The following is a 72,089-nucleotide window of genomic DNA, read 5'->3' on the forward strand; positions in this document are numbered from 1 at the left end:
AAGCAGTACGTACTATAAAGAGAAAGTGGATAATGTGATAGAACGATTAGGATGGGGGAGCAGCATTAGACAGCGTGGCTTAATAGCCAGCATCTGGTCAGAAAAGGAGAAGCAGTAGGATTTAACACACACACACATCTTTAACGTATAAAATAAGGGATTTCTTGTAGGGATTATAGGAGGCTGTTCCTTTTGTGTCTGGCACGTGGGAAGGGAAGACGGATGTGATGTGGGGGAAGCAAGGACACACTGGAGGCTGCCAGGATGAGCAGAACCCATGGAGCTGAGTGGAACTCGTGAGGATGGACTGGAACCCATGCCAGTCTCTCACTGCCTTCAAGCCTCCATCCTCAATGATGGGACTTTCCTGCAGAACCTGGCACCCATCATCCTGGAATAATACAGACACACCTGGCCCAGGAGTCAGAGAAGCTAAAGGAGGTGATCCAGCAGGAGCTGGCGTTCCTGTGGGCCTGGCCGTTGGCCCACAGACCAAGAACATGAGTCAGCAGATAAGCAACAACGTGGGTGAGCAGCAACAGTGCATGCCTTGCGTGGACCTTTCAATTATAAAAAGAATCTGGATCTGGCTACTTTACTTCTGCCTTATAAGTCTCGCACCAAACGTCTTTTGTGACACACACTATCGTGGAACTGTGCAGGGAGAATTCTAGGAAGAATCTCCAGCTTAGCTAAATCGGCACCGTATAAATCCACCACAGATGGTCAGAGGTCTCTGAAAGACATTTGAGCTGAGAACGTGAAGGATGAGGAGGATTCAGCCACGCAAACATGCCAAGATTTGCAAGAGAATATTCCAGACAGAAGAAACAGCTAATGCAAAGGCTCTGAGGCAGTGACATAAATGAAGCATTTTTTGATGATGAGGCTGGGGTATGGTGAGAGGGAAAGTGGCACGAAATGAGATCAAAGACAGAGGCAGGGATCAGATTGTGTGGGGCCCTGTAGAATGTGGAAATGAGCATAGATCACTTTTTTCCTAAGTGCAGTGGGAAGCAACTAAAGAGCTTTTAACAGGGCAGTAGCAGTTTGATCTGATTTACATTTTTAACCTCTATTTTAAAATAATTTCAAACTTAAAATAAGGCATAGAGGTAGCACAAAGAACTCCATCATCCAGTTGATTTCCCTTTACTTTGTGGAGAAAGGGCCTTGGGCAGGGCCACTTCCATCCTGGTATTCTATGTAAACGACGCCCCTAGAGCACAATGTTCACAATGCCCCTGGACTTGTGCAGAGAAGGCTGCCCAGCTATGGGAAGCAGCAGTATTACTTAGAGAACCAGTGTAAGAGTTCAGGCTAGCAGGCTTCCACCCTAGTCTTCAGATCTCAAAAGAAAATCAATCTCATTATTTTAGTTTCAATTCACGAATTCATGTTGGAAAGAAAAACAGTATTATCTCTTCAGATCTGGTCTCAAATTGATTATCACATCGCTTCTCAAAAACAAACAAAAAACCTCAAAGATTTGACACCACGAAAGCTATTTAAAGAGACCGTTTCACAAATAATTTCAGATTTCCAGAGAACATACACAGCCTCCTAAGGGAAGCGTGTTGAAGGGGCCAACGTTCACCTTGATGGACAAGTTCTAGTCTCATTATGTTAGCGTTGTCTTTAGACCAACTCAGACTTGGCTTACCTTCCTTGAGATCATGAAAACTGTTCCTAAAGCCAGCTCTTCTGCCTGGCTTCTCTCTCCCTGCTAACGATAAGGTCTGACTGAAAGCAAGGTTCAAATACTGAAGTGTGCTGAGGTACACACTTACAGACACGCACACTCATTTCCGGTTCAGCACAATTCCAGGATTAATGTTAAAATCAACAGCCAGAATTAACTATGGATAGCCGTTCATTCTCACTAAAAACAGACATTCCTAATAGGTACTCATTGTTACCGAACCACGTTCATTTTTGCCTGCCGCCCAGAAAGCCAAACACCGAGACGGCGAGATTGCAGCAGAGTTTACTCACAAGGCAGCCATGTGAGGAAGTGAGAGCATGAGCCTCAAATTTGCTTCCCTGAAACAGGGACTCAGGGATATTTATGGGATAGGGGGGCAAAGTGGTCTGAAATGTGGAGAGAGGTGATTGGAGGTGAGGCGGTGCGGTAATTGATGATCTGCGCAAGCGTAGTCAGACTTCATGCCTCTTCATAGGACCCATGTTCACAAAATGGCAGCATTAGCATGATCTGAGGGTGGAGGTTTTAGCCTCTTGATGTCAAAAGGTCGCCTACCAGACATCTCCACAGGCCCAGTTGATAAACTGGTGGTCTCAACTGGCCTGAAGTGGACAAGGAGTTCTAATTCCTGAAAAATAGCTCAAACACCCATTACCGTCGTGACGCAGGCTCCAGGGAGATGTTCTCTATAGGAGCCTAGTGGGAGTCAGAGAGCATATTGCCTAGGCAACACAGTTAACAAGAGACAGGTTAAGCAGCTAAAGGCTATAATCAGTAATCGCAAAAAGGAAAAAGCTTTAGTTCTTAGCTACTTAATCATGGCTAACTCCTTGCCTGCTTCATCATTAAGTCATGAGGGGAGAGGAAACAAATGAAAGAGAAGTCAGGGGACTTGAGGGGAATCAGAGTCTCTCTCGCCCTCAGTTAAGGGGGCCTGGTCTGTGCGACAGGGCTAGGGGGTGGGTGTGAAGGGCCTGATGCACAGGAGGCACTCAGGTAGGCAGGAGCTAACATTAGCCATGGCGATGGAAATAAACATCTTCTATACTTTCGTAAGTGAAGAAGTAAAACGCTTCTGGAGGGGGAAAAGAAAAAAGCTCTGGACAGACCATTCATCTTTTTAAAGAAAAAAAGTAACAACAGATTTTTAAAAAAGCATTATCTAACAGAGAAAGAAAAGTAGAAAAGTTTTGATCTTTAATTAGAGTTCGCAGTATACACTTATCTTTCTGTAGTCTGTGGTGACAAATCTCCAGGTAAACATTCAGAAAGAGAAAAAGAGGGATGCTGTGTCATGACTTAGGAAGTATAAACTTGAGCTCTGATTACTAAACTTTATTAACAACTGTTTTACACGTTAACAACTGTTTTCCTTCATTTAACAATGGCTCTTGAATAACAAAATAAATTATCAGCAAATTCAACCATAAATTAAAAAAAAAAGTAAAAACAAAACCTGGTAAAGTCTCAAAAATGCAAGCACAGTAATATTTGTCATATATGTTAATTACAGTTTCTATGTTCTTTGTTTAAGGTAACACAAAGATGATTCCTTTCCCATTGTCGCAAGTTCACAACATTTATGAAAAGGCTTTTTTCACTTTTTTCTTTCATCTTAACTGCACCTCAGTTGCACCACAGACAATAACTGGGGTTATTATTGAGATGTGGTAAAAAGAAAGGTCATGACCACTCGGCAGATCATGTAAACCTAAAATATCCCTCAGACTTTCGAGTTGCAACCTGTGGCTCTCATTTCTTAAATAATTTACAAAGAACTGTGAGAGATGACGTAATGAGCAGGCTGAACTCTGTCACTCTGTCATTCTGCTAGCCACAAACACATACATTTTGCCTTTAAAATGAAGCAGAATACTATTCATTTCCAATGAGACTAGGTGTAAGGGAAGAAACAAAGAGGAAGCCATAGATATTTTTAAGTTGTGGTACATTATTTTAACTATTTAATTAAAAAGTTTAATTGCCAGATCAGTGTACCATTTCTTGCATAAACATGTAATACCTTTGAAAGCAGATAAAAAAAATATTTTTTAAATAAGCCAGAGGTAAAAATGAAAAGGTCTAAACAACTTGACAAACAGGAACAAAATAATTACTAATCAGAGACTATTAATTGGAATACTCATTTTATACAGCAGGTACTGACAACCATTTAGCAATTCTTTAAATAGGCACTTCATATTTTTTACCTAGCATACTCAATACTGGGGCATCACATACACAAAAAATATGGCTTTATTACAAAGGATTCAAGATGGCAACTACTTAGAATCCAGTGCCAACACGGATTATAACAAATCCAGTGAGTATTTTGTTTTTCAATTATTCATAGAAAATTTAATCCTGATTAAGTATCCTTGGGCAGGAATTCATGGGTAGTTGATGACTGAAACCAATATTTATGTGAAATGCTTCTGTTAATTTAATCTGTGTATACGGCTTAATTATGATTGGGGATTCAGTGTAAGAGAAATGAATTATATCAGGATTAAAATTTTAGTACCATATCACATAGTACTTTTTCCTTCTTTCTTTTTAAACATGTAAACCTGCTTTCCCTTCACCTAAGTGCTCAGGATTTTAAAACCCTTTGTCCTTACAGCCCACGTAATGTGTCTAAGTTGTATTTGTCATAGAATATCTGTCAAAAACCCTCTGCTAATCAAGCTAAGACCTGAACTAGAGCCAAAGGTGATAGAAGAAAGTGGAGAATAACCCCACCCACAAATAAACACAGGCTTATTCATTTAACCACGAGTATATTTTATATTCATTTTCTGAAATAATCTCATTTGCAATTCTTTTACACTCCAATATAAAATGCATTTCCTTAAAGCATAAAAGGAAGCAGTTTTTAATCAGTGTACTACACTGATTTCATAACTGGACTTAGTTTAGATATGTATAAGCAGTAATCATTTAACTGATTACTTTTTATAAGACTATCAAACCTGAGTTACCATTGATATAAGATGAGGCATTCTAACTGATGAATCACTTACCAAAATATCATATAATTCTTTTTAATCTTTATTTCCATATGGAAATTGCATAAAACACCTTATAACAACACTCTTTCTTGAAAGTTTATTAAGTTTATTTCAAAACATTTCATTTATAACCTTTTTCAGTTTTGATACTGCTTAAATGCAGTTGTATAAATAACATGCTCTGCTTTCTCTGTTCAATTTTTCATACAAAAAGTATGAAAAAAAAAAGTCACTGTATTTGGATCCTTATTGCACTCTGTTCAATAGATTCACTTTTCCTTTAGAGAAAATCAAGTATCAGAAGTGAGGCCGACTTTTGTGTCCAGATGATATGGTCAGTGGTAGTGTTACAGAGGAAAGCGAAGAAACTTCCCAGTATAGACTGTGGGATAGAAAGAGTCTGTAGAGAATAACCATGGAAATAGACTGGCAAAGGATGACACCTATTGTAATAACCTGAAAAGAAAAGAAAGGGAATGCTTTTATTACATGCAGAAACAGAGAAATTATATTCAATTTATCATGAACTTACATACTTTATATAAACATATATCTGTATATATAACTACTCTATCCTCCACATTTACCATGGCTGCATTTTATCAAAGAAATTTTCAATAGGACTAATGTTCAGAACTGTAATTGTTCAAAGGCAAAATTCCTTTAAGCGTCAGTTTACAGATGCCACAATAAGACATAAAAGAATAATTTGCTAAACCACTCTTTCCTCAGGGTGCACGCACTACAGAAAGTAATAAGAAAAATCAGGTTCCTGGCCAATCTAGTAACAGGAATAAACCATGCCCCTACCTGAATCTTGAAGAGAATTCTAAAGGCCCCTTCAAAAATTCTCGTCGCTTCTCTATTTTTGTAGACTAGCTTCCTATCTATGTACCCTCTATAAATACCTCAGGCCCAACATTCATTGGCGTGTTCAAGCACATACTGCACTGCTTGGAAAGGGATCCTGGCAGAACTTCCCTTTGAAATGATGGAGCTGTTCACCAAAGAAGGTAGGTATCAATGCACACAGAATGTGGCAGACTCGAGCGTGGCTCCAGTCTGTAGCCTGTTGGAGCAACTAGACCAATTTTTACAAATCTATCTTAATTTTTACAATTATGTAGCAAAACATTTTAATAATTTTTTCTTAACAAAAAGATGTGTTACAAATTCTCTATTTATAAAACAGTATTATGGAATTGGCTAAAATAAGAATAACAAAAGCTATTTTCCATCATTTTGCTTAAAAACTAAATTTAAAATTTTTCTTTTGTATTTTAAACTTCTAATTTATATAATTACTGTTTCAATATTTTGTTTCAAAGTTTTATTTTAAAGAACTCAAGAAACCTCTGAATGAATAAACAGGTCTTTCCTTCTTTAATAATTACCCAATACAGACTACAAAAAGCTATTTTAATCATGTATATTACTTACCTTATCTCTTTGGTATTCACTAAAAATGACAGAAATGCATACAAGAACTGGATGGCATAAAAACCACAAGATACAGCCCTGAAATGAATGAAAATAAGTCAAGTAAGTGCAGCTATATCTTTACTTTCACAATATACCACATAAAAAACATTTCTAGTATATTTAGGAGGTCTTGATTGATCTCAATTGGCTTTTAGAGTAGAACTTGCAACAAAATGCAGAAATACATTTGCTGTGGCTGTGACATTAACATTTTGTTTCTAATTAAATGGGTATATTCTGGAGTATTTAAAATCTTAAATCTTTATGTACACACATTTTGATACAGTACAAATACATTAATATAAGTAACAAATAAATAATTGAGAAAAGGTACAAATGTATATTTCTGAAAAAATTAAAAATGTACATTCACGTTTACACGTAGATACACAAAGAAATTCTGTAAGAATACACAAAAACTGATTAATAGTGGTTACCTGTTTGAGGGTTAGCACAGAAGAGAGTGGAAGTCGGAGAGTAAGAATGGGAAACTTTTTTAACACTATACTTTTCAAATATCTCTTTTATATTTTTCCTGGAACCATGGTAACATATTCTCTTTTCCAAAATTAAATTTGAAATAAAATAAGTTAATAAATAGTAGCTGTTGAGATGCTTAGTATATTGAAGACACAGGCAAAAAAAAAAGATGTAGAAAAATGTGTTTAGCATGCACTATTCGTATAAAAATGGAGGGAAATATGTAGGCATATATATTAAAAATTATCTGGAAGGAGAAATTAGGAATTAGTAGCAGCAATTACGAGTAGGTGATAACTGAGTAGACGGGAGAGAGGTAAGAAACAAGTTTTGCTATTCTTTAAATGTTTTTGGATGTTTGAACCTATTCAAAAGTTCAATTAAAACACATAAAATAATTTTTTTTAAGTTCAAGAAAAAAGTTTGGTACTGTTTTAAACATAAAAGAAAAAATTTAGTTTCTAAACACCTTCAATATATACTAACTTTTCAAACAATAAGCACTACTGTCCCTGGGAAAAGTTCAAGAGCAAAACGGTATTTTCTTGCCTGTTTGGGACTCAGAAGCCTGAGGGGTTCCCAGGGCTGCAGCTCCGACAAGCTGCACAGCAGGAGTAAAGGAGGCATTGGGCCCTGCTTCCACAGTGGCCGTGGACTGCTCGGACAGCCAGGGATGAGGGGGCGCTGACTGAACAGCTTATCAGAACACTGTGTTGAGTTGTCAAGATGAAGGGGTATGAACTCTCAATCTGACGGAAAAACAGAACCTTCTAGGGAGGGAGGCTCCCGATTTTTCCCTTTATTAAATGGGTATGGTACAGAAAAACTCAAATTTGTTTTTAGATCTCACTAGCATAAGAAGGACATAGAGGGCGGAACAAAGTGAACATGATCTCATATGGATGTGGGGAAATGCTGGAGCATAAGATGTACTCAGCCTCCCGATCCATCTGCTTATGCTGAAGGATAGCTCCTCACAGTGCGTTAAAGAACATTGCATAATTCTGAGAGGAAAATTCCAAAGTCAATTAATAACTGTTTTGAGAAATGCACACCATATTCTAATTCAAAAAAATTCTTAAATTCTGATACTACAGAAAAAAACGTAACATCCCTATTGATAAAGAAATTATGAGCCAGGCAAAATTGACCTGCCAAAGATTATATGGAAACAACTATTCCACGGGTTCTGTAAAATGGGGATAATATCTACGTCTCACAGGTTGCAAAGATTAAACTAACTGAAGCACATAAAGGGCTTACGGTAGTACCTGGAGCATAATAAAATTTAATAAATGTTAGTACGTGGTGGCTTATTAACTCCTAAAGAAGCAGAACTAAGCTGATCAGAAGAAGCCGTTTTCTAACCCATCCGTACTTTGGCAAACGTGATGTAGAACTCCCTTTTCAGAGTACTTCGTTCCGCCGTGACGATCTGGTAGAGTCCGCAGCCTAATGACAATGCCAGGCAGATTCTTAAAATGATCAGGAGGACCCCGGCTAAGTTGTGGTGCGAATGGTAGCTGTGAGGACTGGCATCTTCAAACTGTTCCCAAAGTAGCAAAATACTCTGCAAAAAACATATTACGTTTAGAGAAAAAAAAACCCATACCTACTTACAACAAAGTACTTTTTTCAACTCTTACACATCCCCTTAAACAGTATATGGACATTCCTAAGAGGTTCGAGGATTGATCAGACTCTAAAGGCTGTCAAGTAACAGGACACAGGCAGTCTTCCCCTTGCTGACACCCTAAGCTAGAGAAAAGGGGTTCTTATCAAATGAGACCACAGGCAAAAGACAAAAAATGCCACTGCTACCACGATTCAAGTAAGACAGCTTGAAGGATGAAAATCAGTTGAAATGGTTAAGAGAATAAAAATAAACTTTCTTCCAAATCATCTTTCTTACTTCAACCCCTTATTAGGAATCAAACTGTTCTGCATGCAAGCCCATGTCTCAGGATAACTTTGAAATATCTCATTATCTTTTGTAATCCAGAAAGTAAGTCAAAATTGTTGATTTCAGACCACCCTTGTTCCATAGTAACCTCCCTGGGTGAAGGAGAGGATATTTTTTTTTTTTTTTAAAGAATGCATTTTTTTTTTTTCTTTAAAGATTTTATTTTTTCCTTTTTCTCCCCAAAGCCCCCCGGTACATAGTTGTGTATTCTTCGTTGTGGGTTCCTCTAGTTGTGGCATGTGGGACGCTGCCTCAGCGTGGTCTGACGAGCAGTGCCACGTCCGCGCCCAGGATTCGAACCGACGAAATACTGGGCCGCCTGCAGCGGAGCGCGCGAACGTAACCACTCGGCCACGGGGCCAGCCCCAGGAGAGGATATTTTTAATATTTACTATCAGCCCCCAGGGCATGGTTATCTCTCTTTGCTTGTTTGCTGATCTCTTCTCCCATGTTGTTACTGCAACAGTAGAAAGCTCAGCAAGTTCCACATTGAGCTGTGCTGTTTATTGCTATTCAGTAGAAGTCAGTGTCCACGTCCCCTCCACCTTTACCAAACACCAATCCCCTAAATTACTGCAATGTTTTTACCATCACATGTCAGTAGCCCTCTGCTTTTCCTTCATCTGCCAACTCAGCCCTCAGAATTGAGTCTTCAGTGGTTTCCAAAGAATTTAGAACAAAACTCAATTATTAAATCCAATTCTCAGGCTCTATGGGGTTTACCAGAAATCTCTTCCATTTCTCATCCTCAAATCTTCTACCCTAATTTTACTCCTACTATCATTCTTGATAGGTGAACTCCTTGTCATCCTGTACACATGAATTTCCTTCTTACGTTGACTATATATACATTTTTTTAAAGGTATGCTTTTTGGTGAGGAAGATTGGCCCTGAGCTAACATCTGTTGCAAATTTTCCTCTTTTTTTTTGTTTTTTTCTCCCCACAGCCCCAGTACATAGTTGTATATCCTAGTTGTAAGTCATTCTAGTTCTTCTGTGTAGGATGCTGCCACAGCATGGCTTGATGAGCAGTGTGTAGGTCTGTGCCCAAGATCCGAACCAGCAAACCCCGGGCCGCTGAAGCAGAGCACACAAACTTAACCACTCAGCCACACGGCCAGCCCCCTTAGGCTGAATATTTGCTCCCTATTACTGAAAGTGTTATTCCTCCACTCCACCAAATTACATTTGATTTCCTAACCTACATGTCTAAACTTAACTTCTACAACATACAAGTACTATTACAGAACTACCATATCCTGGTATCTATGTGAGGTGATGGATGTGTTAACTAGCTTGATTGTGGTAATCATTTCACCATGTACACATATATCAAAACATCAAGTTGTACACCTTAAACATACACAATTTCTATTTGTCAATTATATCTGAATAAAGCCAAAAAAAAGAGAACTGCCATTTCTCGTGATTCATATTTTTACAGATTCGAATTCTCATATTTTCACATACTTATGCTAATGTGACCTGTGGAATATCTATGTGTATTTAGTAGTCTCTGGGTGCCTGTTTCATTCACCTTGTTTGGGCTGTTGTTGATAACCAGAGCCACGACTAATGTATTCTTTATAAATGCTCACATAAACTTTAGAGTAGTGCCATAATCTCAATTCTCAATTTGTATTTGTCTATGAAAACGAATTAAAATTACAATGAAAATTCAATTTTTAAAAAAGCCATTAATTGAAAAATGAGAATCCAACCTGATATTAACACTACTCTCCATAAGTCCTGAATCAAAAATACTAAGCTGGAAGAATCTTGCCCTTATTTTAATCACTTGTAATTCAGTTCTCATTAGCCCTCCCTTCCTGGCATTATCTCCTTTCTAAATAGCCCACCTGTGATATGGTCTCTTTCTCAGATCAATCATCTATATTCAGTACACCCACTTCACTCACCGCCTACTGCATGAAATAAACACGAGGGCTACAGAGATGAAGAAAGCATAGGCCATGGCCTTCACTGATGGATTTTCCAACTTATTTAATGCATTAAGACTTATATTATAATGTCCTTTACAGAGCTCAGGTAAATATTTCACTTTCATCTATAGCTAATGATGGTCACAAACTCAGTATAAATTTTTATGTTTATACCTTTCTTCTTAGTTTTTATAAATCCATTGCAACAGGCATATGGAGATCCTAGAATAACATGAGTATTATTGCTATCGAGGAAAACAAAAAGAAAAGGCATAGAAGACCTTTCAAAAAGGCAAAATTTGTTTTTGTATTTGTTTTCAAAAGCTAGATCCCATTCTTTTTTATTCTATATTTTGCTTTTTCATTAATCTCAGGTATTCACCAGAATTCTTTCATGTATATAGTCGCAGAACTGGACCTAAAGATTCTTGCCAATGGGTAAATCTCAAATTCATTGATTCACTCATTTAACGTTGAGTACTTACTATGTGTTAGAAAATATGAAAGAAAGCTATTAAGTAGGAAATGAGAATCTAACCTAATATTAAACATAGCTTTAAAAAGGTCAAATTCAGGTAAATAATTAAATTTTGCAATCTACATATACCACCACTCAGAAGATTAAGAGGTTATTTGATCTACCACTCTTTAAACTCATACTTTAAAATGACACAAACTCCTCATGGATCCCAGGTTTCCATTTTGAAAGGAGGTATATTCAAGTCTGCATTTCTGAATATTGCACAGCAGAAGTATTGAGTATCAACCCTCACCTGTGTGATGACAATGAACACAGCAATGCCAGTGGATGCAGGAGTAGAATCCCACTGGAGTGGTCTGCTTTGAGACTTCTTCATTCTGACTATTGTCCAACCCATGCATAGACTCAGAAGCAGGTATAACATTTGAATTTGGGAAGCGATGTCAAAAACTAATGGGAAATGAAAACGAAAGTCAGCCAAATTTTCATAATACAAATATGGTCCTTTTTGGGTGAAGAATATAATTTTTTAACCACAAAAAGATAAGCACTTTCAAAGAGAAGCTGATGAAATTTAATAAGAGATATTCATGTATAAGTCTAAAGAATTAAAATTTTGCCATTAAATTCATAAACATTTAAGAAAATAGTTAAAATGACAATACTCCTATAAATATATAAACGTACATATATATGCTCCCATATCATATATTTATTAAGGTCAACTTTAAACCTCTTTGCATTTCCCACTTTTCTTAACTTTTCTAACTACATAATCCTGTTCTCTATAACTCACTGCTTATTAAAATAAATGAATTTTAAATATAATTTCTGCCATGTAGAGAATACTAGTGCCTTTATTTCTGGGTCATTGATTTTTTTTTTGATGGCTGAACTATACAATGTAAATTTATTTTCTAAAACTATTAATAAGAAATAGCATGACAATAAAAACGCATAGCTGCTGTAGCATCCAATTATGTTGCCTTTAGTGTCAGGGTCCCGAGGACAAATGAAATGCTCCATACATTAGTGTGATGTGCCACCAGGTGGCCATCGCTTACACTGCAGGAGAAGCCCGCTACTTTCACAAGGATGCAACAAAACCACCTTCATGCAGTTCAGTAACAGAAAAATACAACCACCTATAAATACTTCAAGTTCCATGCATATTTATCTTAGAAGCTAGTGTTTATTGATTTTTAAAAAAAAGATTATCACTTTCTCATCAGTGTATTTTCATGTAGATTTTGGAATAAATATATGATCGCAATTTAACACAGTAAAGTTTTCTTCAAATTGCCATCCATAACTTTGATGTCTACAATTTTTACTTCTTTTATACAAAGATATTCTTGGAGAAACAGATAAAACTAGCTATGGTATAATCTTTATATTTAAAAGTTACAAGCCAAAAATCTATTAATAATATACCTTTTCAGATATATTTTGACATATTTTTCCTCTGACTCCCATAAAAATTGAAACTGGATACTTTACATTTATGCTTATATATTTGTAATAGCGAACTCTCATAATAAACTGTCACTATGTTGGAATGATCTAAAATGTCATGGACTTTCAGATCAAGCACAATTTTCTTTCATCATAGATTTTAAATGACTGTGACACCAATTATTTTTATTAAACATTTCACAAACACATATTCAATTACTTAAAGAAGTTAGCCAAGGGAATATTCCCACATAAGTTGCTAATTAGCAAAAACAAATACTGGGAGGAAAAAGATCCCTTATTTTCTAGCTTATTTCTTTATAAACTAAGTAAAGCATATACTGATAGACTACCATAACTAACTGTGAGGATAGGTAGAACACTGCTTATCTGTTGCTGAAAAATAACTAATTGTAGATAAAATACACAGAACACACAAAAATCCCATTCTGTGGGATTTGATTAAAAATCCTGAAATTTTAATCATTTAACCAAACCCGTTGTCAGAACTACCAAAATTAGCAACATTTATTTACTGTAGTTTTTAAAAAAAGACTTTTGCTTGCAAAGCTCCAGTGAAGATGCCAGACAGCCTAAAACACCGTTTTGTATATAGCAGACAGCCACATAAATGCAAAATTCCTTGACTGTAGTGGAGCTCGCCACCGATGGGCTTCTGTGTGCTTTGCCTCTTTGAACCTCAATTTCCTCCTCTAAAATGCATATGCTAAATTATTTCTAAGGTTCTGTCCAGCTTTAGAATTATATGGTTCTGTTAAATATCCTGAGTCACCTATGAGAAAAGACTGGGAGAAATCAGGGCTCCAGATAATGTTCAAAAAGGAGAAAGCAACTCTTGTTCATGCCTGAGAGGTGACTAGTACATGTCCTCTTCACTAGGAAAATGAAAGGTTCTAGAAGTTTAGAATCTTAAAATAGGCAGCAAGATCAGGATAAGTGGGTCCTAAGATGATTACAGAAATTACCATAAGCTATCCTAATAAAGAATGATGAGACTGGAAGAGAAATACAGAAATGTAAGGAAAAGAAAATTCTGGAATTGTTTCATATTCAGAAGCTGCTTTTTTAGAGCAAATCTTAACTATTTTCCAGAATTGAGAATAGCATATGACCTGATTTTCTTTAAAAAGTCACAATTATGGGAACTTTTAAATACTTTTTCCCATCATGCTTAATTGAAAAATTATTATAAGAATTCCTCTTATAAATAAAAGAACAAAGCTGTGAGGTCAGCTCAATTATTGGTGTACTCTACGGCTCTGGGTCAGAAATAGAGAAAAAGAGTCAAAAAAGGGATAAAAACAGGGAAAAAAACTCTTCAGCTTTGGGGTCAGAAAACTTGGGTCTGAGTATTGGCTCTACCACTCAATAGCTGACTGACATTTGGAAATGTGCTTCATGTCACTGAGTCCACATTCTTTACCTGCAAAATAAGGGTAAGCATACCTACTAAATTTTTATTGAGGATAAAATAAGAAAACACATATAAATATGCTCTAAAAACAATGAAGAGCATGTTACCCATTATTAAGAAGAAACTAAACAGAACATACTAGGAACCAAATCTATAACCCTGTTTGTAGGCAAGACGAATTCTAATGAAGCTTGAATAGAAAAAATGTATTATGACAAAAAATAATTTACAAAAAAGGAAAACAAACAAGAAGGAGATAGCAAGTTTATGTTAAAAAATTGCTCAGAAAGATACTCACATTCGGCCAAACTTCCCATAAAAGGTACCCCTATTCCATCTTTGGAGTAACTGAGGAATTGAAGAGGAGAGTATTAGTATAAATTATAACTGTGAAAAAACTTGTTCATAATCAAAGCAAGCATAATTTTGGGGGACTAATGAGGATTAATTAGACGTAATGATGAACACAGTTTTAGTGGTTTTGAGTTACCTGGAGAAATGAATGTAATTAGCTAAAGCTGAACCAGCTTGTAACAGCAATGCAGTTGTCAGAACTTTTAAAATCATGTGCATGGGTCCTCCTTTCTTAATAGCCTGCCACAATGATTGAGCATAAATGCAAGCAATCACAAAGTACACTAGGACTAGGAGGAAAAAGAACTCATGTAACCCTGTGAAAAGAAGAAAGGAGTTTGCTTCAGTAAAACAAAGCCAGTCATAGTGTTGGGTTGCTTTCAAATCTTCCTGTCAATGTATTTCTAGAACTTGTTTTTTAATTGGAGTCATAACATTCACTTTTGTAAGAGGAAAAAAGGGAAATGATTAAAATGTAAACAATTTTCTACTTTGGGATAAAGTTTTAAGTATCAGAAGGCAGATTAAACTAAACCAGTTAAAGTCAATCTATAAAAAAGCACAGCAGTCAGGGAATAAGCCCAAAGACTAACAATAAGATCACAGTTTTGTTTCAAAGTACTGCATTAAAACAATGATTTCAGCATTCAGTTAGACATCAATTTTTACTACTTTTTACCCCTAAAGTAGATTTCCCTTTTAAGAAGTTTAGGCACAGGTTTAGCCAGTCAACAACAGTTTAATACAGTCTGACAATGGTCCTCGGGGTGATCCCCTAGCCGCCAGCAGCAGCAGCAGCAGAACTGTTAGAAATCCACATTCTTGGGCCTCATCCCAGATCTGCGGAATCAGAAACTGTGGGAGTGGGCCCAGCCATCTGTGTTTCAACAAGGCCGTCAGCTGATTCTGATGCAGCGAGAGCGTGAGAACCACAGCTCTGGAATGTACCATTACCTTAAATCCCCATTTGGACAAAGCTTCAAAACCCCTGTGATGACCAGAGTCCCCCTCTGAAATAAACCGTCTGCAGCTCTTGTCACAGAGGAAATCCTATGGAGACCACCTGACTCCCCCCCCCAGTCGACTGGAACTGCAACTCCTGACCAAATGGCTACCAATCCAAACACCTGCCCGGCCAACAGCAGAATTTAGCTCTCAGATAAGTCAGGCCAATCGTATTCTCTCAGGAAATGAAACCATAAAATGTGGAAAGAATTAGGCAACAGAAACTGAAGGTGAAAGGAGCTGATATCGGGACAGGCCAAAGAAGTCAAGTCAGGCCACGATAAAATTAAAATTGTGAGTAAGAAGAAACTTTGAATGAGCGAAGGGAGCTGGTTGGGAAAGACAAGAACAAACTAAATGTGCAGATTTTATATTAAAAATGGTGCTAGTCATTAATGAGCCTCTAGTTCCTACTAGCAGCTTTTCAGTACAGTCTTCATGCATCCTCAAGACAAACACCCTTTTTCTGCATTACCTAAGTACCTCGAGTGTGTCTTCATTTTTCAGAAATTTCAGAAAATTTTTTTTCGAGGAAGATTAGTCCTAAGCTAACATCTGCTGCCAATCCTCCTCTTTTTTGCTGAGGAAGACTGGCCCTGAGCTAACATCTGTGCCCATCCTCCTCTACTTTATATATGGGATGCCTGCCACAGCATGGCTTGACAAGCGGTGCCATGTCCGCACCCAGGATCCAAACCGGCAAATCCCAGGCTGCCGAAGCGGAATGTGCAAACCTAACCGCTATGCCACTGGGCCGGCCCCCAAAAAACTTTTATAATAAACCAGAGGGCTAGTTTTGAGTTTAATGGCTTAGATTTACCTGGTTACATCTAAAGCTAGTCCCTAATATTAGGGCTTTTATATTCTATCTAAACACTGGAATATAGTGACAGTGGCTATGAACAGAGCTGTCTCTGAGTCTTTGGATCAACAGTCTAAGCTGCAATCACTTACATTTTGATTGTCAACACTGAACCTGCTCCAGTTTCCCACTCGGGGTAAACGCCAATCAACAGCAGAGAAGGGAATATTGCCATTATATGGAAAATCTTTCTGGAAAAGCAATCCAGAAGATACAAATAGTGGGAAAAACAGTCAATAAACAGTTCAATATCAGACATGTTTTTGGCACGGTTAGGAGAAAAAAAAAGAGAGCGAGGTAAGAAGTATTTCAGCCACTGGGTGTCTCTCCTGCTCTACGTATGTTAATGTCGCTGGTCCAGTTCTCGAGTCCAGGTGAAAAAGCACGCTTAGACTTCATGAAGAGAAGACCAAATAATAGAAGAGGCATATTTTTTTTTTCAAACTTCTTACGTAGAAAAATATTCCAGCTTTAGAAATAAAGGGACAAGCAGCCTGGGATTGTTATAGTAATGGAACAAGACAGAAAATAAGCTAAACGTTACAACTGGGGGTCAGTAAAATTCTTTACACTGTCCTGTGTTTTGAATCTTAGTTTTCATCTTTTTTTTAGTATAAAGAATTCAACATGGCATTCTATTTAAACTTCTATTTATTTATAACACTTCACAGAATATCCATTACAAGATAAAGTTTCAGACTCCATTAGGTTACAAATCTACCATGGAAAGAAAATCCTCAGACTATTTACCGAGTAATCAGAATAATATAGGAGGAAGAGACGTTTGAAAATAAGACATATGTCATCAGCAAAAAAAATGTTTTCAGATTATTCAAAATTAAATATCTTCCAGAAAAGTATAACATTATAACCAACAAATTGTTTCATTCAGATGATATATTAAATAACTTGAACTATGACATTTGTCCGGCATTTTGTTCACCGAATTTTGCATAAATTATTCTTACCTTGATCCCTGTCAACAAGACACTTTAAAGATAAAACCCTGATTCTGCACTCAGTGTTCTTTCACATAAATCACCTCTGGAAAAAAGTGTTTTTTCTCTTCAGCTATCAACTTTATTTTTGTTCTGCGACCACCCTTCACAAGAAAGCAATTTATGTTTGCTCATTTTGAAATTAAAATCTAATTTTAAAACAGATAGATACTAGGTATTAAATTCTACCTATACACAAAAGAAGAAAAATACTTTTTTTTTTTGAGGAAGATACAGCCCTGAGCTAACATCTGCTGCCAATCCTCCTCTTTTTGCTGAGGAAGACTGGCCCTTAGCTAACAGCTGTGCCCATCTTCCTAGTCTACTTCCTATGTGGGACGCCCGCCACAGCGTGGCTTGATGAGCGGTGCTAGGTCTGTGCCAGGGATCCGAACCAGCGAACCCCCGGCTGAAGCCAAGGACACAAACTTAAGTGCTTGCCACCGGGCCAGCCCCAGAAAGATGCTCTAAATGAGCATGCAAAGGTGGCCAACACTTAGGTCATAAGGAAATCTGCAGATTTTAAGGCAGACTTAATGGGAAGAAGCATTGGCAAAATTCAGCAGGAAGAAAACTTACAGAACAGCTTCAAAAAATTTAGCTCCAGCTAAATGATGGAAGAGGGAGATGGGAGAAAAGAGGGTAAGGAAAGGGGAGAGTCACTGCGTCATGGGGCAGCACCTCAAACACTCTTGCCTACCCACTATGTTTGCTATCCAAGAGCCCCAATGTCTACCTCACCCTCAAGTGTCTCAAGATCTTTCCTGATTAGTCTAAATCAATCAGAGAAACTGCAAGACCCTTGGCAATGAGAAGTAAGCTTAATCCTTTACTTTGACATGTTGGTCTACTCTTATCTTCCTTCTGACATCTTCACTTACATTCCTCTTATGATGTTGTATAACAAGGGCATGTGACTCAGTTCTGGCCAGTGAAATGTGATGAGGGAGCCTCTGAGAAAGGTTTTCTTACTCTTAAAAAAAGATACTGAATTTTGCCATTACAGTCATTAGTTGCTTAACAATGGGGATATGTTCTGAGAAATGCACCGTTAGGCAATTTTGTTGTTGTGTGAACATCATAGTGTGTACTTACACAAACCTAGATGGTACAGCTTACTACACACCTAGGCTGTATGGTACTAATCTTATGGGACCATCATCATATATGTGGCCCACTGATGATTGAAACATCATTACGCAGCGCATAACTGTACATAGAGGTGACGCCCAGAACTGCTGCAGTTGTCTTTGAACGTGAGGGAGTTAGCCTAAGGACAAAGCTGACAGTCAGAGAAGAGAACAGCAGAGAGATGCTGAATAAACCACTCTGAAAACGCCTCAGAAATTCTTGTTATATAAGATAATACATTTCCTTATTGTCTACACCACTTGTATTCGAGTTTTCTGATACTTTAAGCCAAAAGCATTCCAACATGTTACCAGAGCTAAATGGAAGATCCAACCCATTATTTTTTGGGACGACAGAGCTAAAAAGGAACAAGAGAAAAGAAAGAACATATCTGGAATCTTAAAAACAGTGAGACGGCAGATGTGACAGAACCTGTGATATTATTCCAATGAAAACCAGTCTACTTTAATGATAATGCTTTAACTCTCAGAATTCTGGGTACTTGTTTTGGTCTCTAACAAGAGCACAGATACAGTTAATGAGGATTTTAATTTTTTTAAGAAGCAGATTTATTTATTCTACCTTAAAGCATGACATTCCTATGTAGTATTTTGTCAAATGGCATCAAACTTGCCTTAGTTTTTTTTAAATCTAGATCAAGTCTGTAAAATATAGGATTAACCAAAGTCTGGTAGATATAAAATCCCTAATTGGTTTGAAAGAATACGAATTATAAAATTTAACCAGAATAACACATAACATTAATTGCAGCTATTTGCACCAGGTTATTCTAATCCAAACCTTTCAGATATATGGTTTAACAGTCAATTTTCAGTAGAAAGCACAGCAAACCAATTTTTCCTACTCGGGGCAGAAAATCAGACAAATGAGCAAAAGTTTCTAAAAGGAACTAATTGGGGATTATTCCTGGAAACAAATTCCACACCTGAAGCTACAGAGCAGGTAGAATCCCTCTTAAGGCTCCCCTTTAAAACCAACACATCACCAAAACAACGTGGAACACGGACTTTTAGATCGGCGGTTCCACACATTAAAAATCACCTTCAGGGCTTTGACCAACTACAAGTGCCCAGCTTCCACTCCAAAACCAAAGACAGATGAGTCTCTGGTATGGACATCTATTTTTTTAAAGCTCTCCAGACGCATTCACAGTGATGGGCTGAGACCCCCAATCTAGACTTCAATGTAGAATTAACCACATTTTATGGCAATGTAGAATTAATCATATTTTATGGCTTTTAGGCATCAATAAACTGATCTGATCCTAAAGAACTAAGCCGGCCACATAATAAATTTGAATACTTCTGAGTACTTCAGGACACTTTTTAATAATCAATCTCCATAGATTGGCCTTGCACAAAATCCCATGCTTAATGAAAATACATACTATAGTGAGGTTCTGTCCCTCATTTAAATATTATTGGTGACATGACCAATGTAACTTTCCCCATTCTGGTACAAAAAAGACAGATTTTTAATCATAAGTATAAGCGTATTATCAAAATCTGTCACAGGAGAAGGTAGGTCAGGAGTCAGGAATAAGAACTGAATTAGAATGGGTAGCGTGAACCCTGAAGAAAAAGCTAGCCATAATTTAGGATATTGAAGAAAATACTCGAATACATATGGGCAGATTAGGATGTCAAATTAGGAAAGAGGAAAGAGACCAGAAATGGGATGCCTAAATAAGGGGGCAAGAAAAAGCACATCAGGATCCTATAGAGTCTCATGGATCCACACAATAATTAAAGTATTCTATTGAGCCAAAGGCCAACTGCCTGGAAGGCAGGAGGGGGAAGGGTTATTGGTTCTGGACTCCACTGGAAGCAGCAAACTTTGCATGTACAGTGATTGCAGCAGAGCATGACTTCCCGCTGAGCCTTGACCAGCCCTAAAAATGTGTCACATGAAATAATGAAGCCTTATTGTTAAAACGGACCTTAAAAGCAATTTAGTCCAACCATCCATCCGTTATCAGTAGACACGGGTTTCATCAATGTCTTTCCAAACTACAGAAAATAAATATCAACATCTTTTATAAAGATAAAGGAAACGGTAGGACTGAATTAACTTCCAAGAATGATCTACACTGATCCAAAGTACCATTAAGTGAAATTTAACCTTTAAATTCATCTGTATTCAAAAACAACCTGAGTAGCTAACCCTTATGTCATTACATTGACACAAGAAATTTTAGAATTAACTATTTGAAAATGTTTAGTACCCCACTTTGTCACTATGTACATATATTTTCAGACAAAAGAATATCAAAAAAAAAGTTTATCTCTTCATACATTAAGTTACTTGTGATCTATTGTCCATTAACACATGCTCCTTGAATGGCTTTCCTAGTTGTGGCAATTTACTAAACAATGGGCAATTGAACTAAACAATGGGTTTAGTCTAATGTGACCTCACTCAATTCCTGCCCTACTTCCACCCACCCACCTTGATGATCAATGAGATGTAATGGGATTGAATTTTCCTCTAAGCAGTCTGACCCTTCCAAATGGGTAATGAACTCAAGAAGCCCTTTTCTTTGACAGACAGCCTACAGATCTTAGTTCTGATTCTGACATGTTAACTTACAAATGTTAGGATACTTTATAAGCATGTCTATCATGATTCACAAGAAGTCATTCATTTCTGTTTGGGCTGGGAGTCTTAGTTCAGTAGTATAGTACACAGTCAACCTAAAATTTTGATGAAATATTTTACGGGAATAAATCTGACTTTTGGAAAGCATTATAAACTTTGATCACTGCTAAAACGGTGTTGCAAGCTCCAATGAAGGCAATGCCTAAATCTGCTCAAACACCTAGAGAAAGGATAGTCATACAAAGTAGTGCAGTTCCTAATCTTAATCATTAAGTTTCCAATTTACATTGCTTAATTTATCAACATTTTTCTGTTTATAAAAATAATGCTAGGTTATCATAAAAACAAAAAGATTTAGAATGTATAGAAGAAAATAAAACTATCCATAATTCTACCACCCAACATACAGAAACAATCTGTTAATATTTTTGTACTTCTTTCTGTTTATTCTCTGCATTTTTTAAGATACTTGCAATCACACAATAAAAAATTTAGTATCCTTCTTTTTTAACTCAATAGCATAGCCTTCCCTACTGTTGAATACGTAAGTTGTTTTTAATTTTTAATATTCTAAAAATACAACATGAAGATATTTGTGCAAAAACCTTTTCGGTATTTAGGACATATATTTAAATATATATTCTTACCAGATTCTCCAGCACTAAAATGATCAAATGGATTCCCTTCGGCATCCGGATTTAGTAACATCATTTCAAATAGGATATCTTCCACCTGAGAATTCTCATTGTCATCTTGGCACGTATACTTGTCTGCATAAAACACGTGCCACGTTTGTGGATACGGAATCTGGGACAACGTCAGATTATGTTCAGTCTGATTCATGGTCACTTTAAAGAGAAAGAAAATAGCACTTTCAAAGCAAAACTCTCAAATGTATTCATGGTTTTAGTCATAATTAATTTGAAGTTGGAGTTCTCTTATTTAGTTCTTATTGCTGTGGAAATGCACACCCTGGTGTAGTACTGGAATAAGGTGTGTAAATCATAAAGCAGACGAAAATAACCCATCTCAACCAAAGGAGTCACTATAAAAGTACTATGAACCACCACAAATGAGTAGAATGGTTTCACAGAAACTCTGAACTTTAGTTTTAAATATTTCCTACGTTTTCAAGTAGGCCGGTGATATTAAAATTTTTATCTTGGGAAAATATACACAACACAGAAGTTTGCCATTTTAACAATTTTTCAGTGTACAGTTCTGTAGCATTAAGTACATTCACAATGCTATGCAACCATCACAGTGCTATTTTTGAAAATTACTTAAAATGGAACATTCAACTTAAGAAATTACGATATCTAAAAACTCTGACTGACAAATACCTTCAAAAGATTCCCCAAAATCTATAAGAGTTATCATGCTGGGTCAGGTCTGCACGGCGGGGGGTGGGGCGGATTCAGGAATGTTGGTATCTTACAGATCTGTGCTTGAATCCTGGCTCCAGGACTTACCTTCTATGTGACCTTAGGCCAGTTACAAAAGCAATGACACTCACTTTATTCATCTGTAAAATGAAGATAATACTTAGAGCAAAGAGCTGACGCAAGGACTACGTTATATGAGTCACTTAGTATGGTATCTGTCATATAGTAGTTACTGAATAAAGGTTAATTCTCCTTTTCCTTTCTTTAAAACACAGTGGTTATACTCATAAGTGGTTCTCAAGCCAGCATAATCCTGTTCCCCTCCAGGGCATCTGAAAACTTGTAGGGTCAGTTTTGTTCTCACAATAGTTGAGCAGATACTTGGAGGGGACTGTGCTAAGCCTCATGCAATACAAGGTGAAGTCTTACACAATAAAGAACTGCTCCACCCAAAACGCCAATAGCACCCCTTTGAGAAACACTAAATGATGTCTAAGATCCCTTCCAGATCTAAAAGTATGATTCTGCCCTAAGAGGCACTCACTAACACCATCACACAGTTGTAAGACAGCACTGTCTCAAATGCTGTGTATAATAAAGAGTAGAAGAGTCGGACAAGCAAGTCTTGGCCCTACTACTTACTAACCTTGTGACTCAGCAAATAAATTACTTAACCTCTCTAAATTTGTTTCTTCAGTAGTAAAATTAAGACACCTGCCCTATCTAGCTCAGAGTTCTTGTGAGGAGCAAATGAAACAGTATATGAAAATCCTATGTAGAGTCTGATTCTAATAGAGTATTTCTAAAACATAAGATTACGATGGGCACAATTCCCAACTCTAGATTGCCCCCCACAGCATGCCAATTAGTCTTGATCTTTTTCTCAACTGAAGAAAAAAAACTTTTTAATAAATAAAAGACATTTCTTGAGGTCTGTGGAAATTTGCATATGGGAAGAGATTTTAAGGACATTATGAAATTATTTGTTTTCTTAGCTGTAATAATGGTATTGTGGTTATGGAGAAGAGTGGCCTTACTCTTAAAAGAAGTATGCTGAAATATGTTCATGACATCCACAGCTTATTTTCATACGGCTCAGTTAAAAAAAAAGTCACACACACACAAAAATAAAGTAAATGTAACAAAATATTAACAATTACTGAGTCTAAGCCAAGGATGTACAGATGTTGGTTGTACTATACTTTCAACTTTTCTGTATGACTGAAAACTTTCCTAGTAAAAAATTGGGAAAATGTTATGTATAGGTTGTCTTTATAGATGAGATACAGATGCATCTGGTGAGGATTCAAATTTTGAGGACTTGGACTTTACAATCGGGAATCTCATTGACTAGTAGTTAAATTTGACACAATGATTTTATTAACAATACCACAGCACTGCTTTTTTGGCTATCTGAAGTTAGCTGACATTTATACTGGTTTTTTTTTTTTACTGTACAGCTTCTGGAAAAATGTAGCAAAGACTAATTTCTGTTAAATATTTGAAGATCTTTAATAAGAATTTAATATATGATCAATAAGTGGCTCAGAAATAAGGCCTCTGAAATGTGTAGCTTGCAATTACATAATCTGGACCGCATTATGTAAAGGCTCTGCTGTGCTGCTGTTTTATCCCTTGCACTTTTTGTCTTAGCTAAAACAATACAAAAATTAACCATTGTATTTTTACCAATATATTTTTTGATGTTTCATTTTAAATTATGCAGATTTACATCAAACAGAAACAAAAGTGTGCTTCATAAAGTGATAATGTCCTTTAATTTTTGTCTTGCTGCCATTTTTAGCAAGCCTGGGAAACAAGCCTCTTGACAAAACTGTGTGTTCATTGTTTTTGAGACAAAAAACTACAGCACAGCATGCATATTCTATGCTGATGTAATTAGAATCTCAAATATTAACAAAACCTGAATTGCAGAGAATGGTGTTGAATGGCTAACTGCCCAATCATATTATAAAAGGAAATGAATACTGTTTACCAAAATACACAGAATAAAATGGTAAGACCTTTAAATGATTTACAAAATATACCAAATGTACAAAAGAAAATACACGCATATGATGTAAAAAGACAATATCTAAAATGCTTTATATACAAAATGATTTAGCTCTTGTAATCTGACAGATTACCCTGAATCTCCTTGTTAAATTTTTTTTTACATAGAACTCATTATTTTCAGTGCTTTTAAATATTTTGATTACTTGCTTTAAAAACTTACAAAATAGTTTGTATTTTTTTTTAAAAATCTGATGTTTTACGTCATTAGTGAAAGAGAACAAAAGAAGACTAGAAAATAATTTCTCAAGCATTAATTTGGAGGAATGAGTCAAGCAACATTTGACGCTATGAGATTTTTTCAAATCTGCTAGTCTTCTCACAGCTTGTGGAAGCAGCAAGATTTTACACAGGAGTCAGGCACACTTAATGAACTCATTACCAAGTAGGTGAAAGCCTATTAGTTTTAGAAAGTCTCATTAATGGCCAGAAAATGCACTTTCTACAAGGAATTATTTTAAAATATATGTTACTACTACACTGTCATGAATTTAAGAATACGTTTTTTGTTTCAATACACCTAAGCTCCTCAATAATGTTAATACTATAAATATGACAACTAATACATAAGAGTTAGACAATACTGATTTTCTTAAGACTCAGACTTTGTTATTGGAAAAAGAATTTTTGAAATATGGAAAGTGATATGTATATCACCAGTACTTAATTTATTTCAGGCCCCAAAATTTAACACAACAATCTTGGTTCCTCTAAAATTCCTGTCTCCTGAGATGTTCTGTTTCAATAATTCCCTGCACACAGCAGAGTAGGGAAGAGGAGGAGAAAATAGAAAAAGAACCAACACCAAGAGGTCTCATAAGTTACAGCCCTCTCTTAACATAATTCCATCCTAAAGAATTATAATTAGAATCATAGCATTTTTAGGACTTTCAGGAACCTTAGAGAAAACTAATCCAACAAGAACAACATGATCTCGTTCCAAGCGACTAGCGGTAATTCTCAGGTTAGCGGTCTTCCCACTGCACCACATTGTCTCCCTATATACAGAAGTTCTGTGACTGAAGGGGTATCACTGACTCAAAAATTATGTTTTTACAAGTGTATATAATCTATGTTATGATATTGACTGTGATAGAAGACAAATAAATGCCTACAGTCAAAGCTTTAAACTGTCTAATAAGTTTTTACTGGAGAAAGAAAAAGACTTTGAGGTGTCAAATATGAAGCAAACAACCTACCCACCAAATAAGCACTCAAGCACTAAACTCTAGGACAAATCACCCCACAAATCCTCAGTAAGTACTTAGCTCAACACCAGGGTCTCGTAAATTCTCATTCTCTATTCCTGTCAGTTATGAAGTACTAACATTCGCAGTACTTAACACAACTAAAATTTCACCTCTATTCACTCATTCCTGATTCATTCCTGTCACCCCTTCTGGTCTTGAGGACTGAGAAAGTGTCAGTACTTTGGTCCCTGATTTATCACTAGTTCCCAGCATAGAACATGAAACAGTGGAAATGCTAAGTGAATGAACAGACCGAAGGAGCTCTGCTGCTCTCACTGACTGATTTTACAAGAAACAAAGAAACGTAAAGTGGTAACTACAGTAAGTGCTTTGGAGGAAAACAAGAGGCTATAGAAACTTGAGTGTTAACTTAGTGGAGGGAGGAGCCGAAGAGGGGAAGGAAGAACACGCAGGAGAAGCCTGCAAAAGCCCAGCGTGGCACTGCAGTCAACACGCACTTGCAAATAAGGCAGGAGGGGCAACGTGGGAGATGCAGCTGAGGGTGAGCAGTGGCCTGGCTATGATGGCTTTGCTGACCAGCTTAAGGAGGCGTGTCTGTCCTAGGAGCAGGAGGGAACCACTGACGTGGGAAGGGTGTGGTGAGGAAGTGAACGTGACATGGTCAAATCTGCTGTTCCAAAGGATCACTCTGGTTACAGAGGGGGACCAGCATGGTCGCAGTGGCCAAGTAGCAGGCTATTGCAATAGTACAGGTAGGAGACTGTGGCAGCCTGGAATAACATGCTGGAGGTAGAGACGAAGAAGACAAGATGAAATCAAGATATTTAGAAGTCATTTACTGATAGAATGGAAGGGGAGAGAGAGGTCAAAGAAGGGAGCATTGGAAGACTTCTTGGTTTCTAGCTTGTTTACTGGATGGATGGTGGTGCCAGTTCCTGAAACGAGAAAAACTGGTAGAGGACCAGCTTTGGATGGGGAAGATGGTGAGTTCAGTTTTTGACATCATAATAGAACAGAAGGCCAGAACTTTTTATACATATGTGGAACACTTAGATGACCAAATTGGTATAGAAAGGAAAAGATAACTGATAACGAGTATTTGCACCAATTTCCAAGGTAAGTTCTGAAATTCAGGGTTGAGGTAAATAACTTTATATAACTAACTGTTTGATATCTGAATCTAGTCATTCAGACTTCTTCAGCATACTGTCAGTGTCATCTCACAAATCTAGACAAAAGATGCCCACAGTGGGTGACAAGGATTGGGGACTTCTGCTCTTATCCCTATTCTGGCTATCTGCCTTATGAGGGAACAAGGCAGCTGCTAAAACTAGGAAGAGTCGATGTGTAGAAATGACACACATTTTATTTGACTAGACTAAAAGAAGATTCAGAGATTCGTTGATATGCAGAACATGGCTGAGGAAACATAGGGGAAAAAAGCCGTGGCCGAGTGGTTAAGTGTGCGCGCTCCGCTGCAGGCGGCCCTGTGTTTTGTTGGTTCGAATCCTGGGCGCGGACACGGCACTGCTCACCAAACCATGCTGAGGCAGCGTCCCACATGCCACAACTAGAAGGACCCACGACGAAGAATATACAACTACGTACCGGGGGGGCTTTGGGGAGAAAAAGGAAAAAAAAATAAAATCTTTAAAAAAAAAAAGAGGTGGGATGATTCCTATATTTTTTCATGGAGGCTTCACTTTCCTAATATCTCCTTCAACCACTGAACTTCCAATGGGTAAAATGGGTAGCATGGCAAATGCTATTCAATTCTGTATTAAAAAGATCTGAGGGGCCGGCCTGTAGCTGAGTGTTTCACTTAGTGCGCTCTGCTTTGGCGGCCCAGGGCTTCACCGGTTCAGATCCTGGGCGCGGACATGGCACCGTTCATCAGGTCATGTTGAGATGGCATCCCATATAGCACAACCAGAGGCACTCACAACTAGAATATACGACCATGTACTAGGGGGGCTTTGGGAAGAAGAAGAAAAAAAAGATTGGCAACAGATGTCAGCGCAGGTGCCAATCTTAAAAAAAAAAGATCTGAACTCCCTTAGGATGACTAACACTCTCACGTATGGGATAGTATTGATGAGAATGGAAGAGCTCAAGGATTCAGACAACCAGGAAAATAAAATCAGAGCCTCCCTAAAGGCAAACCTAGAGGATTACAAATAATGTGATGCTGGTACATCCCAAAATGACATATGGTGTCACCATATGACTAGGTCCTGTGTTCCAATAACATGTTGCAAAATAGTATCACTTTGGCTAAACTATACAATTAAGTGAGATAATACATGTTTAGTGCTTAGCTCAGTGCTTGCAGACAATAAGCATTCAATAAATATTATCATTCACTTCACGCTGCCACTGGGTCAAAATATACCTGCCATACTGGTATGAATGACATGACCCGCAAAAAGTACGAATGAAGGAAAGGACATCTTTATAAGTTATCTGGATATTTTTTCAAAAATTGTCAATGATAAAAGGGGGAAAACACATTCTATCTTTTGGTCAAGGAAGAGGTTAGTTTCCTTAAACTTCAGCTTAAAATGTACTAAGACAAGTGTCATTACAGTGTGATGTGTGCTGTGTCACGCAACATCTTGGTATGAAAACACTATATTTCAACACTGAAGAAAAAAATGTCTCTAATCATTAAAAAAAAGAGGATATACTCACTTGTCAACTGAGCTTTGGATAATCTTTCACTACAGCTATAACCATGACTGCTTTCCCACAGCTTTAGCCATTCCTGGGCTTGGAACAGGTAGAGTTTAGCTTCTTTCTCAACCGCTACTGCTATGTTGTTGATTCTGACACACAGGAGAGCATGGTCACCTGGACATTAAAACAAAAATTATCAATTAGTTTGGTCTTGTATGGAACTGAGAGGGCAAGAAAATTCAACAGCTCTACCTCTCAAAATGGGAATTTAAACAGCACAAATTTTCTTAAATCTCATTTAACTGGGTAGATCACGTTATAATGAATATCCCATTAAGACACAAGTCGAGAGGTTATGCACATTAACTATCCAAATCAATGTGCTGTGTTTCCTTATACTCCAGCTGATAACTGACATTTCACTTGAGTAAACAGCAACATCTGCTGTGCGTGGACCTTCAGTGTAACAGACTTTTGCCTCATTTTACAATCACTCCATGTCTTTAACATCTCTTCATAAACTATCTATAGGAAATTTCCTGCCAAAGTTTCCTTTATTTTTTAATATAACATGGCTGTTAATATTTAATTATACTTTTAACATAAAAAATAATCATAGCTAATAGCAAGAAAGTTTAAATGAATGAATTTTGGGGTAGACATTTTACACGTGACACAAAATTTGACAGCTGTGACTTACCAAGGAACTTTTCAGAACAAGGTATGTTTAAGACTACTATAGAATGAGCCTGGTTGCACACACCAACTACACTTAAGGCTCAGAAGAGAAAAGGCAAAAAATAGTTGCCTCTATGGAAATGGACTCTGAGTGAGGAGAAGTGAACCAGGAGACTGTTTTTTCATTTGTCATCTTAAGACCTTCTATTCTCCTGTTCTTGTTGCTTTTACTTTTGTTATTATAATTATTACTTTGATTAAAGATTTTAAATAAATTTAAATGTATAGTATGCATCAAAGAATGTCTAAGTCTCCTACATAAATTGATTACACTATAAATTATCAAAAGTCTTGGGGGCCGGCCCTGTGACCGAGTGGTTAAGTTCGCGCGCTCTGCTTCAGCGGCCCACGGTTTCCTGGGTTCTGATCCTGGGCGCAGACATGGCACCGCTCATCAGGCCACAACTAGAAGAACCCACAACTAGAATACACAACTATGAGCTGGGGGACTCTGGGGAGAAGAAAAAGCAAAAGAAGACTGGCAACGGTTGTTAGCTCAGGTGCCAATCTTTAAAAAAAAAAAAAAAACTTTCAAAGTCTTAAAAGTGACTTTAAGGCCCTATTAAACTTAAATAGCAATCTGAATTAGAGTTCATTATTTCAGCATAGTTTCAGAATTATTAATTTTACTGAATTCGAATTCACTGAAAATTGGTAATAATAATTACATATACATAGAGAGAGAGGGAGAAAGGGAGCTAATATACTTGGAACACTATTTCTCAATCATTCTTGAGAAATCTGGATTTACTACATATATTTCTCCTCTGTGTTTACCAGGTAATCATCAGAAAATATCGGGGTTGTCTCTGCTAATGATGAGTAATAACCCATGTCACAGCTTCCATAATCCCAAGTTTTCCAGCACTGTCCAGATTGTACCATTTATTGTGGCAACATTATTTATCACTGTCAATGCTCAAGTATAGTTACAGCCAGTTGACTAAGAAACTGAAAATGTTACCTGAAAAATCATAAAACTCTGTTTCTAGAATTTCTTCTTCATTCACCAAAGTACGTTCCACATCGGATTTTGGAAAACTGGGTCGCATCTCCTTTTCTCAGTTATTTTAAAAACTTCGGATTAAACGAAAGAATTTCGGTTCCTCTCCCTTTATACCACCAATTCTGCAATTTCCTAATAGTTCAAATTCCTTTCCCAAAACAAAACAGCTTCTCATTTCTATTATCTTCTCCTAACAATCCTCTCTAGGACAATATTCTGATCTTGCATCTTTCAATGCTAAAGACTGTATCAACTGAGGATTCTAACCTTATGAAGGCAAATAATTATTTGAAATATACTATTACTCAAGAGTATCAAGAGTACGCACCAAGAAAAACACTTAATTTTAAGGATGCAAATAAATTAAAAATTAGAATGAGTTGCAAATTCATTCACTGAAGAATTATTGATTTTTGAGGGAGACCAGAAGGTAAGACTCAAATGCAATTCTGATTTCAGAAGGGCCAGAGAGGGCACAAATTACGAAGCTTCCAAGACACACTGACATGCGTTTCTGTCAAGTTAATCCTAGGCCTCATGGTCCATAGAAAAGCCACTCCTTTAGTAAGAGAGTAACCACACTGCTCTAGCAAGAGTGGCAAGGTTATTATAAAATTTGGTTTCCAAAACCTGTCTGCTGCAGGTAGGTTTTATCAAATCGATCTTAAAAACAAAACCAAAACCCAGGAAACCTAAGTTCGGAAGCTTAAATGGACGCGTAAATACAGAGCCTTAGTGTGTACAATCAGGCTGAGACGGGAGGGAGCAAAGATGATGCTTATTTCAGGGAAGGATCTCGAAAGATGCAGCAGGCGAGTCGTGTACATTCGTTTGCATGAGGAGGGTTGGGGAAATGATCTTCTAGGCGCAGCATACAGTCACTAATGGGGGGAGGGTGCTGACGAGGGTGAAGGGAGCAGCAATAGTGGAGTTGGCAATACACGTACCCCACAATTCCGGGGAGCTGCGGTGGGGGGAGGGCTGCCGAGGACGCTTAAGGCCCAGTGAGCTGGAAGTCCTGGCCCCGCCGCCGCCGGCTCCAGACCCCACAACTCGAGGCGGGGGACAGGCCCCCGCGTCCCCATCCCTCTCCCCGCCTCAGCACCTACCGTGGAACTCGAAGTGGCCGATGCTCTGGCCCTGAGCGTCTCGGGCCGCGGCGCTGCTGAAAGTGCCCCGCACGGTCTTACCCTCGCTGCCCGGCGGCCACCAGCAGCAGGTGAGGGCCACCGCCAGCAGCCGCAGCCCTCCCATCCCCGCCTTGTGCTCCGCACCCACACGCCGGCACCTAACCGCCTGCGGCCGGCTGCCCCACGTCGGCAGCTGGGGGAGGAGAGAGAGGAGAATGGGCAGCGGGCAGCAGGACCGGCGTCGCCGCGGACCTGCCCCCAGGACACTCACAGCCAATGGAGCGCTCCCCTCCTCCACGAGCCAAAGATATTCACCAATCAGAGGCTGAAGTGGGCGGGACGTGCAGATGCGCGCGTCCCATCATTCGCCTGCCTGTTGGCTAGTTCCCGCCTTTTTTATGGAGAATCAGGAGGATGTTGCTTCAGGTTACGGAAAAATTATTGCCCTTGTCGTCCCTGCGCCTGGTGCTACTGCGCATGCGCAGGAGAGCCGGCCCCTGCCTGTAGAGCTTTGGTGGGACGTCTGGGATTCAGAAAGAACTAAGAGTGGAAAAACGGCAGCGTTTCTGGTGACAACAGGAAAACCCCTGCAAACGCCTTATGTAATCCGCTGGATGTTTCCACTTTAATGTCTCTAAGACACTTAATTGTACATGTACACAGTTTACTGCATGACCTCTCTTGGTACCTCCAACCAATTTTTCCCTCCTAGGTTCACTGTCTTCTTGAATCAAGTCATCATCCAGCAGCCCAGACGGCTGTGAATTGTAGCAACTCCCACCCTTTACACTCGTACATCCAATCAATTCAATGAAACAGATGTTTATTAGGGGCTCTCCTGGGCGGTGATGATAGGAAGCAGCCGCCACTATCGTATCCAGGCCGTATTGATATCATGTTCTTACTTGGCCTATAGCAACTGAGTTGCTTCCGGTCTTAATTGTCTCCCACTGGCAACACACAGCCCATCTCTACCCTAGAACCACAGAAAGCTTTGGGAAATGCAATTTGACTGCATCACCTTCCTTCAAAGGCTCTGGGTTGGGTTTAGTACACAACTCAAACTCTTTAGAATAAGGCTTTCAAGTCTTTCAAATTTCCATGCTTACTAAGCCTCTATCAGTTGGCTGAACGCTCAAAGTTCTCCCCTCTGGGCCTAGAGCACTTGTAGATCCCTCTGGCTGGAATGCTTTGCTTGGTCTACAGCTCCACTCGCCCAGCACCTTCCTTCTACTTTCCTCTTCTTTCCCAAGGCACTTTAAGAAGCCTTTCTCAAACCCCCAAGTCTATGTTAGATGCCCCTGTAACCAAAATCCCTTACTTCCCTACCTAGGCACTTTACCACACTGTATTGTAAATGTCTATTGGTTTATTTGAATCCTCCACTATATTGTAATCTCCAACTGGTCAGAGACTATGTCTGTCTTCATGAGAGTAGAAGCTCAAAATTATTTCATCAATAAATGTATATGAAATCTTTTTATTCGACAACCAGCTTTTATTACATAAAAGCAAATTCTCACAACAGACCTTACAATTTAGAAAAAGAAACCTCGGGGGAACACTTCCTGTTATATAGCCAGCATTTTCAGTATCTCTGGTAAACCAAGAATAAGCTGGAGGTATTAATATGATATTTTCTTAATGATGTCATAATAATTTATAACATTGTGAAATGTCAGTTGGCTGTTATTATTTGTCAGTCACCATATAAATGTGCCCCTTTACCCCTTATGCCCACCTCCCAACCCCCTTCCCCTCTGATAACCATTAATCTGTTCTCTTTGTCCATGTATTTGTTTATCTTCCACATATGAGTGAAATCATATAGTGTTTGTGGTTCTCTGGCTTAGTGATGAGATTTTTTAAATTTTGCATTATGTTTTAATTATAAAAGTAATTCATATGGCTGAAAAAAATCCAGTCAAAAGTGTATGAAGTAAAGGGGCTGTCCCTGTGGCACAGCAGTTACATTTGCACATTCCATTTAGGCAGCCTGAGGTTCACCAGTTCAGATCCCCGGCAAGGACCCACACACTGCTTGTCAAGCCATGCTGCGGCAGGCATCCCATATATAAAATAGAGGAAGATGGATACAGATGTTAGCTCAGGGCCAATCTTCCTCAGCAAAAAGGGGAGGATTGGCAGCGGATGTTAGCTTAAAGCTAATATTCCTTAAAAAAAAAAGTGTATGAAGTAAAAATGGAAGTCCTCATTTCCTCTCTTCCCTGCCCATCCCCAATATGGCCCCCAAGAAGTCTCAAGTTTGTAGGTCCTTAGAGGTCAAAGGGAGCAACTAGACTATGCGAGAATCTTACTCCAATTGCAAATCCCAGGAAGAGGCTTCAATTTGCTTAGGGTGAGTCAGATGTCCATACTGTGGCTTGCCGTAGGCTGGGTCTATTTGGGGAGGTCACAAAGGGTGGGAGGGTCTAGACAGATAAAACTGTAGGTATCCACTACAATATATTTTGGTCCTCATTCCATGTTTGTACATTCTTGCCCATGGAGCAGTGACAATGAACAATTCAACATAAATGTTGATGACTGCTATGGAGAAAAATATGAAGGGTAAAGTGGTTTGGCAGGGCTGGGGTAGAGTTTGCTATTTCATTTGGGGTGGTCAAAGAAGGACTAATAAGATGACATTTCAAGCTGAAAATTGAAGAAGTAGGGGTAAAAACTAGGCAGATATCTGGGGAAAGGACATCCAGGCCTAAAGGAAGTAGCATGTCAGGAGCCTCCCAGGAAGAGCAAGGAGGACCCGGAGACTGGGACAGAGCGAGTAAGAGGAATACTAGGAAAAGATCTGAGGATAGTATCTAGGGAACATCTTTACCAGGACTCAAAGCAGCCTGCGCTGTCTGTAGTAACGTTAACAACAACAGTCAAAGCTCATTTTGCAATTCCAACCTCCCATCTCAACAGTTCGCAAGAGAACTCTCCGGGAGTTCTCAGCTCAACTGGTGAGTAATCTTTGGAGATCGCTGTAGTACAAGAATGAAAGGAAGGTAATCATTCATAGCTCCGACCGTTTTTGTGTACCTAAGTAAAGCCTAATTCGTGCTGGTGACACTCGGAGCAAAAACGTCCCAAACTTCACCTTCCCAGACAGGAACCAGCAGAGAAGAGCTACTCGCGCCCAGTGGCGTGCCCGATGGCCCCGCCCAGCCCGCCAGTGGGCGGGGACACGTCGGTCCGCGCTCCGGAAGCTGCCGCTGCCTGCCCGACTGACGTGTCGCGGGAGCAAGACACGTCGCAAAAAGTCGCGGTGGAACTTCCCTACGGTCTACAGAGCTGGCTCTTTACGGTGCCAGGCATTGCTGAGCTGGAGATGTCGGCTGAGGGCCAGGCAGAGCCTTGGGGTCCTCCCAGCAGCTTTGCGAAGCGGGTCCTGGTGACCGGGGGTGCTGGTTTCATGTAGGTAACGGCGCCGCTGGCCGAGCAGTGGCTCCCCAGAAACCCCAACCCTTTCCTACGACTCTGCTTGCCCTTGGCAACTTGGGACCAACTTTGGGGGTCTGATATGGGGAGGGTCTTAAGGCACGGCCGAGATCCTTCTACCTTCTCCCGCCTGCGTAGAGGAGGTTCCTTTGAAACCTCCTGCGTAGGTTCCTTTGAAACTGCCACTTCTTTAAAACGCCTCCTTCTCAAGGCAAAAGCGCCGTGGTACTGTCCGCCCTCCGACTTGGCCTGAGATGCACCTGTCACTCTTCTGAGCGCGCCCACATTGCAGTAAGCTTCTCACCAACTGCCCCAATCCCCATACTCCTACACAGGCCTTGTACATATAGGCGCCAAAAAATGACTTTTGGATTATGATAGGGCATTCATTTATTCAGCTGACTTTTAAAAATCCTCTGTTGGTGCTTTGATCTGTACTAAACGTTTGATGCCTCTTGCTGTCTCACACCCACATTCAGTCAGCAAGTCCTCTCACTACTTCCAAAGTATATGTCAAGGCGACCACTTCTCACGCCGGGCCCCTTCCCTCCTAGCCCGCGTTCCTGTCTTCTTTTGCCTAGAGTGCTACTGTAGCCTTCTGATTGGTCACACTGCTTCCACTCTGGTTCCCTTGAAGTCTGTTCCTCACACACAAGTCAGCGTTTCAGTCAATCAATGCGTAGTTTTACTCCAATGGTTCCTGTCAGACTTAGAATAAAATCCAAACTCCTTACCATAGCTAGAAGACCAGTGCCCAAGCCTTGTTTTCCAACCTGATCTGCTTTTCTGTGTCTGCCCTCTTGCAGTTCCTAGAACACACGAAGCTCCTTCCTCCTGTCCTCCGGCCTTTGCACTTGCTTCCCCTTTGCTTAGGCTGTTTGCATCACTCAGTTCAGATGTTTACTCAAACATGCCCTCCTCGGAGAGGCCTTACCTCACCAACCTATCGAAAATAGCCCCTCCCACAACTAACACACTTATCACTACCTGAGATTATATTGCATGTTTGTGTCCACTTGCTTATTGCCTGCATCCCTACTGTAGAATGTCAAGTGGATGAGGGCAGACTATTGTTCACTCAGCACCTGGAAGAAGGCCTAGCTTATTTTATAAAGGTCTTCAGTAATTGTTGAACGGATGAATGCAGGAGTACAAATGGCAAACTCTCCCAATGTCTAGTGGAAGAAGAACATGGGATCTTTTTATCGTCCCACCCATTAGCACATCAAATCACGTCTTCTAAGCTGACAGTGGCTTAGAGGAGGCTGCCAGGCAGGCAAGATTTGCTTAATGAGAAGAGGAGCGTGGGCATAAAAAGGTGGTACTAGTGTGAGAGTGCTCGTCCAGGAAGGGTTCCTAGAGAATGCTTTGAAAGGGCTGCCAGGTACAAAGTCTGAGTTCATAATTTGGTCAGAGGCTGCTCGTTTTCCTGGGAGCGCAACATTTTGATGTATATGATAAAATCTGCTGTATCGTCTTGCCGAGATATGCCTCTGGTTGCCCTTCAGGGTCCTCTGAAACCCAGGAGCCACTATGCGTATCCAACTCAGGATGGTTTCAGCTGTCATTAGCCTTGGAAACCTAGATTTAGTCTAGGACACCCCACTCCCCCCTCCCACCAAGGATTCTGGTTAACACCACCAAATTCTTGTACCAAGAGATGGCAACTGCAGTAGGGTTGCTGTGAACATAGACAGCTCACTATGCTCGTACTGACTTAATTTTTACATAGTTATGCCTACAGTCGCCGAAAAGGCTCATTATAGTTTCAGTTCATTTGCAGTAACCATCACCCATTGTATTTATCATCCTGCTTTCCTCCCACACTCAAAGCATGCATGGGCAGCATCATTTGGTTAAACTGATTTTTTCTTATACCTAGGACCAGTGAATTCTGTCTTCTACATAGTGTAAAAAGAGTGTAAGACTTTGTGTATCAATACTGTTGAGAAGGTTAGTGGAAAGTGTGGGTGTGTGTATATTCAGTGTAGTTATATTATTTATATCTTGTGGAAATTTAAAGGTATCTGAATAGTTTTCTAACACTCGACAGCTTAGGGTAACATTCAAGAATTTAGGGAAAAGGTTAAATTTTCTACTAACAAGATACACTTTTTTCTTATAGTGCGTCACATATGATTGTTTCTTTAGTAGAAGATTATCCGAATTATATGATCATAAATCTAGACAAGGTGAGTTTTATAAAAATGAGCTTTAAGTACTGAAACTTTACATTTTTAGAAAATATTAGGATCCTATCATGCTGATATTTTAATTTTTTGTTTAGTCATTTTAGCAACTTAAGGGCGTATATCATCATGTTTGTGCTATATTCAGCCTTACATAAAAGTCTTCTGAAACTTTTTCATTTACTATCATGGCCCATGAAGTAAAGTTTTTAACTGCAGTATTTTTACCAAAAGAAAATCTCTTCACCCTAAATTCAATATTGAGTGTAATCCTGTGATTATTAACCTTTTTTGGAATTGGGATACTCTGATTATTTGATTTTATCATTTTATTATTTGGTTTTATCATCCCCACCTCCTGGAAAATTATACAGTTATGCTTCACTTAACAAAAGGGATACATTCTGAGAAATGCCTTGTTAGGCAATTTCATCGTTGTACAAACATCATAAGTGTACTTTTGCAAACCTACATGGTATTGCCTGCTACACACCTAGGTTATATGGTACTAATCTTATGGGACCACCATCATATATGTGGTCCGTCATTAACTGAGATTACATTCTGTGGCACATGACTGTTTTTTTAATATATTTATTTTTAAGATTAAATATATTTTTAAAATTAAAATGCAGTTAAGTTAATATAGTTTTGAGAATTTTTCTGTAATAATTGGAGTCTCTGTGGGGAGTCGGAAAGCTGTGATTGGTAATTGCTGGATTTTTGACTTTAAACATAAGATGTGATTAGTTACCTTAATTTTATAAAATGTAATAATAAAAATATGTAGACAAAGAATAACCTGTAAGTCTTATGAATTTTTGCCTGCCTTACTATCATCGACAGTAATTTTTTCCCCCATCTGTACACCAATTTACCAGCAGATAACTCAGGAAACAGTGGAATGAGTTATAATATGCATAACACAGACATAATTGTCTTGTTCACTGATTTCTTTTCAGTAAGGAATGGTAAACTTTGCTAGCCACCAGTGGCTGGAGCCAATTCTGGACAGGAAAATTTTTTAAAGAAGAGGTTTATAAAAAGTCGTTTTTTTGTATTTTGGAAAGATGATAAAATTACACTTAGTTTTAAGATATCAGAAATTTCTAAAAACGCAAAGGGCAAACACTTGAAGAAGACATGTTCTTGTATTGTAATCAGAACATCTATGGTCTTTAAAATAAATTGATATTTTTATAGGAATAGCCAGTCTCACTTGTGTTGTTTCTCCACCCTCCCCCACTTACTTCTTTTAAGCTGGATTACTGTGCAAGTTTGAAGAATCTTGAAACCATTTCTAACAAACAAAACTACAAATTTATACAGGTATGAAAGTTTTCTTATAATTATGTAATTATTATACTGTGCCTTTTTAGTCATTCAGACATTTTATCTTTCTACTTTACAAACTTGCGTAATATGGGTTTACGAACTTGTGTAATATGGACTTGGAAAGCCCACTTATTAAAGCCTTAGTAGTTTCCAGAAGTACAACGGGCTATAGAGAATACTATTAGATTGACACCACGTCTTAAAGCTACATGTGATTTTTGGTGCCTTGGCAGATCTATGAGTAGCTGATTGGACTTACGTGGTCTGTGACTTTTAGGGCTTCGATAGCCTTCTTAATAAGGTCATGCTGGGATTTAAAGAGATTACTATAAAGCGGGGTTTTACTCAGGCCAGCCAACAGCCAAAAGCCCACCATCCAGCCCATGGGCTAGTCTTCTCCATGAAGGTTGATCGATTGGCTCTGAAAGGCTGGTTCTTACTACCCACTCTTAGAAGAGTCCAAAGTATAAACCAGAGAGCCAGGTCATTAATTTGCAAAGGGAAATTTTAATGTCAGATGAAGCTGTCTTATGATTTATGTTTCTTTTAAAGAGATTCTATAAATTCTCTTTTTAACCACAAGTCTTAAAGACTATACTGAGCAAATGTTTCATAATTCTCTTCTTCTATATGAAAGTATTTCCTTCAGTCACCAAAGAATCACCGAGAATATGTATTTTTAGAAGACCTAAATGTACATATAACATCAAAAGTACTCATAAGTTTACTTAGTTGTGGTTAAATACATTTTTCAAAATGTAATTCAAGTTGTTACTTGCTTTAAATATATTTCAGTAATGGCTGTCTCAAACTTTTAAAAATATGTCTAAAAATTTTCTTATTAACACAATGATCTTAGGTTGGCAAGAATGTTATGGAAAAAAGCTAGTGCAGTCCTTAATAGTAGTTGGTGCTTAATAAAATATTGTTTTAGATGGTTACTTGCCAAAAAATATTTTGAATTGAATATCTTATATCCTCAGATGCTGGAGAAATGTATCATTGCTATACTTTCTTGACCCCTCAGTTGAATTTTCAAGATATTCTCTATTTATTAAACCAGGGTGGTGACAGGAAGAATTAATTTTTTTCTTATCTTTTTTTGGCTTATATAGTAAATGGTAATTATGAATGGGAGTGCTCAATGAAACTTAGTTTTTTCGTGTTTGCTTTTTTATATAGGGTGACATATGTGATTCTCACTTTGTGAAACTGCTTTTTGAAACAGAGAAAATAGATATAGTACTACATTTTGCTGCACAAACGCATGTAGGTAAGCATTGTTTATATTACGGTTATGATGGACAAATTTTTTTTTCCAGTGGCTAACTAGCCTAAATTGAAGTCCAGTAATGAGGTTGAACAAGTAGGTACTTAATATATGTCTTGAAAGAGCATATACCACACTGTACCGGAAAAACAAGCCCGTGGTCACTCTGTCATCAAGATATTTGGCACATTTCAGGTCAGTTTTATTAGTCTAGGTTGACGTGTTACCTTGAATGCTATCTTAAAACTTTGAGTTTAACCAAATACAGGATAGTGATTACTTCTGGGGAGATAGGGCTTCAACTGTATTTTTTATAGTGTTTTTCTTAGCCTGGGTGGTGATACACAGTTAAGCATTCCCTTATGTTTGTTTGGGTTTTTTTTGCTTTTTGGTGAGGGTGATTGGCCCTGAACTAACATCGGTTGTCAATCTTCTTCTTTTTTTCCTCCGCCCCGAAGCCCCAGTACATATTGTATATTCTAGTTGTAAGTCATTCTAGTTCTTCTGTGTCGGATGCCACCACAGCATGGATTGATGAGTAGTTGCAGGTTCATGCCCAGGATCCGAACTGGCAGACCCTGGGCTGCCAAAGCAGAGCACACAGACCTAACCACTCAGCCACAGAGCTGGCCCTCTGAGCATTACATTATTATCTGTTACTGTTTTGTATATTTGAAATATCTTCTAATAATTTGTCTAACATTTATATTGTGAAATAATAACATACATTCAGAAGAATTTAGAAGTAAAGTTAAATGAATAATAATGTGAATCCCCACGTAGCCATCACTTAAACAACAGATAGAATGTCACTGAACTTCTTTAATAGTAATATTACTACTGCTTTATAACCAGATTTTAAAGTTATAATTTCACTCGGTTTTCTCAACAGTTTTACTGTCTATGTATTTATCCCTCAACAGTATAGGTTAGTTTAGCCTGTTTTAAAATTTTATAAAAATGTATATATAAAATAACATGTAGGTTTTTTGGTCTTAACGTTTTCGTTTCTGTAGATTCCTCCCTGTAGTTGGGTGTAGGTATAATTTGTTCATTTTCAGTGACACAGCATTCCATTCTAAGTATATACCACAATTTGTGTATCTGTTTTATCTTGATGGGCATCTGGATTGTTTACACTTTTGGGCAATTTTGAACAACACTACCATGAATATTCTTAGACATGTATCTTGGAACACATTAGTACACATTTCTCTCAGTATCTAACTAGAATCATAGATCTTCACACTTCAACATTGAGATAGTGTCCAACTGTTTTCCAAAGTAACTGGACCAGTTTCCACTCCAAGAGTGTGTAAGATGTGAGACCTCTTGCTCCAGATCTCACCAAAGCTTAGTTTTATCAGATTTTTTCATTTTTGTCAGTCTGAATAGTGTGTAATCGTATTTCATTGTGGTTTTAATTTCTGTTTCCCTGATTACTGATGAAGCTGTGCACCTTTTGTATGTTTATTGGTAATTTACATTTCTTCTTTGTGAAATGCTGTTGAAATCTTTGCCCATTTTTTAAATTGGGTTATTTACCTTTTTCTCATTGATTTGTAGGAGTTTATTTATGTTCTGGATACTAGTCCTTTGTTATGTGTATTAAAATATCTTGTCCTGCTCTGTGGGATGCTGCCACAGCATGGCTTGATGATTGGTGTGTAGGTCTGTAGGTCTGTGCATGGGATCTGAACCCACGAACCCCAGGCGACCGAAGCGGAGTGTGCAAACTTAAGCACTATGCCACCAGGCAGGCCCCTCTGGCATGTTTTGATGAACAGATGTTCTTAATTTTCATGTAGTTGAATTTATGTATCTTTTCCTTTATGTTATGGTGAATGCTTTTTGGATCTTAAATTCTTTCTTGCCCCAAGTTCCTGACAATATTCTCCTGTGTTATCTTTGAAAAGTTTTATCTTTCACATTTAGATTTGTAATCTATCTGAAGTTTATTTTTATGTGCAGTATGAAATAGGAGTCCGATTTCACTTTTTTCTATTTGGATACCAATTGGATCTCTACCACTTACAGAAAAGTTCACCAGTTTCCATGGCCTGGTCATATATTAAGTATCCTTATATGAGTATCTGTTTGTCAACTCTTCATTTCTCTTTTTGTTTATGCTTGGGCTGATTACACAGTATATTGACTCATATAGTGCTTTCCTATCTGGTAGAGCAAATCCTTCTACTTGGTTAATGATAAAGTGATTGTACACTCCTTCCAGCACTTTATGAGATGCTCACCAATACTTGCTGTTGTCAGTCTTTTGAGGTTTTATTTTATTTTTCCCTGACTACTAATGAGGTTAAAAACGTTTGCGATTGTTTGTTGGACTATCGTCTTCCCTTTGTCGTTGGTCTATCTTCTTTGGAAAGTCTCTTTACATTTTCTAGTGGGTTGTCAATTTTTTCCTTACAGATTCTTATGAGTCTTTTATCTATTCTGGATCCACCTTTGGCCATTACTTTTTTCAGTCTTTCCATTGCCTTTTCACTTTCTAAATGGTGTCTTTTGGTCACTGAAGGTCTGCATTTCTGTGTAGTCCTGTTCATCAACCTTTTCCCTTGGGGTCAGTGCTCTTTGTGTTCTGGGTAAGAGTTCTTCCTACCACCAAGGTCATGGAGATATTCTTATATTCTTTTTATAAAAGTTACTGTTTTGCCTTTTACATTCAGATTTTTCCCCCATATCAATATTAGTTTTACCCAACACCGTTTATTGAAAAGACTCACCTTTTCCTCCTTGACACCTTTATTGTAGATGAGGTGCCCATTTATGCATGCTGGTATTTCTGGGCTCCTGTTCTGTCCATTGGTCTTTGTCTGTCCTTATGCCATTACCACACTGTCTTTATTACTGTACCTTTATAATAATTCTTGATATCAGCAAAGCAAACCATCCCACCCTTTTGTTGTTCCAAAAAATTGTCTTTGACTTTGTTGAGCTTTTCCATCATATGCTTGTTTTCTATGTCATGAATTTCTACTCTGATGTTTATTATTTCATTAGTTCTACTTTGTTTAGGTTTATTTTCTATTTTTTTCTACCTTTTGTATAATATTTGATAATATTTAGCTTATTAATTTACAGCTTTTCTCTAATGTTTACATTTTAGTCTACAAATTTACTTTTAAATACTGATTTATCTGAATTCCACAAGTCTTCATGTGCATTATTCTTATTATATTTTATTTTTAAGAATTTGATTTCTTCTCAATCCATGGGTTCCTGGGAAGTGTATATCTTAATTTTCAAACGTGTGGATTTTCTTGTTACCTTTTTGTTATTGATTTCTAGCTTAATTTTATTGGTTAGATAACATACTGTATGATTTCAGTTCTTTGTGCTGCAACTTGCTTTTTGGCCCAATGTATGGTCACTTTCTATAAATATTACATGTGTATTGAAAAGAATGTGTAATCTGCAAATGTTGGGTGCGTTGTTCTTTACATATCCATTAGGTTAAATAGGTTAATCATATTCTTCAAATCTTCTGTGTATTTTTAGTGAATTGAACCTTTTATTCATATGAAGCGATCTTTCTTCCTTAGTGATGTATACTGCCTTGAAGAGCATTTTATTTGAAATTAGTATAGCTCTGTCACCTTCCTTTAGTTATTATTTTCATAATATGTCTTTTCCTATCATTTTATTTCCAACCTTTCTCTGGTTTTATGGTCTAGCTGTATATCTTATAAACAATTTGTGTTTGGATTTTGTTTTTTTAATCCAGTGTCACCATCCTTGATCTTTACCCCGAGCATTTAGTTTATTAATATATTTGGATTTATTTTTACCACCTTATTGTGTACTTTCTATTTTTCTCACCTGTTCTGTTTCTTTGCTTGTTTCTTTTTAAATTCTTTTTAAAAAAATTCTTCCTTGCCTTTTTAAAAAATGCTTTTTAAAAAAATGCTTGCTTTTTTAAAGACTTGACTGAGGAACTTTTTTTATCCTTTTTCTTCCTCTGCTAGTTGGAAGTTATATAGTCTGTTTGTGTGCTTTGAGTGGTTCCCCTAAAAATTACAACATGTGTAATTAGCTTATCAGGGGCTAAAGTCCATCAAAACCTTTGCCCTCCTCTCAAATAATACAAGGTCCTTAGACACTTAACTCCATGTATCTATTCTCAGCTCTGTTTTTTTCTAGAATTCAAAGTCTGTCTTGTTTTGTTTTTTTCAGTTCCACTAGAAATCATTATTACTCCTTAAAACTCAGTCTATCATTTGGTATTTGTTTTGTCCCTTGGGTGGAATTGTTCTAGCTTTTTCTCTTGTTTTAGATCTTTCATTTGTACGTGCCTTTGAGTTTACATATGTTAATGTTTATGGCACTCACGTTTTGGTAAGTGCTGCTCATGAAGCCAGAGTGGAGAAATTTATTTACGTCAGCACAGATGAAGTATATGGAGGCAGTCTCGATAAGGTAAGCTTAGGAAATGTGTGTTTCACCTGCTCACTACACATCATGATACAAATCTGTCTTATTAAAACCTACTCTGGGCTTTTCTCGTCCTCTGATTGGACACACTTCTGGGACTCGCCAAATGTTATTCCATTGTGTCTTCTGTTCAGATCAAATGTGCCACCAACTGGCAACACTAACCTAGTCTTGGGACAGATTTATGTGTAATTTGACTGATGATATTTTGTAAGAGAGCAGCAGGTCTCAGCTTTTCCTCCCAGTCTCACATGATGGATGGCATTCCCACGGGCCATGGCAGATGTCAGTTAGGCTGCAGCATACTGCCTGCTCACCTGTCTCTTCCCCTCAGGAAAGCACTGTCAAGGGGCAAGGAGCACGTGTGAAATTACTGTAGAAACTGGAATCTGTTCTCCTTTTTTAATCATTTGTAAATATACGTTTTGTGCGAAAAGATGGCTCCATTCTCTCGTCTATATTTTTCATAGTCATTGTTTACAATGACCTCATTCTGTTTTATTTTACCAAAACACATACATAGTGAAAAAAATCAAGTAGATTGAAAAAACTCATGAGAAAAAGCAGACCCTGACCACTTCTCCTTAATCCCCAATCCAACTTCTGAGAAGTAACTGTTTTCAACTCACTTTGCAATTTTTCTGAGCTAAACTTCTTTCTTCTTGTATGCTTGTCACCCTGCATCAGATCTGACACAGTAGCCAGAATGATTTTTAAAATATAAGTCAGATCATGACATTACTTTGCCAGAAACCTGTTCATGTTTTTACAGTGGCCTTCACGCTTCTGCATGTTCTCTCCTCCCTCCAGCTCTCTGACCTCATCTTCCATTTCTCTTCCCTCACACAGACCTCCTTGCTGTTCCTTTGGACATGCTTCTGTCTCAGGGCCTTTGCACTTACTGTTCTCCCTGCTTGCCTTAAAGGGTTGTCGTGAACTTTAAAGAAGTTACTACATAGAAAGTGCTTAGAAAAATGGCAGCCACATAGTCAGGGTTCAGTAAATGTTTTTTTAAATGTAGTGGTTAACATTTCAAGTTTGTAATATGTTTACTGATTTTTCTACTTAGAAAGTATGCATAACACGTCTTTTTTAAATATATCTTTTTAAAATTAGGAATTTGATGAATCTTCACCCAAACAACCTACAAATCCTTATGCATCATCTAAAGCAGCCGCTGAGTGTTTTGTACAGTCTTACTGGGAACGATATAAGGTAAGAACTGATTTCAGAAACTCTCAAATCATTTTTCTCTGGACCTAGGTATTAAAACTCCAAGTTAGCATTAGAAACATTTCTCTTTTAGAGTAGAAGACATAGATTGAGAAAAGTTATATATTAAGGAATTAAGAAAACTGATTTCCTACATTGTGTAGACAGGAAAGGGCCTACTTCTTCCTGTTCTGTTCATCGTTTAAAGGAATAATTTGTGTATATTTTTTTCCTGCTTTAGTAATAGGTAGAGTGTTACAGCTATAGTGAAAAGCCTTGTTGGAATATCCTGATTCGCAGGAATCCTCTGAGTGAAGTAAGACAGAGGGAGGGCACATTCCCTTCCCTTCCACCTGCTCCTTCTGCATGATTCACCTCTCTTGGCTCCTCATGAATGGGAGGTAGACTTGCCTGCTGGCTCTTACACTGTCAATGTGGGAGCCTTACTCACTATAAATCATCAGCTCAAATCCCTACATTTGGCTTCCCCCAGTCTTCTTGTGCAGTTATTAGGGACGGGGTCAGACAAGCAAGCCAGAAAATTACTTAAGATTCGCTTGCCTTTTGTGTTCCGGTAGCATTGGTCCTTTCCCCTTTCATGGTAGCTCTTTTTATTCGTAAGCGTTGGTACAACAGAGAAAGCCAACTTGAAGTTTAACATCTAACCAAACCTAGAGTCCTAGAGCTGGTCTCTGAAGTAATCAGGTGGAAATTTCCTTAGTTTCTGCTATCAGACTTACAAACCTACCTCCATCTATATTCGTCCTCCCCTTGTCCCAGTAAAGAGAATATTCCTCTTCTTCCTTTTGCAACCTCTGCCTTATCTGAATCTCATCCTCTCCTGTCTTTTCAGGACCCTTACATTAGAAAAAAAATCCCTTCGCTTCTGTCTTTAAGGTGTGTGGAATTATTTAGCCAAAAGCACCCATATTTAAAACTGCTTGCCTTTAGATAATTGTTATCGGACCTTTCCATTACCTTAATGCTGAATACTCTTTAAGTTTCCAGTTGTCATCACAAGAAGCAGTAATGTTTATGGACCACATCAATATCCAGAAAAGGTACATTTTACTTCTGAATTCATGGTGTGTTTTAGTGATCATAACTTCTCATTATTTAAAATAGCTTTTCTTCGGTTATTTGTCTAAAATAATTATGTTTTAATTGTACATAATTATAAATGCCGTGTAGGCCATATGCAACTCTCATCAGATTTTGAGGTTAAGTCTCAACCTGATACCAGGTGGCATGAACTTAAGCCCTTGAGCTTCATCTTTAAATTGAAGGGTGACTTCGAAAGGATTTTGAAGGCTCCGATGAGATCATATATGTGAAAATGCCTTGTACTTTGCAGGATTCTAAAGCACTATGGAGTACTCCCATCACTACTGTCATGCTGGTTAAGACTCCTGGTTAGCAGTCAGAGCAGTACGTCAGACTGTACAGAGATGTAAAAGGTAGTTAGAGTGTGATGCAGGGAGCTTGTACATAAATTTGTGTTAGTCAGCTCGTTAACTGTCCCCGAGTTCCCTCTTTATAATTGCAGGTCAGAATGTCTTCCAGAAAGTAGTACAAGTAGCGAATAAAGAAATGCAGTTAAAAGACTGAAAATGCTGGTTAGTTCTGTATTTTTAAGCCCAATTTTAAGTAACTGTTGCTTTCTCTGCCTATATTTAGGGACTGGGTTTTTCACTTGGCAGCCAGTTGTATTGATCTATTTGCCCAAAGGAAAGGGCCATATCATGATCTGCTGGTATTAATATCTACTTTGCTTAATTTTTGGAGTATCTTTAACAGGTTGAGTATAAATTTAGTAATTTATCTCACCCTGTTTAACGTAAATTTTCTTTGAATCCATGGCACTGGAATTTACTTTTTATTAATTTCACCAACACTTACTGAATAGGTGCTCTTTGTAAAGCCGTGAGATAGGATCCCTGCCCTTATAAAATCAGCACAAACGTGAGCTTTGTGATGGGAGCAGACTGTTCGTGAAGACTTCTTCTGAGTGTTTCCACTGTATATGTCATTTTATCTTCATATTTATGTAGCAGATAACTTGTTTTTGTGAAATAAGAAGCTTAGAGTTCTTTTACTTAACAAAATTATAATAGGTTTTTTTCTTGAACTCCTGATAGGAAGAATTAGAATTTATCTATATTTCTTAATAATAGTCTTTTAATTTATGATGAGTTCAGATTCATATTAATGAGTGTATTTCCAAAGTCTGAAATGATGTTTAAATATTCTTTTAGGTTATTCCAAAATTTATATCTTTACTACAACACAACAGGAAATGGTATGTTATTATTTACCTTTGTACCCACATGTTTTTTTGCTATGTTACTAGTATTTAGTGACAGTCTGTCTTGAAAATCATAAAAGTCTTAGAGTTGGAGGCCATAGAATTGAGTGTCCCAACAAATTTAAGAATTCCTTCTACAATCAATTATAATCTGTAATTCATCTTTATAATATACTTTCTAATTTCAATTCTTAAATAATGTATCCTGGAACTCTGAGTAACAGCATTAAAATTTGACATCGATTTTTATGTAGTTTTACTTTTTCAAAGAATTTGTTTAATTCATAGAACTGTAGATATTTCTTCAAAGTGAATTTAAGGTATAAAATTGATGAATAAATATTTCGCAGGGGTCACTTATGTTTTCCACTCTCTACTGAGTACCCTCAGGAGGTTTGGAGATCGTTTAAGAACCATGGATAAAATTTAGAAGAGTCATAAGAATTTGTATTTTCAGTAAAAGATGTCTAGGATCGCCATGGGCATTGGCTTCTCTGGAATTGTACCCAGGCATTGCCGTACCCGGGTTTGGGAGAGCGTACATTTTTACACTTTATGAGTCCCTTTCATTTCATCTTTTTAGCTGCATTCATGGGTCAGGGCTTCAAACAAGAAATTTCCTTTATGCTACTGATGTAGTAGAAGCATTTCTCACTGTCCTCAAAAAGGGGAAACCAGGTGAAATTTATAACATCGGAACCAATTTTGAAATGTCTGTTCTCCAGCTTGCCAAAGAACTAATACAACTGGTATGTATATATTGTGAAAGGATTGTGTTTTCCAAATTCAAAATCAACAATTTATAGTTTACTCAATTGGAAAGTGAACAAGTAAAAAATGAAATTCATAATTATGTATATTTTATGTATGCTAAGATATGTCATTATTTGAAACTGTATCGCTCATTTAGTAACAGCTTTTTAGGAAAAAAAAATCCTAATACATTAAATGTATATACCTATTATAAGAAATGCTTCAATTTCAAAAATATAAAATTGTGTGTCCAGAATCGAGGAACAATGATATATAAATAACTATAGTTTGGAATGCTTGTATGTATTAATGAACATCAATTTCAAATCTCAGGATTCAGTAGAAAGGGAAACCGAGTGTATGGAAAAACTTTTGTTTTCCTTTACACTATTCACAGAATGCTCTGTACTCCAAACGTGTGGGTTTTCCACACCAAGCAATTCTCAGACACCAGCTGGGTGTCCTACAATTTAACTCAATTCTGATGTTATCCACCTAGAGATGGCATCAGATCCCACAGGTTGAGGGCTCAGTCCCACAAGACTGTGCTCTGCTTCAGATGCCAGTCACAGGAGCTGATTGTCGCCTATGCTTTTGACCAACGGGCTATAAATTGGACGTGCTTTGCTAGAGTGGCTCACAGAACTCAGGAAAACAGTTTGCTTTCTAGATCACTGGTTTATTACAAAGGATGTAACTCAGAACAGCCAGATGGAGATATATAGGGCAAGGTATGAAGGAAGGGGTGTGGAGTGTCCATGCCCTCTCCAGACGTGCCACCCTCACAGCACCTGCATTTTTCAGCAGCCCGGAAGCTCTCCAAACCCTATCCTTTGGGGCTTTTATGGAGGCTTCATTAAGTAGGCATGATTGATTGAATCACTGGCCTCTGGCGATTAATTCAATCTCCATATCTTCTCTCCCTGGAGATAGGGAGAAGGGGGCTGAGTGCTATGCATCAGATCACGTGAATGGTTCCCCTGGCAACCAGCCCTCATCCTTAGGGGTTTTCCAGAAATCACTCATTAACAAACTCTGGTGTGGTAAAAGGGGCTTGTGATGAATAGCACAAGACAGCTTTATCTCTCCATCACTTAGGAAATTCCAAGGATTTTAGGAGCACTGTGCTAAGAACAGGGATGAAGACCAAGTATATATTTTTTATTATAAATCATAATATCACACTGATTAATAACAAAAAGCCAAAAGAATTTATTTTCTCCCATAGTTTATACATTGTGTAATCTCGCTGAGCTTCAGATGGAGTTTAGGTTATAAAGTATGGAAAGTGTTACTAAAATGCTGTTCATTTTAGCTATCTCCCCTAATTAGAGGAGGTGGTTTTTCTTCTCTTTGGAATCAGCTATTGAATACCATTGTCGTTCTCTGGTCTCAATTTGACTCAAAAGCCTTCTCCATTTTCACAGATCAAAGAGACCAGTTCAGAGTCTGAAATGGAAAACTGGGTTGATTATGTTAATGATAGGTGAGTAACAAGTTAAAACACGGGGGAAAGGTTGTGAAATCTTAGGTACTTGTAAAATTATAAAATACATGGACTTAACCAGAAACTAGTTTATGTCTTCTGAGTTTTCTCCTAAAGTATTTTTTTTCTACTTATAGATGTCATCAGAATAAAGTATATTAAAGTGTTTTATTACTAACTAGCTGTGTGACTTAAAGAAAATTATTGACCCTGTCCAAGTCTGAGGTTTCCTCAAGTGTGAAATAGGGAAAATAATATCTTGCTCACAAAACTATTTTAAAGTTTAATTGTAATGTATATAAAGTACTCCACCCAGGGTGTGAAGCACAGGAGTCCTAATAAGTTGATGTGTATTTATTTATTCATTCATCAAACATTTAGGTATGAGGCACTGTATTCATACCTAGATTGTGGCTGAAATAAGAAAAGGATAAACCACAGAGACGGTTAGGCTTCTGGGGTTATAGATGATTTTTTTTTAATATATATTTTATCTTACAAATTTTCTACAAGCTTGTCTTCAGGGAAAATTTTTTTAAGAAAAAATTTGAATTATGCTAGAGATGCGTGGACATGCATTATTTATCTTAGTATTCAAATTTGTAAATGTACATCCACAACGTCATTTTAAATCTGTTTTGTTTTCCAAGACCTACCAATGACATGAGATATCCAATGAAGTCAGAAAAAATACATGGCTTAGGTTGGAGACCTAAAGTGCCTTGGAAAGAAGGAATAAAGAAAACAAGTATGTTATGAATTGGTCATTTTTGGGGGGATTCAGGAAAATTTAAAAGAAAAGAAATTTATTTTTAGAACACTACAAATTCAGCAGAATATTGTGATGAATCATGTTCACTTTTCACATTGTAACATCTAATCTATTTCTAGCAATAGCAATATATTTCCTAAGCTTCTTGAATTTCATAGACTAACTTCTGATTAGTCTCCTTATATCTTATTAGCATTTGTCAGATACCTCTTTCATTGATTTTCAGATATATATTTTTTCACCTCCTTGAAAAGTGTGTGTTTTACAATCACTAGTATCTTATAATTATTATTGTAAGCACTTTTCCTTAGCGGTATGTAAAATAATGGTCCATCTTACGATCAGGGGTGTCTTAGATTTGATGAAATAGAGACAGTTTACAGTCTTTGAATGCCTTGAGTCTTTTTATATTGAAACAAACAAATAGGTAACAAATTTGGTTTATGCAGAAATATCCATTAAAATAAGTGTATATAAAGTCTGTGTATATATGTTAAAGTTCTATTTAGAAATGTACTCATGGTAAAGGATATACCCAAATATAGGAAAAAAAAGTCTTGATTAAGAGTTTGAAATACAAAGTACTTGTGTTGAATTTTAAAAGCAAATACAAAGATAATTTATCGTTTTTTAACTAAAAAATGTTATAGTGTAGAGACATAAAATAATTTCACATATTAACAGAAGGAAGCTCGTATTATCTCCCTATGCCTATAATGTAGTATTGCTACATTTACGTGAACAAAATATTATACTTTTTTCCATAACTGTAAAACCAGTGCAAATGACTTATCTCCCTTTCCTCCTGAATTCCTTAGAATCAGAATGTCTTAAACACTTATACCAGCAAATTCAGTATTGAAGGACTTTTGAAGTTAAAAATAAGTTGATTTTTAAATCTAAGTTTTCAGGTGCTGAAACATTTTCTGATTAACTTCATTGGTAGGTTTAAAATTAGATTGTTTACATCATTAGGCAACTCTTACCTGCTGATAAGCTGATGGGCAAGACTTTTACTTAGTATGAACTCAGTAAATGTTGTTTATCCTATTTTTAGTTTTTTATTTTTTATTTTTGTCTTTTGTTTTTCCTTTCAGTTGAGTGGTACAGAGAGAATTTTCACAACTGGAAGAATGCGGAAAAGGCATTAGAGCCCTTTCCAGTACAACCATCGTTTGTATAGTCAGAGCTGTTTTCAGAGAAAGAAGAAAATTATCCTACCTCGACAAGTGGTATGAAATCAAGTCACCAAATGAAGTATCCTCGTTTCATTTGGAATAAGATCATGACTTTTTGTATAAAATTCAATGCAAAATGCCTCAATCTTTAGAAGAATTTCAGTATTGGCATAGGATTTAAATATCAAAATTCTTTCAGAAACCTTGTCTTTTGAAAATGAGGAACGAGTAGGCATAGAAAGACTCCTCCCTAGGAGTGGGCCGGGAAGGAGGAGTCACTTGCTTCTGAGAGCAAGGACAGGTAGTAACCCTGGGCAGGGGACAGCCTTCACTGGCCTTGCACTCAGTCAGCTTCCCAGCCTCTCCCACTGCATAGAAAGTCTCTGAAGTTTTCATTTTTGGGCAATATAGGCTGAGCCTTATGCCCTAATTAATCTTTTTTTTAAGGTCTGATGTTGTGCTGTAATTTAAAAATGGAAGCATATCTAGCACTTTTTAACTTTTGATAATTTTGTAAAATTAAGTTAAATGTTTTTTTAAAAGAAGGATATAGTTTTTATATTTTCAAAATCAGTCATTGAACTATATATAAGTAACCTTGTATGAGAGAAATTTTATCATGTATTTACTGTTTAAAATGATTTTATTTATAAAATTATCAATATTTTAATGTATTTAATGTACAATGTGGCTTTTTTTAGTAATGTATGTTTTTATTTTGCTGTAGAAAATTTTTTAAAATACTTGATTATTTATTCTTAATTCCTCTCTTCCCTAAAGACTTTAAGATGATTTGGAAATGTAACTGATTGGATATTGTGTTGAGAAAAGGGAAAGAGTCAAGATTATGCCAAGCTTTCTGGTTCAGTTCATGAGTGATGACTTATTTTCTCTGTGAAGTAGGAAGCAGGGTCATAAACTCACAGGTGGTTGAGGGGATAGGAGTGGAGTAAGGGCCTTGAGGATATGAAGATTGGGGAAAGAGTAAGCAGATTTAAAATTAGTAAGAGCATTTGCCAAACGGGAATGAAACACAAACTAAAATTGAACACTGTAATTTCAGAATTTTGAGATATGTAAAAATAGATTGAGCCAGAGCTGGGCATAGGAAAAGCCAGGTGGGGGAGATGACTAGAGAGTTGAGAGTGAGCATGACTGAAATGATGCTCCACGGGTCTTAGTTGTGTAGGGAAGAAAATGCTTCTTGGAGGTAGCCTGTGGCTCTAGAGAAAATGGAGATGAGGAGTAGGGATAAAGGAGTGGAGGTGAGAACTCAGGGAGGCTAGGAAGCTACAGGTGGAAAATGGACCAACTGAAAGCAAATGGTCTTTGGAGGAGTTTGGTCATTGGGAGTAGATGACAAAATAAAAACGCTCTATGTCATTTGTTCTCTGTCATTTGTTCTTGCGCATATTTTGGTATGTACTTTTGTTTCCAACTTTAATATACTCAATATGATTTTTTTTTTTAAGATTTTATTTTTTTCCTTTTTCTCCCCAAAGCCCCCCGGTACATAGTTATATATTCTTCATTGTGGGTCCTTCTAGTTGTGGCATGTGGGACGCTGCCTCAGTGTGGTCTGATGAGCAGTGCCATATCCACACCCAGGATTCGAACCAATGAAACTCTGGGCTGCCTACAGTGGAGCTCGAGAACTTAACCACTGAGCCACAGGGCCAGCCCCTATACTCAATATGATTTACCTGTATTGTTCGTCTGATCTCAGGAGATGACCTCGACAGACATTAGGAACGTGTAGTGAAAAACCAGTAAAAAAAACCCCAAAGCGAAATGCAAATCAAAACTACATTAAGATATCACCTTACACCCGTTAGAATGACAAAAATATCTAAAACTAATAGCAACAAATGTTGGAGAGGTTGCGGAGAAAAAGGTACCCTCATACACTGCTGGTGGGAATGCAAACTGGTGCAGCCACTATGGAAAACAGTATGGAGATTCCTCAAAAAATTAAAAATAGAACTACCATACGATCCAGCCATCCCACTACTGGGTATTTATCCAAAGAGCTTGAAGTCAGCAATCCCAAAAGTCCTATGCACCCCAATGTTTATTGCAGCACTGTTTACAATAGCCAAGACGTGGAAGCAACCTAAGTGTCCAGCAACAGACGAATGGATAAAGAAGATGTGGTACATATATACAATGGAATACTACTCAGCTGCAAAACAGAACAAAATCATTCCATTTGCAATAACATGGATGGACCTTGAGAGAATTATGTTAAGTGAAATAAGCCAGTGAGAGAAGGATAATCTGTGTATTACTCCACTCATATGAGGAATTTAAAATTATGGACTAAGAACAGTTTAGTGGATACCAGGGGAAAGGTGGGGTGGGGGGTGGGCACAAAGGGTGAAGTGGTGCACCTACAACATGACTGACAAACATTAATGTACAATTGAAATTTCACAAGATTGTAACCTATCAATAACTCAATAAAAAAAAAACCCCCAAAGCTTTATACAAAAAGTGTAAAAAAAAATTAATGCTCTACATTATATGTCATCAGAGAAATGCAAATTAAAAAAACAAGATACCACTACTCACCCATTAGAATGGCCAAATCCTGGAACACTGACAACAACAAATGCTGACAAGGATGTGGAACAATAGGAACTTTCATGCATTGCTGATGGGAATGCAAAATGGTTCAGCCACTTTGAGGACAGTTTGGCAGCTTCTTACAGAACTAAACATACTCTTACCATATGATCCAGCAATCACACTCTTTGGTATTTACCCAAAAGAGTTGAAACATGTCCACACGACAACCTGCACAAGGATGTTTATAGTAGTTTTATTTGTAATTGCCAAAACTTTGAAGTGACCAAGATGTCCTTCAGTAGGTGAATGGATAAATAAACTGGTACATCCAGACAGTGAAATATTCAGCCCTAAAAAGAAATGAGCTGTCAAGCCATGAAAAGACATGGAACCTGAAGTGTGTGTTACTAAGTGGAAGAAGCCAATCTGAAAAGGGTGCATACTGTATGATTCCAACTATGTGACATTCTGGAAAAGGGAAAACTGGAGACACTAAAAAGATTAGTGGTTGCCGGGTGGGGAGGATAAAGATGAATAGGCAGAGCACAGAAGATTTTTAGGGCAGCGTGAATACCCTGTATGATAATGTAATGCTAGATGTATGCCATTCTACCTTTGTCCAAACCCATAGAATGTGCACCACCAAGAGTGAACCCTAAGGTAAATTACAGACTTTGGGTGATTGTGATATGTCAGTGTGGGTTCATCCTTGGTAAAAAATGTACCACTCTGGTGAGTGATGTTGATAATGGGGGAGGCTCTGTGTATGTGGGGACAAGCAATGCATGGTAAATCTCTGTACTTCTCTCTCAATTTTGTGGTAAACTTAAAACTGCTCTAAAAAAATAAAGTCTTAAAGTTAAGAGCAACCTTAAAAATAAAGAAATTGGCTGAGTTATGTTGAAAGCTTTTAGTCTCCAAGGGGCCTTTGAAAGCTGTCTGCCTTTCCTCACCTGCTTTGTACTCAACTTGCTGCTATCTGGCTTCCATCCCACCCCTACCACAGGAATTCTAAAACCCTTTTGAGAAATGCCGTCTACTCCCATGGCTTCAATTACCATCTTTTTTTGTCTTTTCAAATTTCAATTTCTTATCTCTAGCGAAGATCTCTTTTCTGAGCTTCTGATCTCCAGTTTGAAATCTCATGTATCCAATTGCCTACTTGATATTTGCAAATTGATGCCTTTGGAGCACTTCAATCTCAATATGATCCTAAGGCCCTGGTGGTCCCTATTTTAATAAATGGAACCTGGTAGTCATCGCAGTCATCCTTGATATTTTCCTCTTCTGCATAGCCTTCTCTTCCACCATCATATTCCCCCATTCTGGCATCTCTTTTTATGTTTTTAAGTGGCATGTTTATACTGCTCTTATTATCAACTTCTTGTAATAATAGATGAGAATTTACCTCTCTTGCTATCCCCCCAACTTCCCATTCTCTTCCAATCTTCCCAAAACGGTAAAACCACATTAAATTTTAATTAAATTGAGTTAGTATTTTATATTGTAATTAAATATGTATTTTTTATTATAGAGTCAAGAATAGTGTTATTATTATAATTCTTAACTTTGGTTTTTCCTGGAGTTAGTAATTGTTTCATTTTTCTTTTCTCTTTTCTAAGTGCTATCTTTAATTTTTCCATCAGTTCTGTCGTAGTTAATAAGTTCCTTCCTAAATGCTCAAATATTTCAGATAATCCCTGGATTTCATTTTTTTAAAGATATTCTCATATATATATATATATTTTTTTTTTTTTTTTGCTGAGGAAGATTAGTCCTGAGCTAATGTCTGTTGCCGATCTTCCTCTTTTTCTTTTTTGTCCCCAAAGCCCCAGTACATAGTTGTGTATCCTAGTTGTAAGTCATTCTAGTTCTATTTGGGATGCCACCACAGCATGGCTTGGTGAATGGTGTGTAGGTCCATGCCAAGGATCCAAACCAGCAAACTCTGGGCCACCAAAGTGGAGTACAGGAACTTAAACACTCAGCTACAGGGCCGGCGTCCACCTGAATTTCATTTCATTCTTAGGGACTTAACTCTTGGAGCCCTCCATCTTCCAATCTGAACTACTGTGTTTAATTGATACCAAGACCCACGCTTCTTCACTATTCAACATTTCTGAAATTAGGAAATCTATTATGTCTTAGGATAATTTTTAGGTTGTGTTTTTCTTAGTGGTATATGAAATAATCATGCTTCTTAAAACTGATGGTGTCATATATTTGGTGGAATATATCACTTGCATTCTAGGTCTGCTGCATAGCTGTTATCCAGCATGTGGTCAGTGCTGCAAAGTCCCACACTGGACAGAAATGCCAGGTGTACCATTATGCTCAGTCATGGGCTGGAGGCTGCTCAGAAAGAAGTGAGGTGGAGACTGCAGGCTCTGTAGGCTGAGGCTGTCAGGTAACTCCACTCTTGGCAGCTGAATGGCAAACTCAGTCTTATAGGGAAATCCAAGTGGTGGGACCTCTGTAGCTGCCACTTGGCCGTTTGCCATGGGGGATGTGGTCTTGGGGCTCATCAGCTCCCTGTACAGACTTTCAACCAAATCAGTTGCTTTTAGTCCAGTGCTTTACTCTCCCCACTCTGCCTTGCCCACCTTGCATAGCACCTGGTGCTCCTGGGGCCTGAGCCTCTCAGGGGTTCTTTGAGGTCAACTAGCCTAACCGAGAGGTTCTGAGAAGGCTTTCACAGATGACATTTGAGTTGTGACTTAAAGGATGAACCAGAGTTATAGAGGAAACCAAGGATGATTCAAGGCAGAGTGACTAGCAGAGTGAAAGCATGAAGTTGTAAATAATACTGTCCAGGGAACTACAGATCATCAGTATTACTCTAGCACATCATTCTCACAATGTGCCCCAGTTCATTAGGGAGGTGCAAATAAAAATTATAATGAGAACCACTTCACACCCATTAAGATGGCTATTATTTTAAAAAGCAGAAAAGAGCAAGTGTTGGTAAGAACATGGAGAAATTGAAACCCTCATGCATTTCTGGTGGGAATGTAAAATGATGCAGTCACTGTGGAAAACAGTATGGTGGGTCCTTGGAAAGTTAAACATAGAATTACTACATGATCCACTTCTAGCTATATATCCCAAAGAATAGAAAGCAGGATCTCAAACAGATCTTGTACCCCAATGTTCATAGCAGGATTATTCACAGTAGCTAGAAGGTGGAAACAACCCAAATGTACATCTATAGACGAACGGATAAATAAGATGTAGTATATACAAACAATGGAATTGTACAATTCCACTCATATAGGTACCTAGAGTAGACAAATTCGTAAACAGAAAGTAGAATAGAGGTTTGCCAGGGGAGGGGTGGAGGGCGAAAGGGAGAGTTTTTGTTTAATAGGTACAGAGTTTCTGTTTGGAATGATGAGAAAGTTCTGAAAGTGGATAATGGTGATGGTGGCACAACACTGAAAATATACTTAATGACACTGAATTGTATATTTAAAAATAGTTAACATGGTTGGGCCCAGTCCAGTGGCATCGTGGTTAAGTTTGTGTGCTCTGCTTCAGCAGCCCAGGGTTTGCAGGTTCGGATCCCAGGCACAGCATGGACCTAGCACCACTCATCAAGCCATGCTGTGGTGGCACCCCACATAAAATAGAGGAAGATTAACACAGATGTTAGCTCAGGGCCAATCTTCCTCACAAAAAAATATATATGTATAGTTAATATGGTAAATTTTGTGTTATGTATATTTTGCCACAATAATAATTTTAAAAAATGTATCCCCAGACCAACAGCATCTGCATCGGTTGTTAGAAATTCCTGAGCCCTACCCCACACTTACAGAACCATAAACTGAGAGGGTGGGGCCCAGTGATTCTGATGCACCCTAATGTTTGAGAACCAGTGCTTTATATGGTTAGAGAGGAGATGAGGCTGGAGAGGAATGTGGTGGCCAGGTCGTGGACAGCCTTGTCTGCTGTGAAAAAATTCGTGGGCTTCATCCTGCCAGCAGAGAGCCAATTCAGAATTTTAAGGAAGAAATTGACACTGTTAGATTTGTGAGATTTATCTGGCTGCTAATTCCAGAATAATATGTGCTTATTGCAGAAAGCTTGGAAAACTAAATCAATAAAAAAAAAAGAAAATCACCCATGACCTACCACTGAAAGATAACCCCTGTTAATATTTAGATGTATGTTCTTCATTTCATTTCTTGGAACATATATAAACATTTTTAAAAACCAAAAATGGGGGCCGGCCCGGGGGTGCAGTGGTTAAGTTTGCACGTTCTGCTTCTCAGCAGCCCAGGGTTCTCTGGTTCGGATCCCGGGTGTGGACATGGCACTGCTTGGCACGCCATGCTGTGGTAGGGGTCTCACATATAAAGTAGAGGAAGATGGGCACGATGTTAGCTCAGGGCCAGGCTTCCTCAACAAAAAAAGAGGAGGACTGGCAGTAGTTAGCTCAGGGCTAATCTTCCTCAAAAGAAAAAAAAAGCAAAAATGGGGTCATAATGGATATACTGTTTTGGAGCCTGCTTTTTTTCACTAAGCAATATATCATGAATGTTTTTACATGTTATGAGATCTTTTGCCATCTTTATTGACTGTAGAATTACATTTTTGATAGCTTATTCTGGCATCAGTATGGAAGATGAATTTAAGGAAGCAAGATTGAGCTCCTGCAGGGATCCAAGTTAGGAAGCTGTGGCAGTAAATCAGGCAGTCGATGATAAGGCCTGAAGCACCTCACTGCAAAGGGCAGCGTCGGGGACAGGTGTGAGGACTCTGCAGATTAAAGAACTTGTTGATTGATTATATGTGAGAGGTGCACTTTCCTGACTTGGGCAGTATTTTAACGTTTTCAGTGTTGAACTGGAAAGAGTAGAGGAACGGTAAATTACATTTGGGATCTGTTGAGCTTTAGAGATCTGTAGAAACAGTCAAACACATGAATCAGATGCTCAAATTGGTGGGCAGGGTTTGAGATCTACAGATGCATATATGGGAGTTAAATGGTTACTAAAACCCTGAGAGTGGATTAAATCCCCCCAAGGAGAGCATATAAAATGACAAGGTTGATGGTGGGCGGCATGATTCATAGACAAGCCATGAGAAATACCAAGGCGTTAGTTGCAGGCACAGGAGCAGTGAGAAGATGAATAAGGAATGGTAAAAAAAAACAACAGAGGAGGAAATAACAGCACAGAAGCCAGAGGGATAGACATTCAATAGCAAGCAGGTATCTAGCTGAAGTTCAGGAAGGCAAAGATTTAAAAAGCATCCTTTGGTTTTGGCAATGTGCAGGCAAATTTTCTGGAGTCATTTTAGTAGAGTGTAGGGGAGAGGAGAGGCATCTGGATAATAAAGATTGAGCAGCGGTTAGGGAGTGATGAATGGAGAAATGCAATTTAGACCTGAGGAGCTGAGAAAAATCAAGAGAGGGCCAGCCCTAAAGAGGAGGCAGGGTCAAGGAAGCTGTAGGAGGATGTGATATAATAAGAAATATATTTGGTCTTTGCCCCAGGTTCCTTGCACAGAGCTCCTAGAACCCTGGGAATTTCCTGAATGAAAGGAGTGTCTCTTAATCATAAGGAGCCCCTTTAGATCAGAGTTGAGTTTATGCTAATTAAATGACTCAGGGTGGGGCCCCTAGATAGTCTCAGGATGGAGCTGGTCACCAGAAAGACCAAGTGATTAGAGAATGGGATCTTTCAATCTCATCCCTCCACCTCCAGGAAGGGGAGAGGGGTCCTGGAGATTAAGCTCTATGAAAACTCTTGAACAATGAGATTCCAGGTTGGTGAACACATAGAGGTGCTGGGAGAGAGTGCACCTGGACAGGGCTTGGAAGCTCTGTGCCCCTTCCTCTGTATCTTGCCCTATGCGTCTCTTCCGTCGGGCTGTTCCTGAGTTGTATCCTTTATAATAAACTCAAAAACCAAAGTAAAGTCTTTCCCTGAGTTTTGTGAGCCATTCTAGCGAATTATTGAGCCCAAGGAGGGGCTGGTGGGAACCTCAGATTTAGAGCTTATTTGTCAGAGGTGCAGGTGATAACCTGGACTTACAATTGGCATCTGAAGTGGGGGCAGTCTTGTGGGACTGAGCCCTTAACCTGTGGGGTCTGATGGTAATTCCGCAGTGAATTGAACTGTAGGATACCCAGTTGGTGTCCACAGAGAATTAGAGAATTGCTTGGTGTGGAAAAAAACACACATTTGGTGGCTAGAAGTCTGAGTGTGGTACTAGTTGAGCGTAGAGAAGGAAATTGAGGTTTTCCTTTCAGAAGGGTTTTCAGAAGCTGCTTTATTTTGTTTTTAGCATGGAATGGACTGTGTACTATTCTAAACTGAAGACTGGGGAGTAGAGAAGGAAAGATTGATGATAGTCAGAAGTGGGTAATTAATGGGGTACAATGTCTGAGACGATGGGCTCCACGGGCAAGTACTGACCTTAAGGTGGAGTGAGATGGGTAGAGTTCACCTCATCCTCCTGGACCAGTAAAGGCAGGTGTTGAGATGAGTTTGGATATAGAGACTTTGGGGAAGGCACATGAAGAAATGCACCATGGCCGCAATTTCTTCTTGAGAGTGATAGGGGAGGCAACTGAGGAGAGAAGTGAATTTTGAAGAGTCACAGGAATATGAGAACAGAAACCCTACCACTACCAAGACGAAGGTGCAGGCAGGTATGAAGGCCGTGATTTATAGTGGCAGCTGTTACAACTATGGACAAAATGCTGCATTGAAATCCCTGTACACACCTACCCTATCACAGGTGAGGGTATTTCTGAAGGATTGATGCCTGGAAATGCTGTTTCTGTGTCCAAAGGCACAAGCACTTAAAATTGCAAAGTTACAGATGAAACTCCCTGCCCTGTGTCCAGTTGTGGGCATTAATAGACCCTTTAATCTGGGCCAATTTGAAAGATGTAAAAATTCTATTGTTTTATTGCACTTCTATAAGCTAGCTTAAGCTAGCTTAAGCTTTTTGTGTATGTTTATTGGTCACTTGTGTTTCTTTTTGTCTGAACTGCCTATTTATATTGTTGTGGTTTTTCAGCTGGGGTGTTTGAAGCAGATCTTTTTTAATGACATGATTGAACATTATTTGGAGCATCCCCTTTGATGTCATCTCCCCTGACATGAGCTTCAGGGTCCATCCAACCGGGCTTCCACTTAGGATCCCAATCAGATGAGCCTCAACCGTCCATCTCATCATCCTTGACTTGGCTTCACTACTCCCCCTACTCAGTCTGGACTCCAGTGGTCCAAACTGGTGTAAACTCGTTCCTAGCACTCTTAATCCTGCTGCCTGCTCTCTTGCTGCCTCCTTCCTTCCTTCTGTATTGCTGAATTCCTACCGTGTTCCAAGCATTATCCTTACCTAGTCCAACCTTGAATGAACCTGACCTTTCTCTAATTCTGCACCTGTATTATAGGATATTGCTGAAGAAAATTTCAAAGTTTTACATACAGTATCAGTACTACCAACATTTGAGGCCCCATACCAACAGATAGGGTCTCAAAACAGTGAGCAATGCTTTCATCTGTCCCTGTTTAGCTCCCTTTTATATGCCACAGGGAAGGAGCTCTCAGTTTTCATCACAGTGTTAAGTTCCTGATCCCATTCTGGTCTCGCTCGTTCTCAGACAATTCTCCCAGCACTGTTGTAGAAGGAGGCAAAATGATGCCATGGTTAAAAGCATGAGTGCTGGAGTTGTGTTTGCCGGGCCAGAGTAACCCTGAAAACTGGTGCTCACCTTTGAAAATTCTTGACTAACCCCTTGAGCAGGTGTGCTCGAGCTTGCAAAATCCTAGATCCCTAGATCCCTCAGTCCTGTGGATTCCCACCCTTCCCTGACTGAGGAGATTCTGGGAGAGGATCGCCAAGGTGAGGACCATGGCAACCATGTCCAGACAGACGTCCTGCCAGGCTGTCTCCTGCTTGGAGGACTGAGCAAGGATTAGTCATATGGAATCCTACAGCTGGTGAGTTCCTGGGGAGTGTAAACCCACCATTCTAACCTGGTTGGAAAGTGACAGCATCCTAGTGTTATTTCATTAGCTCTCCTACTAGAAATGGATGAATAAAGTGAGCACCAGGGTTAGTTGGCATTGTAAGGCTCTGATGACCAGTTTCTCGGACTTTGGAGGCTGCATTTGAGCCATCAGGCTGGGCAACTGAAAGGTGGCAGCAGCAACACCTGCATAGGGCGACCATGAGCCCTGCCAAGCTTAGGAGAACCTCCCAACACTTCCAAGTTCAAAGTTCACCACTTCAGCCCTCTGTGACCTTTAGCACATTTCTTCAACTCTGTGTTGATATCGTCCTCTGTAAAATGGAATAATAGTTATTGTGAGTTTTAAATAAGGCAATACATGTAAAACACTCAGATCATGCTGGTATAGAAATAATAAGTGCTCGGTAAATGTTAGTTTTTATTTTTATTTCACAGGAAAAAGTAGAGGAAACAGGAGTCTCCTCACCTTGAACACAGAGTTGTTCCCTGCCTCCTGTCTTGTCTTCCTCCTCTGTTTGCCAACTATGTCCCCACTCAGCCACCTGTGTCCTCACCTCCTGATCTCTCAGGCCCTTGTTGTAGACTGACTTCTGCCCCCATTGCTTTACCAAGTCTGTTTTCTCCATCAGCACTCATAACCTCTTAAATGAGAGAGCCAAAGGCAATTTTATTCTCACTTAGCAGCAGGAGCATTTGGCCCTGTTCATCCCTCAGTTGTTAAAACGCTTTCTTCCTTTGCCTTCGGCAGTACCACTCTCTCCCATCTCACTCATCACGTTCCCGGTCTCTCTCTTGCTGGCTTCTTATTCTGCCTATTCCCTAAATTGACGTTCTGAGCTGAATCATTCTTGGTTGTGGGGGGCTGTCCTGTGCATTGTAAGGATTTAACAACATCCTGGACTCTACCTCCTTCCCCAGTTGTGACAACCACAAAGGCCTCCAGACTTTGCCAAATGTCCCCTGGAGGGGCAAAATCAACCCCAGTTTAAAAACACTGCCCTGAAGCATTACTTCCTCTGCCTCCTCATTTACGTGCCCTCTTGGGAGATCTCATTCATTCCTGTATCATCAGCTTGCATCATGATGACCATGATTCCCATGTTTCATTTTCCCAGCACTTTTTTTTTCTGGGTTTTACGTAAAAGACCAGTGAGCCTGGCCATTTCTATTCATTTGTGGGGTTTTAAAGCAACAGGTTGTGTTGCTGTCTCTGCTCTCTCAGTTTCTCTCTGCCTCTCTCTCCACACACATATCTGCTCTCCATCCCCACTCCAGGCCGAACCCCTTGCTTTTTCACACACCACTGACCACATACAGCTCACTTTTTTCCTTGAACCTCACCCTCTACGGAAGAAGTAAATGTTTTGCAAGTCTTGTGCTTGCTACGGATTTCACTGAAGTTTTGTGGTTGTTTAGAAGGACTGATCTTTAATGCTCACTTTGATGCTTCATTATAAAAACTTCTACCTTTGAATAATTGTTTTCTGATCTTAGCTTTACTAGTTAGTATTTCTAATACTGTTGTGTTTATAGCTAAACTCATTATGTTCTAATTGACACATTCTTAAAAAAATCAGTTTTGCCCAATGCTGGAAAATATTCTATTTTACCTATGAAATATTTCTATCGTAAATGCAGGAAGTGGGAAGCCCCCTTTTCATCATCCTGCCTTGATTAGGTCAATTTCCAGGTGCAAAGGAAGCAGTTCTGTCATGGTCTTCCTCCTGGGGCTCTAAGCAGTTGGGACACCCTCCAATCAAGTGTCTAAGAACAGTTCTGTTCTTTGCTTAGTCCCCCATCCATTGACTTGGAATGAAAACATCGCTCACTTAATGAAGATAGTTGTAAGAATTAACTACAGGGGTAGGAGAGGGGGAAAGCAGGTTTTCAGGTTAAAATGCTGAATAAAATTTACAGAGATGAGAAATATTAAATAAAATAAGCCAAATAAGCCCTTGAGAAATGTCTATTCCAGCAAATTTTAAAATTTTGATTAATGGTTCTGGAGTTCTGCCCTTCACATTTTTTTCTTGATAGAATAAGCTTAGGTGAAAATATAAAGCAATTTTTCTTTGCCTGGAAAAAAAAGCCTCCAAAGTAAAATGTTCATTTTAGCTACTTGGATGTTACCCTCAAGTGAAAATTCTATTTGTTAATGTTTAGAAAATACACATTTCCATTAATCTGCTACTCTGCAGGTTTCCCTTTTTCCCTTATAACATTCTAAATAAGTATGCTGCCTCTGACTTACTCTGCAAATGTTTCAGCTATCATAAAATAGAATAGCGCACCACGTATTAAAATTAAATCAGTTTAAAATTCTCAGGAGTTGACACTGTGGTTGCTTAAGTTAATAGACTAATCAAACCATAGTTTTAGATGATGTTTCTGCAATATCCTAATTACTGCAATCTGATTTTCCTTAGTAATTGTGAAGGTCAAAACTGGAAGCTTGCTTCAAAAAGGAAATTAAAAGTTAAGAATAAAAGACAAGGAAGACGTTTTTATCCCCAATATATGTCATGATAGATTATTAAGTTGACCTTGTAAAAAGTTAAAGAAAGATTTTGCTGTAAATCACATTGGAGTTGACTATAAGGTATGGAAAGTGTGTTCGAAATCTTCTGGAAACAGCATAATTTCATTTAGTTGTGTTATTTTTCAAAAAAGGTGATTCATTATTAAACAGAAAAATCATATCTACACGTGTTTTGATTTTTATGCCTTTGTAAGGCTTTCATGTGATTAAAAGCAGAAGTAGGGAAAACATCCTTTGTCAGACCACATGTCTTGATTTGGTGATTCCAAAAATATGGTCCTGGTATATACGGGACAAACCTTAGCAATTGATGGGCAAGGGGCTACTTAGACCGATTATGGATTCCAGGAAGGACCTCTCTGTTCTCAAAAAATATATCCCTAATCACATTCTGATACCTGAAATCCCATTCCTAAGGAATTAAGTTCTTCAACCTTTAGTGAAAAATAGCATTAAAATCCAGAAATTTCTAGGATGCATAAGATAAAACATATTTCTTTTTTCAGATTTTTATTGTGAAAAGTTTACAACATACAGAAAAATTGAAGGATAAATTTCTCCACCTGGATTCAACAGTTGTTCACATTTTGCTATAAGGGTTGATTTTCTCTTTCATAGCTTTTTGTTTGTTTGTTTTGCCAGGATCCAATAAAGGTCCACATATTACTATTGGTTATATCTTTTTAGTCTATTAAACATAGAGCTGTCTCCTCATCTTTTTGGTGTTTTTATTTTTTTCCTTGACATTGATGTTTTGAAGACAGCAGGCCAGATGTCTTAGAGAATGTCTCATCCTCTGGATTTGTCTAGTTATTTCTTCATGGTGTCATCTAATTTATCTCCGTTTTCTGAATTTCGTATAAACCGGAAGTTAGGTCTACATAGAGGCTTGGGTAGTTTCAGGTCAAACATTTTTGGCAAGAAGCTTTTATAGGTGATGCTATGCATGTTATATTCCTGTATACCAGGAGGCCTATAAAAATGAATTGAAGGACTTATTTATTCCTACACTGAAGTATAAATGATTCCTAGTGGGTCCTTTCCTGAACCCAGGTTTTATTAGGAAAGAGTGAACTGAAAGCGATTAGACCTCAAGATTCTCAGAGCAACGTTGGCATAGAATTTCTTCATGTGCTGGGGGAATAAGCCAGGTTAGCATAAGCAGCAAAATTCAGCTCTGCGTAAGGTCAAGAAAACCATTTGCCTCAAAAATCTAATGTTCCCAAAGTGCATGTGGATCATAGATTTAAATAAGCTGCTGTATTTTGATAAGGCTGGTCTAATACAGGGACAAGCATGGTGCAGTGTGACAACTCTGGCCTAAGAGCTGAGACCTGAGTTCTAGTCCCACCTCTGTCACCAAATAATGGTGTGACTTTGGGAATCATTAACCTCTCTGCGCTTTCATTGATTCACACGTGGGAGCAGAGGCTGTTGTCCCAGCTGATCTGAGGTCATTTGTAAATATTACGTAAACACTGATGTGATTCAATGCCAGTGTTTACTTCTTGTTGAGACAAGGAACAACACTTTGATTTTACTTCTTGCTACCCTTATGGGGCAAGCAAGGAAGCATCAGTCATTCCCAAATCAAAGCATTCCTCCTTATCCAGTTGTTCAGACAATCGTTATTAAGAGGGCAGTATGTGCAGTCTGAATACAGTGCTTCTGTCTGTGGTGTGATGGCTTCCTTCCTGCCCACCAGGGAAGAATTGGGCACTGGACTATCAATGGGAAAAGACAGAGAATGATGGGGTGGAGTGCAGCCCCTCCTGAAACATATGCAGCCTTATGTGGTTGGGGAAAACTGGGTGTAGTCAACTCTTCCCATTCCAAGTGATGGGAATGGGCTGGATAGCTGAGTGGTGGAATCTGGGGTGAGGGCCCTGCTTTCTGTTCTAATTTAGGAGACCCCTGGAGAAGTGCCCTTACAGCTCCAGCTGCAGCATAGAGGAGAGTGAGTCCGACGAGGCTTCTGCTTCACGTTGCAGAGTCTTGCCTGAGTCCTGACCACAGGAAGCAGCAAAGCTTCACTATCCCTTCCTCTCCCTCCATCCCACCCACCCACAAAAGTCCTCTAGAAAAACTCTGGCCTGTGTATTCCAGGAGGACAGGGAGGAAGAGGGGAGAAGAGCTGACTTGTCACCAAGGCTCCTGGGTACAAGTGAGGTGGGTCAGGGGGAGTGTAACGGTACAAAAAATAGGACTAGAGAAGTGGCTGAAAGCGGTGGAAAGACAAGAGTGAGAGGCACCTGGGAGGTTGGAGGGGAATCAGGGCCAAATAGCACAGGTGCTTCTGTGTTCTGGCCTCTTTTCTGAGCCTCTGGTCATTTAACGCCATCTAGTGTGTCTTCAATGGGGCAAAGGAAGAGATTGATGTATTTCTTGTTTCTGGCATTTATTTTTGAAATAAGGGATTTAGGAAACTCCTGGGTTAACTTTGTTTCGTGTTTTTTCTTTGAGTGAATAATCAGGCCTTATCCCTTAATGGCTGGATGGGGCGGGCTTGAGAGATGGTGCAGGGATATAGTTGGGAGGCTGGCCCACTTCATCAAAAGAGAGAGACAAGCAATTAAGCTGACAAGTATTTAATGAGCGCCCAAGCCTCTGAAACTCCAGCTCTGGAATCCAAGTTTTCTGGCCTTTAGGGCATTGTGCAAAATCCACATGGTTAGTTAGGCGTTTGTTTGATGGATGTGGGAGTATTGGATCAGAACATACGAAAAGCTTGGTAGGTTGTTCTTGAGTATAATTTACTTAATTGTTTCTGGCCTGGTAAGTATACCCACAGGCTTTATATTGATGCATGAGATTCAACAAAAACAAAAAACAATAAGGTCTTTATTGACTTGTGGTTTAATGGCTTTAAATAAATTAACTTCTTTTGGATCAATTCAGCCCACTGATGATATTTGCAATCTATTAACTTTTTTATACTTCTCCCCTAAGTTACAACTTTAATATATAACTTTGAAAAATCACTTTACATCATCAAGCAAAGGTATTACTTTCTACACATAGAGAACTTCAAGATGCATATACATGCCCATAAAAAAGCATCTACAAGAAAAAGCTGAGTCCTGATCCCAGATTCCAGTTTTCAGATTTAGACTCTAATGTCATTTTTCTTTAATTGAAATAGGTTTTCTCAAAAAAAGAATTATACTGCATGGGTCAGCAGTTAATTCTGCACCAAATAAATTGTTTTAAACTGCTGTGGACTGAATTGTGTCCACCCCACCCCCCTTCATATGTTGAAGCCTAACTCCCATCGTGACTGAATTTGGAGATAGGAGTTTTAGGAGGTAATTAGGTTAGAAAGGTCAGAACAGTGGGGTCTTAATCCTAATCCGATGGGATTGGTGGCATTTTAAGAAGAGGAAGAGTGCGCCAGTCTGTAAGCCAGAAAGAGTTCTTACCAAGATCGGCTGGCACCTTGATCTTGGACTTCGCAGCCTCCAAACTGTGAGAAAATAGATTTCTGTTGTTTAAGCGCCCCATCTATTGAACTTTGTTCTGGCAGCTAAGATGATAACCTTAAGAAACTACTCATAGTGTCTCTGAGCCTGAGTTTCCTGATATGTAAGAGTTGTGGATCAGGCTAAATAAACCCTTAGTTCTCTTCCATCTCTCGCGTTACTTACTCTGATTCTAATGGAAATTGTCTGGCTCCAGAAGAGCACCAAATTTTTTTTTATTTTTTAAAAATTCTGAGTTTCCAATTTTCAGAAAAGTTATAAAGCGGTACAGAGAAGTGCCGTATATCTTTTACCCAGGTTTACCAACTTTTAATATTTTTCTCCATACACCTTTTTATATTCTGTGTGTGTGTGTGTATTTGCACACATATTATTTATTTATTTTTCTGAACCATTTGAGACTAGATTGCAGATATGACATTTTTTATCCCTTAATACTTCAGTACGTATTTCCTAAAAACAAGGATATTTTCTTATCTAATTTTGGTGGCCAACTTCAGAAAATTTAACATTGATATGACATTTTACATAATCTACAGTCCATGTTCCAATTTCTTCAATTGTCCCAATAATATCCTTTAAAGCATTTCCCCTCCGGAATAGGACCCAGTCCAGGGTCATGTAATGCATTTAGTTGTCATGTCTGTTTATCCTCCTTCCATCTGGAACAGTTCCTCAGCTTTTCTTTGCTTTCATGACTTTAACAGTGTTGAAGAATACAGGCTAGTTATTTACTAGAATGACCTTTATTTTGGATTTGTTTAATGTTGCCTCATGATTAAATTCAGGTTATATATCCCTGGCTGGACCACTAGTTAAGTGACATTTTGTCTTTTCCAGGAATCACATTAGGAGGCACCATGATGTCTGAAAGCCCTTCATTGGTGATGGTAATCTTGATGACTAGATCAAGCCACTGTATAGTTTCTATTTTTTCCCCTTGCAACGATTAAGCAATCTTTGGTGAGACTCTTCGAGACCATGCAATGATCCTACTAAACATTTAACTTTCCCCCAGACTTAGCACCCATTGATGATTCTTGACTGACCCAGTCTTTACTATGATGTTTGGAAAATGGTGATTTCCAATGCCAGCACTCCTTCCACATTTATCACTTGGCACAGTTCATTCAGCTATAAGCCAGAACCCTCAGTCTCCTCCCCCCCAATATTGTACTCATGGATTTTCATTTTATTCAAAGGGGGAATCATCTATTACTCTCCTTATTTATTTTGATGCTTAGAGTGTCCCAGATTTGGTCAGTGGGAGCCCCTTCAAACTGGTTCCTATGTCCGTTTGACATACTCCCATCTTTTTAATACTTCTGAGAAATACTGATTAAAATCAGAGGCAAATCAAAATAAGTACTATTTTTTTGTGCTGTGGAGTCCCAGGAACAAAGTTAAGGACAGATTATCAACTGATACCAGTTCAAAAATTTATTAGATACTATAACTGTATATAACATATTCTCTTTAGTTGTGCTATTCTCAGGTCTTCTAGTTAGTTCTCATAATTAGTTTTCATAGTTGTCATAGGTAATTACCCTGGAGTTGGCCAAAATCCTTGGGCTAATTTGGAAGACAGGCCTGCAGCCTACGCAAAGCTTTACCACATGGAGTCTTCTTCAACACTTTATCCTCATTTGAATGCCAACTTCTTTGTCATCTAGCCCTTGCTGTGATGTGTGTGCCAAGATTTTCACTTCACTTTAGCCCTTGGCGGTTGGCCCCTGAAGAAGTTCCGATGGTTCGTCTTGCCTCTGCAATCTTGCTGAGCAAAGCCAGACTTTCTCCCAAACTCAGTAATATTTTCATTCCTGCTATCCACACTAAGGCACTGAGCTAGAGGTTTCCAAACTTTCTCTTTTCACAATGCTCTTAGTGTCTCTGTAGTTTTTTCCAATGCCCCCAAGCCAAAAGAAGTATCGAACGGTTCCTTTTATTAAGTACTCAGGCCCAAACAACTTATTAAGTATTTATGTCCAACAACTTGGTAATTGTTTGGAAAAAATTATACACATAAATTAAAAGAAAAGTTATATATATTTTTTTAATGATTAAAATTATACACATAAATTAAAAGAAAAGTTATATATATTTTTTAATGATTTTTTTTTTAAGATTTTATTTTTTTCCTTTTTCTCCCCAAAGCCCCCCGATACATAGTTGTATATTCTTCATTGTGGGTCCTTCTAGTTGTGGCATGTGGGATGCTGCCTCAGCGTGGTTTCATGAGCAGTACCATATTCGCACCCAGGATTCGAACCGACGAAACACTGGGTCACCTGCAGTGTAGCGCGCGAACTCAACCACTCAGCCACGGGGCCAGCACTAAAATAAATGTTAAATTTTTATTTCATTCTTAAACAACCATCATTGCTTTCCAATGGGATGTGTGTACCTGTTGCATAGTGCACAATTTCTCCAGCTGTGGAAGCAGATTAGACATTGGCCCACCTATTTCCTGTTGTACATTTATTTTCATGGGCAATTGCTTTTTATCACAACTGCTGAAACCCCAGCTAAGAGATGATGTCACTGGCAGAAATGAGGAGTGCTCTATTGCTGAAACTATGAACTACCCAGTGATTTGTGCAGTGTCCCACAGATGTCCAGTATAACTGTGTCTCCCTCAAAAATGGAAAATATTCTGCACTGCAGTGCCCCAGGGTGCTTATCTGCACAGTTTGGGAACTATGATACACTAAATTCTGGAAACTTTCAGTCTCCTTTGTAAAACAGCAACAACAAACATGGAGTTGATGTTAAAAATCTTATCACCAATGGTGAAACTAGTAGAGTTCATTATGTAGTGTATGAATGAATAATTATGTAGCACCAAGCTGTGGCTCTTTTTCACAGTTTATAAATTGGGTGATCACAACGTTTATTTTCCAACTATTCTAGCATACTTTTAAAAGTGAAAGGGGTACTGCCATGACAGGATTCTGGGACAACAGATGTAAACAGGGACTGTCCTGGGCAAACTGGTTTGTGTGGCCACCCAATTAACCCACGACATACATCATATCCCCTACATTCTGAAATCCACCTTTACTTAACAAATGATCATCACAATGTGGCTTTTATCATCTCGTAATTTCCCCAAGGATCTTATCACGTTAAATTGTGAAACGTGAAGTTTATTTGTCGTGCTCTTTCTTCTCTTCTCTCTCCCGATCTTTTCCCTCCATTTCCCCTCAGACCCTGGACCTTTTCTTCCCCTACTCTCACCCCAAATCCCATCAAAACCTACCAGCCACTTTCCTAGTCATCCGGGTTCAAGTCTTTCCTGCCGTGTTTTGAGGAGAATGTGAAAGGGAGCTACATTCATGACACACGAGAAAGCCTGTCAAAGTCCTCTTTTCTCATCCTGCCTTTATGTATCACCTGTGCCAGGCTGCTGCTCCAAATTTCTCCTCCTTCCACTCCATGCCCCGGAAATCCTTCACAGGTCAACGTCCATCTCTAAGCTCTCTTTGCTCTCTTTCTCCTCTTTAGCCAATGACTTTTAAATTTCAAACTCTTCTCTTATCTGTATTTCACGCAACAAAGGAACCCAGAAAGCGACTCTCCACCTTAGATATCGCAAACACTTCCAATATTCAATCTTTTATTTTTCCTTTCACATTCGAATGCATGCATCAATCCCTCAAAACCGGCTCTGAAGCTTCCACTTAAACGCAAAGCTCCAAGGAGCCGGCTAACAGGGCGGTACAATAATCATGCTGCCTTCAGAGAATTAGAATTCAACCAGAGAGAAAATACGTATATATAATCAACAGGATATCTGGGCATTGCAGAATGTCTGTACCTGGCCCGTAGCGGATGCTTCAGAAACAGTTGTCTACTGATGCAGGAAGTAGTACTGACATCAGATAATCGTGGTTCATACTCGCCAAGCTTTTATGGAGCGCCTGCAGTGTGCCAGGCTGGCTCCGTGCAAAGTGGTGGTGGGCGAAGGGGGC

At 38.5% G+C, this 72,089-nt stretch overlaps 2 protein-coding genes across 8 annotated transcripts; one reads left to right on the forward strand and one right to left on the reverse strand.

Moving 5' to 3' along the window:
- Positions 1–2,985: 2,985 nt before the first annotated feature.
- Positions 2,986–31,367, reverse strand: GPR180 (G protein-coupled receptor 180). 6 transcript variants are annotated; one of them, XM_046664884.1, is made up of 10 exons: positions 31,123–31,365; positions 28,285–28,443; positions 21,572–21,772; positions 14,446–14,626; positions 14,254–14,303; positions 11,358–11,515; positions 8,057–8,248; positions 6,157–6,234; positions 5,663–5,797; positions 2,990–5,172 (listed from the first exon to the last, which is right to left on the reverse strand). In XM_046664884.1, exons 1-10 carry the CDS (start codon positions 31,265–31,267, stop codon positions 5,014–5,016), a joined length of 1,458 nt encoding a protein of 485 aa, XP_046520840.1. In that variant the 5' UTR covers positions 31,268–31,365; the 3' UTR covers positions 2,990–5,013. The 6 variants fall into 6 exon arrangements, with proteins under 6 accessions (XP_046520846.1, XP_046520840.1, XP_046520841.1 ...); XM_046664885.1 differs by having other exon boundaries at positions 2,991–5,172; positions 5,663–5,785; XM_046664886.1 differs by having other exon boundaries at positions 2,991–5,172; positions 5,663–5,713; positions 31,123–31,364.
- A 3,027-nt stretch (positions 31,368–34,394) lies between these two features.
- Positions 34,395–52,928, forward strand: TGDS (TDP-glucose 4,6-dehydratase). Of its 2 annotated transcripts, none has more exons than XM_046665012.1 (12): positions 34,395–34,563; positions 36,713–36,779; positions 38,037–38,105; positions 39,294–39,384; positions 43,673–43,815; positions 44,947–45,045; positions 46,044–46,103; positions 47,298–47,341; positions 47,931–48,096; positions 49,528–49,586; positions 50,237–50,334; positions 51,456–52,928. In XM_046665012.1, exons 1-12 carry the CDS (start codon positions 34,478–34,480, stop codon positions 51,539–51,541), a joined length of 1,068 nt encoding a protein of 355 aa, XP_046520968.1. In that variant the 5' UTR covers positions 34,395–34,477; the 3' UTR covers positions 51,542–52,928. The 2 variants fall into 2 exon arrangements, with proteins under 2 accessions (XP_046520968.1, XP_046520969.1); XM_046665013.1 differs by lacking the exon at positions 34,395–34,563 and adding an exon at positions 34,605–34,878.
- The last annotated feature ends 19,161 nt before the right edge of the window (positions 52,929–72,089 follow it).

The sequence above is a fragment of the Equus quagga genome, chromosome 6 (assembly GCF_021613505.1).
Source record: "Equus quagga isolate Etosha38 chromosome 6, UCLA_HA_Equagga_1.0, whole genome shotgun sequence".
NCBI classification, from domain to species: domain Eukaryota; kingdom Metazoa; phylum Chordata; class Mammalia; order Perissodactyla; family Equidae; genus Equus; species Equus quagga.

Excerpts from the sequence above, each read along its gene's own strand:
- GPR180 (XM_046664884.1), bottom strand. The coding sequence starts at position 31,267 with ATGGGAGGGCTGCGGCTGCTGGCGGTGGCCCTCACCTGCTGCTGGTGG. Across the intron at positions 28,444-31,122 it reads CGGCCACTTCGAGTTCCACG|GTGACCATGCTCTCCTGTGT; the intron begins GTAGGTGCTGAG and ends TTTAATGTCCAG. Across the intron at positions 6,235-8,056 it reads TCTACATCACGTTTGCCAAA|GGCTGTATCTTGTGGTTTTT; the intron begins GTACGGATGGGT and ends CATTCATTTCAG.
- TGDS (XM_046665012.1), top strand. The coding sequence starts at position 34,478 with ATGTCGGCTGAGGGCCAGGCAGAGCCTTGGGGTCCTCCCAGCAGCTTT. Across the intron at positions 38,106-39,293 it reads AAAACTACAAATTTATACAG|GGTGACATATGTGATTCTCA; the intron begins GTATGAAAGTTT and ends TTTTTTATATAG. Across the intron at positions 47,342-47,930 it reads CTACAACACAACAGGAAATG|CTGCATTCATGGGTCAGGGC; the intron begins GTATGTTATTAT and ends TCATCTTTTTAG.